The 71,002-nt window shown below is 35.9% G+C and overlaps 7 protein-coding genes across 9 annotated transcripts; 2 read left to right on the top strand and 5 right to left on the bottom strand.

Annotated features, from left to right (window-relative positions):
- The first annotated feature begins 1,593 nt into the window (after nt 1–1,593).
- LOC147565322 (uncharacterized) lies at nt 1,594–3,060 on the top strand. Its single transcript, XM_086666953.1, has one exon. The coding sequence runs from the start codon at nt 1,937–1,939 to the stop codon at nt 2,897–2,899; it is 963 nt and encodes a 320-aa protein (XP_086523079.1). The 5' UTR covers nt 1,594–1,936; the 3' UTR covers nt 2,900–3,060.
- Nucleotides 3,061–3,855: 795 nt separating this feature from the next.
- LOC147565323 (potassium transporter 10-like) lies at nt 3,856–11,457 on the bottom strand. Of its 2 annotated transcripts, XM_086651814.1 has the most exons (9): nt 11,117–11,457; nt 8,190–11,023; nt 7,566–7,791; nt 6,624–6,869; nt 6,044–6,094; nt 5,664–5,915; nt 5,416–5,583; nt 5,070–5,324; nt 3,856–4,859 (listed from the first exon to the last, which is right to left on the bottom strand). In XM_086651814.1, the coding sequence occupies exons 2-9, from the start codon at nt 8,328–8,330 to the stop codon at nt 3,895–3,897; spliced, it is 2,304 nt and encodes a 767-aa protein (XP_086507940.1). In that variant the 5' UTR covers nt 8,331–11,023; nt 11,117–11,457; the 3' UTR covers nt 3,856–3,894. The 2 variants fall into 2 exon arrangements, with proteins under 2 accessions (XP_086507940.1, XP_086507941.1); XM_086651815.1 differs by lacking the exons at nt 6,624–6,869; nt 7,566–7,791; nt 8,190–11,023; nt 11,117–11,457 and adding an exon at nt 6,325–6,421.
- Nucleotides 11,458–18,784: 7,327 nt separating this feature from the next.
- Nucleotides 18,785–28,605, top strand: AUG5 (HAUS augmin-like complex subunit). The gene is made up of 10 exons (XM_086651816.1): nt 18,785–19,719; nt 21,894–22,433; nt 22,600–22,741; nt 23,052–23,225; nt 24,728–24,937; nt 25,217–25,402; nt 26,857–27,016; nt 27,502–27,697; nt 27,828–27,960; nt 28,131–28,605. Exons 1-10 carry the CDS (start codon nt 19,181–19,183, stop codon nt 28,260–28,262), a joined length of 2,412 nt encoding a protein of 803 aa, XP_086507942.1. The 5' UTR covers nt 18,785–19,180; the 3' UTR covers nt 28,263–28,605.
- Nucleotides 28,606–31,671: 3,066 nt separating this feature from the next.
- On the bottom strand, nt 31,672–32,371 carry LOC147565325 (large ribosomal subunit protein eL27x-like). Its single transcript, XM_086651808.1, has one exon. The coding sequence runs from the start codon at nt 32,283–32,285 to the stop codon at nt 31,881–31,883; it is 405 nt and encodes a 134-aa protein (XP_086507934.1). The 5' UTR covers nt 32,286–32,371; the 3' UTR covers nt 31,672–31,880.
- Nucleotides 32,372–34,822: 2,451 nt separating this feature from the next.
- On the bottom strand, nt 34,823–35,895 carry LOC147565326 (protein CYSTEINE-RICH TRANSMEMBRANE MODULE 4-like). Its single transcript, XM_086651809.1, has 3 exons — nt 35,437–35,895; nt 35,155–35,335; nt 34,823–35,008 (listed from the first exon to the last, which is right to left on the bottom strand). Exons 1-3 carry the CDS (start codon nt 35,465–35,467, stop codon nt 34,963–34,965), a joined length of 258 nt encoding a protein of 85 aa, XP_086507935.1. The 5' UTR covers nt 35,468–35,895; the 3' UTR covers nt 34,823–34,962.
- Nucleotides 35,896–49,057: 13,162 nt separating this feature from the next.
- On the bottom strand, nt 49,058–57,665 carry SWAP70 (Pleckstrin homology (PH) domain-containing protein). The gene is made up of 10 exons (XM_086651812.1): nt 57,362–57,665; nt 57,167–57,271; nt 55,459–55,520; nt 55,280–55,363; nt 55,137–55,168; nt 54,595–54,676; nt 53,284–53,512; nt 52,139–52,366; nt 50,754–51,046; nt 49,058–49,716 (listed from the first exon to the last, which is right to left on the bottom strand). Exons 1-10 carry the CDS (start codon nt 57,383–57,385, stop codon nt 49,383–49,385), a joined length of 1,473 nt encoding a protein of 490 aa, XP_086507938.1. The 5' UTR covers nt 57,386–57,665; the 3' UTR covers nt 49,058–49,382.
- Nucleotides 57,666–59,639: 1,974 nt separating this feature from the next.
- On the bottom strand, nt 59,640–64,769 carry LOC147565328 (protein JASON-like). 2 transcript variants are annotated; one of them, XM_086651811.1, is made up of 7 exons: nt 64,033–64,769; nt 63,869–63,917; nt 63,496–63,584; nt 61,864–62,111; nt 60,658–61,381; nt 60,487–60,569; nt 59,640–60,193 (listed from the first exon to the last, which is right to left on the bottom strand). In XM_086651811.1, the coding sequence occupies exons 1-7, from the start codon at nt 64,174–64,176 to the stop codon at nt 60,085–60,087; spliced, it is 1,446 nt and encodes a 481-aa protein (XP_086507937.1). In that variant the 5' UTR covers nt 64,177–64,769; the 3' UTR covers nt 59,640–60,084. The 2 variants fall into 2 exon arrangements, with proteins under 2 accessions (XP_086507937.1, XP_086507936.1); XM_086651810.1 differs by having other exon boundaries at nt 60,658–61,393; nt 64,033–64,436.
- Between the last annotated feature and the right edge of the window lie 6,233 nt (nt 64,770–71,002).

Genomic DNA, 71,002 nt, shown 5'->3' on the forward strand with positions numbered 1-71,002 from the left:
TCGACCGACCACCAGCTGATGACCGTCATCAGAAGAACTTTTTTTCTCCTGCTTCCTCAATTCTCCTTCCACTACCACTACCCCCTCCGCCCAGTCAACCGCCATCGCCTTTCCTCTTCTCCCTTTCTCTCCTCTCTTTCTTCTTCGTACTTCTTTCTCATGGTTTTTCTTTCTCCCTCCTGGTTTCCGTCACCCATTATTTCTCACTCTTTCTCTCCCTCTTTAAAGAAGTCCGTTAGTATTTCACTTCGAGAAATCCAACGGGATTTCATGAATTGAAATCCCGAATAGGTTTCGCAAATTGAAACCAAGAGAAGGAGAGTCAGAGGGAGAAAGAAAAATCAGGAGAGAGATTACAAGAAGAGAGAGAAAGAGAAAGGACGGAAAGGAGAAATGATGGTGGCCGACCGGTAGTAGGGTGGTGATGAAAGGAGAAGAGAAAGATAAACAAGTAGAAGACTATTTTTTTTTTTTCTGATGAAGGTTGTTGGTCGGTGCTCGACCGACTATCAGCCATCGACAACCGACAAATAAGAAAGTCACAGGATATGGAGGGAAAGAGTTCAGAAGAGAGGTAAAAAAAAGGGTTATTTCCCATATGGCCCCCTACTTTGTGACCAGCTTCCCGCCTGGCCCCCCACTTTACGAGAAATACCCATATGGCCCCCTTCCGTTATAACACCGTTACTCTCTCTCTTCCATTTCTTTTCTCTCTCTTCCAACATGTTTTCTCTCTCTGCCACCTCGTCAAAACCAGCCACCTCATCACCTTCTCCGGCAAGGTCGCCGGCCGGCCAAATTTCCGGCCGGCGACCTTCAAATATAAAAAAAAAAAATTTCTTTTTTTCTCTCTCTTCTCTCTCTCTCTCTAAAAAAAAAAAATTTTTTTTTTAAATTCTCTCTCCCCTCTCTCTCTAAATTCTTTCTCTTCTTCTTCTTCTCTTTTCTCTCTCTCTTCTTCTTCTTTCTCTCTCTCTTTCCCCCTCTCTCTATTCTCTCTCTCTCTCGACCTCCGGCGAAGTCGCCGGAGGTCGAACAGTCTGTTCTGTTCTGTTAGAACAGAACAGATTCTGTTCTGACTGTTCTGTTCAGATCTGTTCTGTTCGAACAGATTCTGTTCTGTTCTGAACAGAATCTGTTCGAACAGAACAGTCTGTTCGACCTCCGGCGACTACGCCGGAGGTCGAGAGAGAGAGAATAGAGAGAGGGGGGAAAGAGAGAGAGAAAGAAGAAGAAGAGAGAGAGAAGAGAAGAAGAAGAAGAAGAGAGGGAGGAGAGAGAATTTAAAAAAGGAAAAAAAATTTAGAGAGAGAGAAGAGAGAGAAAAAAAGGAATTTTTTTTTTTTTATATTTGAAGGTCGCCGGCCGGAAATTTGCCGGCCGGCGACCTTGCCGGAGAAGGTGATGAGGTGGCTGGTTTTGACGAGGTGGCAGAGAGAGAAAACATGTTGGAGGAGAGAGAAAAGAAATGGAAGAGAGAGAGTAACGGTGTTATGACGGAAGGGGGCCATATGAGTATTTCTCGTAAAGTAGGGGGCCAGGCGGGAAGCTGGTCACAAAGTAGGGGGCCATATGGGAAATAACCCTAAAAAAAATTAACCGTTAAAGTTGAATGACGGAAAAAAGCGAAAGGAGACCAAAACGAAAGTTGATCATCTTTATGGGGCTATTTTGACAAATTGGTCATCTTTAGAGGGCCAAATTGTTAAATTGCCAAAATTGTCTTAAAAGTAACGGTCTTTAGTAACAACCAATAACGATCTTCTCCTCCTTCCTCCCCTTCTCCCTTTCCTTCCTATTTTCTCTCTCTAAAATTTCTCCCTTTCTGCAACTTCTCTCTCCTTCCCCTCTTCTCTCCTCCAAATTTCTTCTTCTTCTTCTTCTTCTTCTTCTTCTTCTTCTTCTTCAAGTATTATATTGTTGATTCATTATCTTAATGGATCTTGCCCCTGAACAGCTTCAATACCTAACCATAACAGACATTTTAAAAGAATCAATTTCAATCCCTAAACAATCCCCAAACACTTTCTCTCTTATAACCCTAACCCTAATTTTTCCTCTCTCTTTTGCAATTCTTGCTCATTCTCTCTTTACCCACCCTCTCATTACACAAATTGATAGTGAAACCCTATCAAGTTCTCAACTTGATAAAAAATGGACTCTTCTTTTGATCTATCAATTTTCTTACCTACTTTTTGTTTTCGCTTTCTCTCTCCTTTCTACCGCTGCTATCGTCTTCATCGTCGCTTCTCTCTACACTTCTAAACCTGTTTCTTTCTCCTCCACCCTCTCCGCAATTCCCCCTGTTTTCAAACGTCTCTTCATCACTTTCCTCTGTGTTATCCTTCTTATGGTCATTTACGATGCCGGAATCTTAATTTCCCTTTGGATTTTGTTGATTTCGATTATAACCCAAAGTCCAATTTTCGCTATTTTCGCTCTCATTTCAATCTTCTTCCTTTCAATGGTTGTTCATGTCTATATTACAGCTCTTTGGCACCTAGCTAGTGTTATCTCTGTTCTTGAACCTGTTTATGGATTTCAAGCAATGAAAAAAAGTAGAGAATTATTAAAGGGTAAAACTAAAATGGCATCAATTTTTGTTTTTGTGTATTTGATTATATGTGGAACAATTGAGGGTTTCTTTGGTGATGTTGTTGTTCATGGTGGGGCAGATTATGGAATCATGGTTAGGGTTTTGGTTGGTGGATTCTTGGTTGGGGTTTTAGTGATTGTTAATATGATTGGGTTATTGGTTCAAAGTGTGTTTTATTATGTTTGTAAAAGTTATCATCATCAAGAGATTGATAAGAGTGCTTTATTTGAACAACTTGGAGGGTATCTTGGTGAATATGTACCATTAAAGAGTAATATTCAAATGGAAAGCTTGGAGATTTAAATGATAATCAAATATTAATGAGAAGTTATAATATATGAATGTATTTTTCTTAATTTGAATTAGAGTCCATTTGTATATTTGTTGAATTCTCTGTTTTTTTTTTCTAAATGAGAATTTTGTACATCTTCTTTGCAATAATAATGGTATATATTTGTCAAGGTATTCTTATTACTATAAGATTTCGATCAAGAAGATGAAAATCCTAGCAATAATATGTTCAAAAGAAAATTACTACATAAATTTCAGTTTTCTCAACGATTTTATAGAGAAATTTCGGTTCACGTAGGTGATATCTTTTTGCCCTCCACAAGCAATGTAACGAAAGAGATCTAATTGTAAGATAGAAGAAGATAGTCAAAATTTTATGTTTCTCCGACCATGTTCACAGTAACAAGTTAAATCTCGTGAGATTGGACCCTACTTTCCAAAAAATCGCGAGTTGAAAGGGACAGGAGCGACCTGGCCCAAAGCCACTAAAGCTGAAACATTTTTCTGACTTAGGGTGTGAAAACAAGAGATACATTTTTCTACACCGCAAGCCGTATGAAGTTATAGTAAATTAGTACTCTGAAATTCAGTACCTCGGTCTAGTTGGAGAACTACGGTTCTAGTACAAAATAAATTTTCTACCAACTCCTTTACTTTTTTAAAACACAGAAAAGTTCGGATTTAGGATGAAGAAATCAAAACCAGGAGAAGCGACCAAAATCATCAACTTAGAAGCGGAAAGAGGGTCCTGGTTACTCGGGTGATCCAACCAAGCCCAACTACATGGGAAAGACATTGCAAAATGCCCTACTTTTCCTAAGCTCAGTGTACCCATTTCTCATTTTAGTTACTTCCACAAAACTGACACTAAAAAGCCGGTCCAGGATGAACAAAACCTGATTTCTAAACCAATTTGCCAGTCATATGCAAGCAAATTATACTATCAGCAAAGAAGAAAGAACCATAAAAACAGAGGAAACAAGATTCACATTAATGAGAATCATTCATTATACATAAAATATTTGTCCCACATTCAAAAGACTCTCATGAGGAACATTAAACATGGCACTATTGCCCCTGCAAATTCTCTTAAGAAACGCATAAATATAGTCGATCGCTATCTTTTTAACGAAATTCGCATCTCTTCTTGCCCTTACTACTGTATTACCAAGTATGTGTACAACTCCAGCATCTCTGCAGTTATTCAAATACTCCAATTCATCCATTTCTGTCTGATTACTCCTCGGCACAATCGAATTATTATTCATAATTCTGTTCTCAGTCGAAAGGGTATCTCCTGATTCCTGTGTTTGCTGTCCATTTAAACTATAATCATCTGAATCCGAACAACCATCCATCATTGATTCAAGTCTAACAAATAAGAAGAGATTATCGAAGAGTTTTTTCTCAAAATCGTCATCTTTCTTATGAACATCTTTATATCCATACCTGGCCACACACCGAAACATGTGGAAGTTCTTCGGCCCAATTCGTTTTACAAGGAACCGTTCTTCTTGAGGTACTGTATAGACAGGGAGATATTTGATGCATACAAAAACTACAACAGAGTGAATTGCAGGGAGATTCGTGATGAAGTGAGAGAAAATATGGGGTACTCCACTTGCTAATTCGGTATAGACAAGCCCAATTCCTGGGACTCGAACTAAGCCTAGACCCGGTCCTAATCCTAGGATCCAAGCCATGGATACTTTACTATGCATCTCAAATTCATAACGCTTTACGGTTCCATAATGCCAGACATACATGATTACAAGAAATAATGCAGCAATTACTAGTGGAACCCAACCACCTTGATTTAGCTTTAAAAGTACAGCTGAGAAATATGTGCATTCCACGACTAATGATAATACGGCGAAGAGTAGAACCAATATCCAGTTACTCCGCCAAACCAGTAACATTATTAGAACCATAAGAAATGTCGTAACAAGCATAACCGTCACGACTGCTGTTCCTGTTTGAGGTCACAAGATAATGAAAAATACGTTTTAGTTTGACTTGTTCGTGGAAGAAGCTTTTGACCTGGTAAACTTAGAAATTTATTATGGTTTCATATACCAATATGGGGTGTCAGATATAGATACCCACATAAGCGTCCATGTTTTACAGGCTTTAAACAAGTAGAAGTATGAGCAAGATTTGATACAGTAAGAAACAAACTCACCGTAAGCATTTCCGATATGGCTTTGGTTTCGAAACCCTATAGTAACGGCGATGCACATAAGCATAAGAATCCAGTTGATATCCGGTATGTATATTTGTCCAAGGAAGTTCTTTGATGTATGAACAACCTTGACCCTTGGAAAACAACCGAGAGCCAAAGCCTGCTTAATAATTGAAAATGCCGCAGATATGGTGGCTTGACTAGCAACAACAGCCGCTGCTGTTGCTACAAGAAACACAGGCCAGTATATGGTTTCTGCAAATAACCCGTCGACCATCCATCAGGAAAAATGTTATTTGCTACAAAATAGTATATAGTAAACTGAAAATAGGAAATCAGAAGAGACCTGGAATGGAACGATAGAAAGCGTCAACCACGTGATCTTGGTTCTTGATAATATAAGCAGCTTGTCCAATATAAGCCAAAAGTAGGCAAGGAAACACGACTACAGTGAAAGCCAACTGAACAGCGGCTACTGGAAAATGCCCTAGATCAGCATAAAGAGCTTCGGTCCCTGCCACAATGATGTACTGTTGTCAGAATTCAGTAGGTTTACTCGGGAAATGAAATCCAAATACAAGTATATAAGTTTACCTGTTATACTAAGCATGATTCCCCCGAGGGAATTCCAACCTCCTCCTTTCAGATATCTATAAATATAAACAGGAGAAAAAGCTCTTAGAACTGAGCTATCATATTTCCATATGTTGAGAGCACCAATTCCTCCAATTAAAAGGAACCACAGAAGGACAATAGGAGCAAAGAGCCACCCCACTTTATCTGTGCCGAAATGTTGCATGCTAAATAATCCAACTAATATAACCGTAGAAACAACTAAAACTACATCTGCAAAGAAATAAAAAAAAACGGAAAAAAAGAAACAACTTAAGATCAAGGGTTGAAACTTCACCAGGAAACGCACAAAAATCTAATTTCTATTAAGAAATTGATAGACATTTACAACAGAAAAATACCGTTACTCATCTTGGGGTGGTCTACCTTGATCCCTCCAGCCGCCGAAAGAACTGCAGAATAGTAATGTAATGTTAGCTTTTATGTAAAATTTAATGCAAGTAATTTACATCTTTTCGCGCAGAAGATTCGAGAGTACACCAATAAGCTAAAACATGAGAGTAGGGGCTAAGTAGTGTTAATCTGACAATTGAAACGTCAAAGAAAACATTTCATCCACATGCTAATCCATGAAATTCTTTAAAAAGATGGTGTTTGTTTTGTTTAAGCATTTGAATCTTACCCATGTGATTCTGCCCTTCTAATTGTACAGGATCAAAAAGCGGAGGAATTTATAATAAGTCATCTAGATTGTGGGTAGAATCACAACTTCATCTCAAATTTCGTGCAATTTTTTGCCGACTACTCACTTTAAAAGTCTGATTCGATCAAAAAGTCAAAAGTTTTTTGAAGAGTTAGATTCCAATGCCTTCGAGACAAAATTGACCTAATCTATATATAAATGAGACGACCCACCACAAATACACAAAAAACTTTTGTGTATACACAATGTTGGATTGTAGAAGCAAGCTGGGAATTAACCTGATATGGCTGGAGTTAGAATCCCATCCCCAATCACCATGCAAGTCCCAACAAGGACAAGAAGCAAAAGCGCTTTCTTCCTGTGTGCTTTTTCCTCCAACCATCTCTTCGTTGTTGCAGCAAATGATTTCTCATGGAATACATGACGACTATAAGTCGTTAGCTGCTCGTCTGTCCGATGTTGGTTTGGAATAGTATTTATTTTTGCATGTCGACAAAGTAGTGAATAAAGAGCAAAAGTTCCACCTGAAAAAGAAAAAAAGAAAAAAAGAAAGAAGAAAAATCTCAAGCTACACTATCTGAACATCAAGCACTAATTCCATATACTTAGACTCTAAAAAGCTTTTACAATACATCAAACTTTTTTAAGTTAAAATATTGCAATATATTCTATTAGACCGTGTCCAAATCTTCAAAATATGCATAAACTCAACTCTTTGAAGACCATATTGTGTAACATGGAGACAAGTTAGTTCACATAATATGTTGATGGATTCATACGCTTGGGATTACATCTCCAGGTCTAGCACAGTATGTGTGTTCCGAGATAAGAATAAAGTGATGGGTTGAGTCATTTTAATAAGAAAAATTGCTAACTAAGCTTATAACCAAAATTATGCTCGATCCGAAAACTGTCTAAGTCAAGGAATCAAAACTTCCAAACGATAGAAATCTTATACGTTCCAAGACAAATGAAATATGGAATGTGGGTAGTAGATAGACACTCCACAAGTCTTGCCATTAAGGTGTATATTGCAACTTGTTCTAAAATCGAATCAAACAGAGGACAAAATTGTTTAACATAGAAGATTACAGACACAGCTTGCACACATACATATAGTCAAACCATATTCAAAATATTTTATCATACTCTCATATTCTTCCAACAAGCAAAACCAAAAGGTATTTCTTTAGATTCTTTACATTGATTTGATGGTTTACCTTGACCATTATCATTTGCCCTTAACACGATCAAGACATACTTGATGAGTGGAATAAGAGTAAGAGAGTATATAATAAGCGATAGAGCTCCAATCACATCTTCGGGATCTTTAACTCCATCGGGAAAAGTATTGTAGAAGACATACAAAGGCGATGTCCCCAAGTCTCCATAAACCACTCCAAGACTCTGGAATGCAAGTCTCAGTAATAATAGAGACGAGAATTTCTGCACAAAAAACAACAAACATAAGAACAAAGTTCAAGACCCCAATTCTATACCACCCATCAAATAATAACAACTTCGAAGTAAATCACAATTCCCAGAGTTTTCATAAACTAGATATATGATTAGTGGGGTGACTCAAGGCAATGAAGACTATAAGCTAAACTGCTCAACTATGAAGTTCAATATAAGAAAAAAAAAAATACACAATTAGTTAAATCATGTCATTGCTAGAACTTTGGATAAAAGAGGGTCAAGTGAATTTGAAGTATACTCTAAGAATATTAGCTAGATGGTAAATCATATGTTAATGATTTTCAAATTATGGTGAGAGGAGAGAGAAATCATTAAAAAGTAGTAATATTGAATGAAAAAAAGTAGAGAAAAGTTTCATATCTTACCTTCTCTCTGTACATATTTCTAAGCCTTCCAGCTTCTTCTTCCATTGGTTGATCAAGATTCTGGTGCAAGACCCACATATTCCCTGGATCATTAATACTAGTACTCTGATCATCTATTGGAATTGAAGTAATTGAATCCATGAATAATGAATCTCACCCCCAAAATCAAAACAACCCAGATTGAATTCCTTCTTCAACTTCCCCAATACCCTTTCTTCTTATTCTTCAACAAAAATCAATCACTTGGAGAAATCTAAGAAGGATGACCTCAATGATTTTGATTCGAATATTTCAATTAAATGATACCCATTTCCACCAGTTGAATCTCTATGAGAGAATAAAATATTGAAACTAAAACCCATTCTTTGACAAATTGGAAACCTAATAAAACTATTTGTATCATTAATACAAATATGGGGTCATCTTCAAAAACCCAAATCGATTATAAAATAGATATATATGAACAAAAACGTCAAAATCTCGATTACCCAGTATAGATATACAGAGGTTTCAATTGTGGAAATTCATGACGCAATTGAGAGAGAGAAGAAATCTTTCTCTCTCAATCTCAAATGAGAAACAGAGGTTTCTCAAAGGTGGGTTTGTATAATAATAAGAAAGAGACAAGAAATTCAGCCATTAGAGAAAGAAAATTAGGAGTCCTTTGACCTGCTGGTTCTGTTAATTTCTTCTCATGCTGATTTATTCAGACTCAGTCGTTTCCTATTTATGACATTTTTATAATAAGGTATTATCGACAAGATCTGGGCTACTTCTCGAGGGTTCCTAATGCAGAAGAAATCAAAGGGGTAGTCATGGAGATGGGATCAATCAAAAGCCCGGGTCCGGATGGACTTCCGTGTTTCTTTTACCAACATAACTGGGATACAGTGGGACCAGATCTCATTCAATATATTCAATCAGTTTTCACCGCAGGCTCAGTTGATCCTTCTATCAACCAGACCACCATCGCTTTGATCCCGAAGATTAGAAACCCGAGTATGGCCTCGGATTTCCGGCCAATATCCCTTTGCAATACGGTCTACAAGTTCATCACGAAAATCATAGCAAATAGACTTAGACCTTACTTAGATCAGTGTATTTCATGGGCTCAGAATGCTTTTGTGCCAAACAGACAGATAATAGATAATATTGTGATCACAAAGGAACTGATTCATTCCATGAATAAATCTAAAGCTCGAAAGGGTCATTTTTCGTTAAAGATGGACATGTCGAAGGCGTATGACAGAGTCAGTTGGGATTTCCTATATACTGTCCTCAAAGCCACGGGTATACAAGGTAACATGCTAAACCTCATCATGTCGTGTATTACGACACCTAGATTCAATATCCAACTAAACGGCAACAGGATTGGAGATTTCTCGGCCTCTAGAGGCCTCAGGCAAGGATGCCCTTTATCTCCTTCTCTATTTATCCTAACCTCCCAATCACTCTCTCTCCTCTTTGATTATTATGAAACTAAAGGTATGTTTACAGCTTACAGGATCAATCAATCCAGCCCCAGCATATCTCATTTGCTGTTTGCTGACGACTTGATCGTATTTGGTGAAGCAAATAACAACAATTTACATTCTTTAATATCCCTCATGAACCACTATTCATCCTTTTCAGGTCAAAAAGTGAACTTCTCCAAATCTTCAGTTTTCATCAGCAAGGGAGTGCCTCATGAGATAAAGGACCAGTTCATCAATCAACTCTCGGCTCCACTCATGAAGGATCATGAAAAGTATCTTGGTTCCCTTATACTCAAAAAAAGTAATAGAATTAGAAGTCATGAATGGTTAACAGAAAAATTTAAATCTTCTCTAACAAGTTGGAAACAGAAATTCATAACACAAGCAGGTAGGACAGTTCTTATAAAATCCATTCTTTCTTCCTATTGTACTTATCCTTGTAGTTTTCAGCTGTTACCAAAGAAAATTATGGAAGATTTGGAACAAATAGAGAGGAACTTCTGGTGGGGTCATGCTACAAACGAAAAGAAAATGCATTTTATCAGGTGGGATATAATTACCAGCCCCAAGCAATCAGGAGGGCTAGGAATCCGATCAATAGACCATGTTAATCAATCTCTCATAGCAAAGATGGCATGGAGATTCCTAACCACTGAGGAAGCTATTTGGGTCAAGTTACTAAAAGCAAAGTACTTAAAAGAGGATAACTTCTGGTATGAAAGTACCACAACAGGAGCATCACATTTCTGGAAGGCATTAAATAACACAAAAGGAACTATGGATGGTAATGTCTTATGGTTAATTGGGGATGGGTCTAGGGTTAAAATTAAATCAGATCCATGGATACCAACTACTCTGAACAAGAGACCAACAATTATCATGGAATTGCCTACCAACATTTACTGGGTTGCTGATCTTATTGTACCACATCAAAATGAGTGGAACATGGAATTAATCAACACACACTTTGATTCAATCACATCAGAGGCTATATTAAACATTCGTCTAGTAAGCACAACACAACATGATAGATTGATTTGGTGCCCCACTGATAATGGCAGATTCAATACAAAATCATACTATACTGAAATTAAAAATCTTCCTCAAATGTCAGAAAAGGCTACTAACTTCCCTTGGAAGTCCTTCTGGAAAGTAAAAGACATGGAACCAAAGATCCAGATATTTATATGGAAACTTATTCATGATGGGTTACCAACTCTTAACAATATAGGGAAGAGGATAAATGCGATTGATCAAATGTGTCAACTATGTGGTTTGGAAGAACAGGAAACACTTACGCACCTGTTTGGTGAATGCCCAAAATACAGGGAGTTACTCCACATCGCTGATCTCACTCATCTACATCACATAGAAGTTGATCCAATAACGACCCTAGCAGATATTCTTAAGACTAATCGAACAGAGAATGACGATTGGTTTAATCTTACATACCTTTGGTGGGGGTGGTGGAAAACTAGAAATGAGCTCCGATTTCAACATAAGCAACCTGATCTCAAAAGATGTTGGTGGACGATCAAAGATTCATTAAGGTATGTGCCTAAAATAGTTGATCACTCGATTGATAACTCTACCGTGCAGGTTAATGGCTGGATCCCGCCACCACAGGGAAAACTGAAGATTAACTTTGATGGATCGCACAAAGAACATATCGCCTCTTGCGCAGCAGTAGCTAGAAATTCGAAGGGGGAGGTGATTAGATCTATATCAAGACTAATAGAACCTCTATCACCGATGTTCAGTGAGATTCAAGGGTTACTTTGTGGGATTGAGTTGGCGGCAGAGTTGGGAGAAGAAGAACCCTTTATAGAGGGTGATGCTAGGGTTTTGATCACCCTAATCTCGACCGTGGATTTGGACCCTCCGTGGCGATATATCAACGACGTAAATACCATAAGAGAAGTTGTGCGGGAGAGGCAGGTGGCTTTGACCTATTGTAACCGGTTATGCAACGTGGAAGCCCACAACTTAGCTTATTCCATTTTACCCCAGGACTTATAATTCCTGGTTGTTTACCCTTGTTGTTATTTTGGTTTAGTCCCTGAGTCTGTTTGGTCTAAACCTTTTATTTGGTTTAATGGGTGTTATTCAAAAAAAAAAAAAAATATATTATGTGAGGTTAAATAACACAGTATTTTAAAGATACGATGGGGGTAATCCTGTAAATCTTTACATTATGGGACGTCTGGTTAGAATGTAATTACCAAGATTCGTATTCTGAAATTGTATATAAGGTACAAAATGCATACTACAGAATAACGTTGAAATCGAAATAAGATTTTTTTTAAAAGAATCTCTCACTTAAAAAGAGTGCCATGAGTTGGTGATTCCTATGTAATGATAGACATAAATAATCCTCCCACACAATTAGTTGTTAGTTTGATCCCCATTTCATTCATAACAAAATCCAAATAGTTTTCTCACAAGAAAGCCCAAATAGTTAAGTGAAATATTGAGATTATTTAGAATCATATTACAAAATCTTTATTTTTGATAGTTTTGTTTTTGTCCCAAGCACCAAATATAACCTCATGTCATTATAGTGAAATGAACCTGAATTTCAAATAAGTCACCAAATCCACCCAGCCAAATAAGTCAGCAAATAATTGACATAACTAGATGTATTTGTAGACCCTAATCAATCATTAGTTTATTAATATATCTGTAGATTCTTAAAACTTCAACATAAAAAATGTCCTCAACATTAGATTGACCGATTTACACTTCAATAAATCATAGACCGTTTAATTTCTCAAGGAATTAGGAATATTCGACAAATGAGTGCTACACTAATTATTTTCCAATTCAATAGCGTATAAAGTTTCTGTCTAATCCAAAAATTTCTTTTGGTTATGGTTTCTTTAACCTTCTCATTCGTGCAAAGGTAAAAAAAACTTGTTAGTTGACCAACCGACTCTCTACCTTTAGGAGAATATACCTAGAAAATGTATTACTAATCTATAATGATTTCTTAGTCCTAAATCAACCAAAACTAAGGTTTATTGGTCTAATCATTTCATTTAAGGTATGCTTATAACTATATTTAGTGGGTCAACTATACAATAGATTCCTCAATTGTACTACAATTTTAAAATATTGAATTAGATCATGGCTTTAATATTTTTAAACTCAAACAGGAGTTTATAGAAGTATTATATTAAATAATAAATTATAGTATGACTAAATCAGATTTAGATTTGGATTAATAAAACAAATTGTATAACTTAGCTTGCAACTACCAATAGAAAATAAAAAAAAAATATGAGAAAGAAAACTTGTGTTATTGCTTATTTTAAACATAAATAATTTCAACCCTAATTTGTCTAATTCTTTTATGACAAGAGGTAGAGGGAAACTCTTTATGAAAAAATAAAGTATTATGGGTTTGGCAATTGAAAATTTAGGAATCATATTTCATGAAGAAAGGGATATTACAACTACAACATAACAAATTTTATCGGAAAGATCAATCTATTGTTTCATTAGGATTGGTCTCTATACTAGTATACCACCCATAAATTTTTAATTTTTTTGTTCAGCAATTAACATCATAAGTCCCTCACAGGTATACAAAATGCATCACTGTCAAGAAACATATATATAAGTTATGGTCGAAAATGTCATCTATAAAAAATTATACAAATGGTGATCCTTATAATTTGATTCCTTAACAAAGAGATAAAAACTCATGTGGGCTAAATAGTTATTTAATTACCCAAGAACAGGAAATCAATACACTCACAAGAATTTGATTTTGAACTAACAAATTATAACTCATTTCAAAGCAGGACAAAAGGCAAATCTCCCACGCACTGAATTTCGTTTTACATTTTCAAAGAAATTAAATTTGTGTCTTCTCTTTTTCTTTTCCATGATGTACATTTTGTTTTATTTTTGTTGAAAGGTTTCAATATTGTACATTTTTTTTTGTTGAAAATTTCCATATTGTACATAGATCCTTTAGCAAGGAATGGAACAAGTTGACAAAATGGTCTAGACAACCTAATACTTATTTACTTACCTTGAGCCTTGAGGTGATAGCTTCACTCAAACAAAATTTGTCTGTGGTAGATACTTTTTTTTTTTTTTGTTGAACTTTCTGTGGTAGATACCTAATCTGAATAAGTTGTCACAAGTCTATATCATAAATATGACATTGGTACCACATTGATTATAACCAAATATAGTTTATGGATTTTCTGTTATATCCACATAAGATCCTACAGTGTACAAATCTGTTTCACATCCCAAAACATGCCACCAATTTGTCCGTACGCCTGACTAGTATTCTGGTCGAATCCCGACCGGTTACTTGAACGGACATGATCTATTGAGAGAAGTTAAATCATATTCCAATGTGTAAAATTATATTACTAGTATTTATATCTGAAAAATAGCTCGATGAAGATGATGAGAAGAACTGATGGTCCATTTAGAAGTCCTTTTTTTTTAATGTCGTTGGCGGTTTACGGGTTAGAATTAGTATCATTGAAGAAAGAGAAAGAATGAGGGGTAAGGGCAAAACCAACGTGGGGTTCGGGCTCCCAGTTTTAGAAGCCCTTGAATTTTAGGAGCCCCGAGGCACTATGTAAGAAAAGTCCAAGATTTGGCCCAAATACGAAAAAAAACCCACTCGGAAATAATAATGTAAAAAAAACTCAATTTTTAAACTGTTGGCACACTTATGAAACTGTTGGTAACACTTTTGAAACTGTGACAACATATATAATTATGTTCTTAATTATGTGTGAACAAAAACAAATTTGTTCATACATTTACAAAATTGTTGAAAGCAAATACAAAATTGTTGAGAGCAAACTGTGTTTTGTTCAGAAATTTTCATAAATGTTTTGTAATTTCAACTTTTGGGTTTTTTTTACATTATTATTCTGGGTTGGGCTTCATTTGATATTTTGACCTGAATTTTGGGCCTTATAATTTTTCTCTCGATTCCAACGTCGGGCTCCTAACAGGGCTCCCAAATATATATTATGTATGTGTGTAGTGTACGTGTGCGGACTTTTAATTTCAATTTTCAACTATAAATTATTAATTTCAAATATAAAGTTGAAATCTAATATTATACTAGAGAGGAAATTTTGAAAAGATGAAAAAAAAAACAATTGGAAAAATGTTGTAAAGCAATCCCACATTGGTGGGAGACAGGAGTGTGGTGCCCCTCTTAAGAGGTTAAGCACCCTTCCCTAGTGAGGCCTTTTAAAACCGTGAGGCCCAGGTGTGCCAAAGCGGACACTATCACTAGCAGCCCGGAAGGTTGGTCCGCACCGTTTTATAACACGTTATCAGCACAATTCGCTCTATTATGATGTGGTCTTGGGAGGGTGTGTTGTAAAGCAATCCCACATTGGTGGGAGACAGGAGTGTGGTGCTCCTCTTAAGAGGTTAAGCACCCTTCCCTAGTGAGGCCTTTTAAAACCGTGAGGCCCAGGTGTGCCAAAGCGGACAGTATCACTTGCAGTCCGGAAGGCTGGTCCGCACCATCCTATAACAAAAACAAATTTAAAAGAATTAAGATTTAAAAAAAAAATTAATTAATTTTTTTAAAAAAATAAAAAAAACTGGGGTGGATCCAGGGGCGAGCCCACATAGGGGCCCGTGGGGGCGCAGGCCCCCACGACCCTAACGTAGCTCGTTAATGTTATGCGACATTTGCCGCTATATTAGATACATATATATATACATATTTCCGTTTTTCAAACATAGTTCTTCCCTAGCTTAGTTGGTGAAGCGATTATGTTTCAACCTTGAGGTCAAGGGATCGAACACAACATTCTTTATTTCTAAAAAATTTCTACTACTTACACTTTTTTTCTAAGATATCTACTATAGTTGAAATTATTGTTTGGTTAAGATGACTACTTATTAAAAATACATTATAAAGGTCATGCTTGGCTTAAAATTGGTTCTTATTAATTGAATAACTCAATTTTGACCCCCTCAAAGTGACCAACTAAATAAAATGACCTCGTAGAGATGATGAGTTTTTTAAACGTCTCCCTTAATTTTGATTTTGTCTGATTTTTCGGTGAATTTCAAAATTGTCTTTTTTAGACTTTTGCTCTAGTAAACATGTTATTAGAAAGAAAACTTAATCTTCATCTTTTCTTCAATTACGATCACTTCCTGTTCATCATCTAGCATCGTTCTTCTTAATCTTCACCATTATCTCTTCATCCCCTCCTTTGTTTTTTATTTCAGTATATTTTGGGAATCTAGTTGGAGGAAAGATCCTTGATCCATATTGAGAAAATTAGAGATTGATTATTATACATCAAAATTACCACGAAATATCTAAACTATAAATAAAATTTTGTTAAGAATTTTCTTTTCGATTCTAGCTTGATCGTGTACTGTGGAATTCTTTCATTACCTATAACAAAGAGGTGCCCCCACTCATAAAAGTTTCTGGCTTCGCCACTGGGTGGATCCCTTTTTAGGAGATCCACCCCATATATAGTCGTTGGGGACTTCCAACGGCCATATTTGGGGGTTTGGAGCCCCCCCAGCCCGTGCTCCCATTTGCGAGCCCGGGAGCATAGGGCTCCCAATCCCACCGGGAACTCAGTTCGGACTTTCCTGATTGGGAAGCTAGGGGCTGGGGCTCCCAAAATTAAATTGGGAGCTCAGTCCCACCCCACATTGGGATTGCTCTAATTATTATTTTTTTTGGTTTACTGACAATAATTATTAGTTGTGTCCACGTAAACTACTCTATTTATATATCCACGTTCAATATTTCTAGATTCGTACTTTCATCGGATTGAATCTAAGACTTCCGCATTGTAGAAGCACTTACTAACTGGCCCACCAGTTATTGACACTATTCTTTTTTTGTTAGCGCTAGTACTGATGGGAGGATAATATGGTTGTCAGTTGATAAAAATAATAATTTTAGACCTTTTACCTTACTCAATGAAAAAAGTATATCGAAAAGAACCTACTCTAAAACTAATCAATGTCCACAAATTTGTGGACTAAATGGGCTAAAAATGTTAATGTGGACTATAAATTTATGAATGTCAAGAGATGATGCGGATCAGCCTTCGTACCCCTGCTAGTGATAACAGCCAATTTGACACTCATGGACCTCACAGTTTTAAAATGTCTCATTAGGAAATAGTGTTTAACCTCTTAAAATGAGCACCACAGTCCATCTCACTACCGAAACGTGATTGCTGACACAATGAAAAGACCTAAAATGAATTTTAGCCCATCAACCCAATTGAGAAATCTAAATTGAATTTTGTTGAAAATAGAAGAATAAATAATCAAATGAACGAGTGACTTAATATCTTGAAATGTATTCCAAATGAGAATGAGTGAGAAAAATGATTAAAAAATCCATCCAACCAAACCTGATTGATCAAGATAATATGATTTTTGAGCTAAACTGAACCAATTTTTTCCCATTTGACTTCGACTTAATCTATTAGAAACCAGTTAAACTAAATCGACGTATCTTATATGAAATTAATATACTGTGATCTTCCTACAAATTTTGCAAAACTAATCGATGTGCAAAAATTTTCTATCACAAAGTTAAATTGCACACTCATTTTGCAAAACTTTATTTTATAGTGTAATATCACTGAAAAAATAGCAACAATCATAGGAATGTGATATCAACCATGTGGTGAAATTCATTTGTACTTCATATAAAATTTTGAAAAAAATTAACATTTAAACTAATTATTATTTTAAATCACCTAGACCAATCGAAATAACGGAGTAAAATCAATCGGGGTAGAACCAGATCGACCAAAATTTTAATTATGCCAAATCAAATATTTTTTACTAAAAATTCCCACCCTAAATTCAAAAGAAAGATTATTCGCAATCTCAAAGTCCACCAATCTTCCACTGGGGATAAGTACCTTGTTACTAATCTGTTCATCGATAAAAATAAAAAACAAGCTTTTAACTCCCTTCTCACTCAAATTAAGAACAAACTTTCCAAGTGGCAAACCAATCTTCTCTCTCAAGCTGGTCGCTCAATTGTTATCTCTACGATTGCAGCGGCCGTTCCCCGATATCAAATGCAGTGTTTTGTTATTCCCAAAGGCATATGCAACAACATCGAGTCCATCCAAAGGACTTTCTGGTTGGGAAAAGCCAAAACCTTTCACACCATCAACTGGGCCGCCGTTTGTAAGCCACACAAATTGGGCAGCCTAGGTCTTCGTTTTCTGGACAATCAAGCCTTCCTCATCAAACTGAACTGGCATTCTCAACAACCCCCAATCCATCTGGGTCCAAGTCTTCAAAGCTAAGTACTTCCCCAAATCTACTAAACCCCTCCCTCTAAGGCTAATCATTCTTGGCCCTGGAAAGCTATCAGTAAACAATTCAGCCAAATGGATAGATTAGTCTTCTGAGCCATCAATAAAGGTACTAAGATTAGTGTCTGACATGATTTCTGAATCCCGAACCACCCCCCTCTCATTAACAATCAACATAACTCTAGCCTTGAATGGGTCGCCCAGTTAATTACTAACAACAATTGGAATACTGAAATGCTTAACAATTGTTTTGATCATGATATTTGCAATGCTATCCTTAGTATTAATTTGCAGAATGAAAAGGAAGATACGGCTACATGGACGCTCACGAAATCAGGTAAGTTTTTCTTAAAATCTATGTATACTTATTTGAGAATTATATATATTATGAATGATACAATAGACTGGTTCTTCATATGGAACATGAACACGATCCCAAGGAAAAAATAATTTCTATGGAAATGTTGTACCAACAGTCTACCAGTAAGGGACAAAATTGACAGGTATATTGGTAACATTAACACCTGTACTAACTGTGATGCTATCGAAACAATACACCATGTGATGCTACACTGTAACTATGCCAGGGAAATATGGTTTCATTTTCAGGTCAGGACAGAACGATTGACGACGGTCAAACAATGGATTCAGCAATGAAAACCACTGGATGAGGAAACCACGAATTTATGTGCAAAAGTTTTATGGTTCATATGGAAAGCGAGATGCGAGAACTGCTTTAGAGAATCTAAACAAACTCCAGTACAGATGATCCGCCGAATCAATAATAAGTCCACCACACCACTTGTATGTTCAACAAAAAAAAAAAAAAAAAAAACCTATCTATGTGTTCCCTTGGAGGTGAAAAAATCCCATTGGTCATGAGTATTTGAATATTTGAACTTTCCATCAAGACATCTTTTTAGGGTTTAGGGTATGCGACGAAGAATACGTACCGACGATCGGATCATTAAACAATGTCGTCACTTTTATCAAACTCACGCGCCTGAATCTCTCTCCACCCTCTCTGTCGAATTTGAAACTGAGAGGGTTTTCTACTCCTATTGATGGATTTAATCCTTAATTTCCCTCTATCTAGATCTGCAATCTAGGGTTTTCATTTGATATGATTTTCTGAGAACAAACGATTCGATTTCAACAATTGAAGCACCCAATTTGAAGATTCATCAAAGAAAGAAAAATGCAGAGTTCAGGGAACTCAATTGCACAAGCTGAAGCTATATTAGATTGGCTTCAAAAGGAAATGGGTTATAGGCCACAAGGTTCATACTTGTCATCAAACAAAGCAATGGTACCTTCAATCGATTCGATTCGAAAGATCTGTCGTGGTAATATGGTTCCAGTTTGGCATTTCTTGTTACAGAGAGTTAAATCGGAGAAAACTGTTGAGAAAATTCGAAGAAATATACTTGTTCATGGAAGTAGTGAAGGTGGTGATTCTACTACTACTATTACTACAGAAGGGTTGAAGTCGAGTGATGATGGTGGTGGGAGAAGAAGTAAAGGCAAGAAGAGAGAGAAAGAGAAAGCTAAGTTAAATGAGGGTTCTTCAGAAAGTAGAGAAATTGCTTTAAAAGAGAGAGATTTAGCTGAGAAAGAAGTGGAAAGATTGAGGCAAGTTCTTCAGAGGCAAAGAAAGGAGTTAAGGGGACGAATGTTGGAGGTTTCTAGGGAAGAATCTGAGAGAAAACGAATTCTTGACGAGAGATCTAGTTACAGGTATATGTTCGTGGACGAAACTGAACAAAATGATTTCTTTATCTTTGCTTCATTTGTTTCTAAGTTATATGACACTATTAACTGAAGTTCTTATAGCTCTAAAGTTTCAATTTTTATTGGGTTCTAATAAGTTGTTGTCTAGGTTATGTTATATGATTAGTGAACAAACGAATACATGTTCAGAATACGAGTTCGTTATTTGAGTTCCTTTTGTTAACTAGAAACTGTAAGTTTGTATGAACACATATAAGTGCGCCTAGAAGTTATTTTTTCTTTTATTTGATCCTAAAAGTTGTTGTATTGATGTCAATTTCACTTCAATTTCTAGAGAACATTGTGAATAGAAACAACGTAAGCTACTTTAGGTTCTTGACAATAAGAAATGAACTTAATGATTCGAATTGTGATTATGCTCCAAATTGCTAGAGAACATTTCTATGTGGAAACAGTATCAATACTGCTAATGTTACTTGTTTGTTCTTTGTCCTCAATGCCCCATAACTATTAGAGTATGGAGGCGATGGGTAAAAAAGTGTTTTTACAATTGTTGGAATATAGAAATCAAGTCATCTTGTTTTGACTTACGAACGAGGCTAGTGAGCTTGCACCTATGACCTATCTATCTACTCAAAATGTTAGGAGTGATTGAAGCTTACACGAAGACGCAGTTAATCCAATATCCATGGAAGTCTCCTTAGGAGAACAAAAAGTTAATGGATAAATGAGTATGCCTTGCGAAACTTGTATGCTAGTTATAGTTAATCTCGTAATGAAAATATTGATTCTTGTGAGTCATGACCTCTCCAATATTCCTATTTAACGAGATATGCGTGCACAACAAACATTGTAAGCTTGGTCTGGCATTGGGATGGTGGTTTTTCTTGTTTGTTTTTTCATTTGCAGGCTTCTATATTGTACAACCATCATTCTTTTTGATATATATTGTTCTTTGCTTCTATATTAATTAAAAAAAATCACTTCACGTTGGTCACACGTTTCATTGATCAAAAGATGACAAAAACACATGAGACTAGGCGTATAGATAGCCTTTTTTTATCAGCCCTAACAGGCACTCGAATTCCCTTTTAGGAGTCGTGATTTAACCTAAATTCTATCTAGAGACATCATATGCTATCCTTAGTAGTTGCTAAATTAGTTCTTGATTTCCTAAATAACTGAACTTCTCAAAGTATACAAAATATGCCCTCTGGGCCACTTAGTATCCCTTTGGAGGCAACCGATTCGGCTGATCACAAGAGGTAAGGATGTGGACTCACCAGATAGTCGCGAACTAGGAGTTATGTTACTTAAGCGTCCTGAAAATATTTATTTGCTGATTAGCTAGACAGGAACACATAATATCTATCTTCTTATTATAGATCCTCCTTTTCAACTGAAAATGGGAGAAGAAATTCCTTCATACACTAAAATAGAAAAAAAATGCTCCAACCGGGTGAATCATTTTCTGTAATATTCTACCCCTCTTGTGATCTACGAGACTACGAACATACGCAGAAAACCTCTATTTGTCCTATGTTTCAAGTCTTGACCGAGGATCTCGAATTGGTTTTGTCTTCGGTGGAAAACTAGAATTCCTTTTTTTTCTTCGTGTCTCTAATTGAAATCTCAAAATTTGCTTTATTTACTTCCATGACACGAGTACTTCAATAGAATAATAATTAGTTATCAAGAAATTACAAAAGAAAGTTTCTTATTGGTCTGAATACAGAAACTAATATACAACAAGAGATCCTCAAGAGACACCCTAGAAGTAGTGTGTCCTCTTGAGGATCTCTGTATTAACTACCTCCATGTCACCATGGAGTTCCAAATTGAGCTTTGCACCCGAGAGAATTTTGTAAGAAAAAACTCCACTTATCCTATGTGGCACTCCAACTTCTAGAGACGGAGTCTTGCATTGGGGATGCTTTAAGTCACTTATCCCATCATTCTGCATGAGACAAAAATTTATTTTATTTTTTCCCTTTTGCTCCATGTCTCCTTCATATAATTATCGCTAGAACAAGTTAAATCGCAATTTGATGCATTTGATTGAAGAACTGCATGTCCAGGTCAATATATTTGTATCGTTACAATACCAGGTATTGCCTTTAGACGTGCATTAAATCCTCTTTGTATGTATTTCTTCAATATTTTTTCTTATCGCCATGCAGACATAGGCAAGTGATGCTGGAAGCTTATGATCAACAGTGTGACGAAGCCACCAAAATATTTGCAGAGTATCAGAGACGTCTCTGTCTCTATGTTAATCAAGCCCGGGATGCTCGGAGATCAAATGTTGGCACAATTGATGTTATTGATGATTTCCATCCAGACAACGAGAAGGAGGCTGTTTATTCAACGGTTAAGGGAAACAAGTCCTCAGATGATATTGTCCTCGTTGAAACAACACGGGAAAGAAATATTAGGAAGGCTTGTGAATCTCTAGCTTCACATATGATTGAGAAAATACGCAACTCTTTCCCAGCTTACGAAGGAAGTGGTATTCATGTGAATCCTCAACTAGAAGCTGCCAAGTTAGGCACTGATTTTGATGGGGAAGTACCTGAGGAGGTGAAGGCGGTTGTTTCAAGTGCCCTGAAAAACCCTCCTCAACTCCTTCAAGCTCTTACTATGTACACTATGCGACTGAGAACACTTGTTAGTAGAGAAGCAGAGAAAATTGATATCAGAGCTGATGCAGAGCTTTTGAGGTCTTTTCATGTTTCTTTATTGTTATTTCTACTGCCAGTTCATATCTTTCGTAGTGTCTCTTTAGTCTCAGTCAATTTAACCAAGTTTAGATGAACAGTACTCATATATATGGATCCATTTTTCAGTGATGATTATTGGCTGATTTCCGTTTTTTTTGTGATCTAGATACAAATATGAGAACAATAGAGTAATGGATGCATCATCTCCGGATGTAAACTCACGCTTACAGTGTCAATTTATTGACCCTGGGAAGAGAGGAATAGATTTTCACAGCAAAGGAAGTCATAGCCAGCTTCTAGAGAGACAGGTACATATTTCTCTTAAATTTTTTCCCTCGCTAATAATGTGGTGAGGATTCTGTATATTAAAAGTTAGAATAATAAAAGTTTTTTTTTATAGTTTTTATATTGGCTTTGAAGTATACTTTCAATATTCACTTTGCATCGTCTTTATGTTGTTTGATAGCGAACAGTAATGGGGGTACCCATGTTTATATTTGGTACTACCTAGCCTTTTTGTTGAGAGCCGCTGCTTAATGTTATTACTATCTCATTGGAAAATTGAAGGATTCTTTTTTATTTTCATTACCTGAAGTAGTTTGGATGGTTCTTGTACAGAAAGCACATGTTCAGCAGTTTGTGGCTACTGAAGATGCGCTGAATAAAGCTGCAGAAGCTAGGAACCTGTGTCAAAAGCTTATTAAACGTCTGCATGGGAACTCTGACGTAGTGCCCTCACATTCACTTGTTGGAGGCACGTCACAGAATGTTGGAAGTCTCAAGCAGTTTGAGGTACATTGGACTATTCTCAATGGTGCAATTGTTCATTAGCTTCATATTTGTTAACTTTATGTAAAAGTACGATCGTCAAAGTATCAGCTAAAATGTGAATCCAGACACCCAGTTTTTTTCTTGATTCCGTACTATCAATTGATAATATCGTTTGCTGGATACTCATGAAGGAAAAACATGAACTTTAGCTGCTGTTGAAGACCAACCTGATGAAATTACTAGGCTCTTCTAGGAACGAGGGCACCTTTAAGGACTCCACCCGTGCCTTCAAGGTGGGGGAGGAGGATGTATTGGGGGTTCTTTTCCACTGGAGTAGGTCCCTGGGCTGGGCTAGGGCGTATTCGTATTTAGATTTCGTGTCGAATTGGGGGGGTGTCATAAGCATGTAATCTTGTAATCGTGCTACCCCCCATCCCTTGTACAGTCTTATTCTTTCTTTCCTTTTAAATTAATTCAAAGTTTTCAAAAAAAAATTTACTAGGCTCTTGGTTTGAAATTGCCCTTTGCTACTTGAGAGCCATTAGTCTTCGGAAACTTACTTCACTCATAGATCGTGTCCCAATTTATCTGATTGGAGTAATTTATTTCTTTATGTAACATGGATCCGAAGTAAAAAATTAAGGACCTTATAAGCGATAACACTAAGACAAGAAAACTTTCACTAATATATGTCTACGTCAATTTGCTACTTTAATACATATGACCATGTGACTGGCTGGTCTTTTTTCACTCTCCGTATCCGCCAACAGTACCATTGTTGCTGTTACTTATGTACCCCACAAAATTATATAAATTACATATAATATCTTCTGAAAAGAGTCAAATCTCATGTGAACCTAATTCTTAGAATATTATTTGTTGTTACAATATATCCCTTGCTGGAGCCTGGATGTATGAAATTCTTAAGGTTTTTAATTAATATATGCATGATCTTTTGACGTCACAAGATTGTCCCCTAGACATGAATGTGAAATTAATATGCAATGTGCTCCAAGAGAGACGGAACCCCTGGTGGAGAAACTAATGGAAGAAAATAGAGGTTTTTCTTTCCCGTATGTTTTTTCTCTTCCATCATGTTCCTAGTCAAGTTCAACAAAAAAAAAATCATGTTCCTAGTCCAATAGGTTCATATGTATATGCATGAGTAGTGATACTATCAGTTTGGAACATCAGTGGATGTCGTTTCTTGATGTAGTGGAATTGTGAGGGTCATGAAAAAAAAAGAGCTGTCTGTACTTCTCGGAAAGTTGTACTCATATATTTATGAGCTGTATATATAACTTACATAAAAATGGAATATTTAAGACGTTACTATCCTACAATTATTATATAACTTACATAAAAATGGAATATTTAAGACGTTACTATCCTACAATTATTACTAGATGAAGCAAAGATCAGTCTTCGCCTGCATCTACCTTTCTTACAACGTAGTTGTTAGATAAGTCGTATGAGCATTAAGATCCATATCGTAACCCATTTTTCCACTTTCTTTCACACAGTTGGAGGTTTACTCTAAGGAAAGAGAAGCAGCTGGATTAAGAGCTAGTTTGAATACATTGACATCTGAAGTGCAACGGTTGAATAAACTGTGCGCGGAGTGGAAAGAAGCTGAAGAGTCGTTGAGGAAGAAATGGAAAAAGATTGAAGAGTTCGATGCACGCAGATTAGAGCTGGAATCAATCTTTACTTCTCTGGTTAAAGCTAACATGGTTAGCAAGCTAATCTTTTTTTCTTCTATAAGTATGGTGTTCTTTTAAAGCTATACTATAAACTAGTTAACTGTAAATAATCAAATACAGTTGACAGTTCAATACTGTTCGTTGTGGGCTGTGATCTTCCTTGATTGTCAAAATGATTCTTTTGCATTTTGTGATTTCTAGTTTTCTGGATTACTATTATCTTCTATTTTGACAATGCTTCTTGTTGGAGAATTTGCTTTTCCTTTCGGATCGTAAGGGATTTATTTGTTTATCTTTTTTGTCCCATAGGAAGCTGCTGCATACTGGAATCAACAGCCATTAGCTGCACGAGAGTATGCATCAAGTACCATAATTCCAGCATGTGGAGTTGTTGCCGACATATCGAATAGTGCGAAGGATCTAATTGAGAAGGAAGTTTCAGCTTTCTATCGAAGTCCTGATAATAGCCTTTACATGCTGCCATCAACTCCACAGGTTGGTGATCGTTTAACAAATATTTTCCTTTCCCTTCCATGTAAAATTGGAATTGGTGTTATATAGTATTGCAATTGAATGTTCTATCTAAATGAGGAAGCTTTCCATCGCTCATCTGTTCATTCATTGTGAGGAAGCTTCGAAGCTTGGGTGTTTCTTCATTGGTCGGTTAACTTCTCTTGGTGTGCCCCAGATTCTATTTCCCAAGTCATAGAGCAATGGGGATTAGTCCCAATCAAGAAATCTAAGAGGGAGCTTTGGAATCTAGTCCCTATGGCTATATGTTGGTCGATTTGGAAGGCCAGAAATGAGGGAATCTTTAGGGATTCTAGGGCAAACTTTATAGTGGAAAGGGAGGATGTGTTAGGTGTGTTATTCGGTTGGAGTAGACACTTAGGTTGGGCGAGATTGTATTCGTATATTGATTTTGTGTCTAGTTGGGGGAGCATCATTAATTGAGATGTATTAGTTTTAGCTCCCTCCCGTGTATATTCTTTAGTTCTTGTTCTTTTATAAATTCAATCAATTCTCAAAAAAAAAAAATCTAAATGAGGCATTCCTGTCTTACTGTCAGAGGCAATACAACTGTGGTGCTTGAAGTGATCAGTGGCGACCTATTACTTTTTGGATGTTTACAAACTATTTCCAAAGGGATTTATTTTACTTGTATCAATTTCCGCAGATCAGTAATTGTTTTAGAATCATCATTAATTTTTCAAAACTATGGCTACTATTCCTTTTCAGAATGCTAACTAGTCCAGACACTTGATTTCTAAAACCAATTGGTCGCATTTCCTATTTTTTCATGTCTGAAACTAAAAATGAAAGCATACACCAACTTTTCTTTCTTTTTTCCTATATATGCACTTCAAGTTTTGGCTTTCGCTGCTTTTTGATATATTGCGGATTCCCAGGAAGATGCTGATAAATAGAATCCAAGTAATGCAGATCAACAGTCTGGTTTTTAGCTATATAACACGGATTCTACCTTCTAGAACTTTTTGTCGTGTCTGATACTGTGATACTAGCGTCTTATATGTCTGGTACTCTTGTTAGATAGTCACAGTCACTTCAGTGGGTATAATTGAGATTATGTATGTATACCATACTTATTTATGTAGCATGTTGTAGAACAGTTGATCCAAAAGTAAAAGTTACAAGTAAAATATAAAGGGCCTAGTAAGTAAGACAAGGAAATATGTTTTACGTCTGTGCTGTCTTCCTGTTTTGGCCTTTACCCGTTCACCAGATGAGACACATCGTAGTTCATACTACACAGGTTATTAATTTTAACATTTCTCTTTGCTATGTATTTTCATGCCAAGTGGTTCAACTAGACATTTTCCTTTCTGTGGGCAAAAGCCACAAATTTTGTGAACGTGGTGTACTGGGATTTGGTTTGAACTCTGGATGTGATTAAATAACACTTATCAAGTGATTCTCTTCTTAATTAGGCTCTGTTGGAGTCTATGGGTGCAAGTGGGTCAACAGGACCTGAAGCAGTTGCAGCTGCAGAAAAAAGTGCTGCTCTATTGACTGCTAGAGCTGGTGCTGGAGATCCATCAGCAGTTCCATCTATATGCCGAGTATCTGCTGCCCTCCAATACAACACTGGTAAGTGTGTGCATCCGTTCACGAGTGTGCTTTGTATTTCTACGAAAATATGTTGCATGTGACAATATATAGGGCCGTACGACGATAGTCATTGCATTTATTAATGTATGTCCCACCTTTTATTAGTAAAGTCCCGACGTCTCGTTTCCTACTCTTTTTGTGGTCTAAAACCATTGATTAGGCAATTCGGATTCATAAACCAGCTCGAGTAGTCACAGCTATATATGAATGTGAAGTTTCGGCTGCTTCATTTTCTTACTAAGTCTACAACATTAACTCCTGAAGTGCATGTCGCTTGGACAAAAAGTTGAACACTTGTATAATTGCATTAATACTTTACTAGAATATGTTTGAGTTTCGGTCTATTTTTTTTGTAACTCCTAGAAGCCAGATCTAGCGGCTGGCAGCTGGCTCGCGGGGAACACATTTTCTTGCTCCTGTTTATCTAATTTGTGATTATTAAAGACTCTGCTGTGCTTGACTAGGTTTGGAAGGTTCGGATGCTGGATTAGCATCAGTTTTGGAATCTCTGGAATTCTGTTTGAAGCTTCGGGGTTCTGAAGCTAGTGTTCTAGAGGACTTGTCCAAGGCAATTAATTTGGTCCATTTACGTCAGGATCTGGTTGAAAGTGGTCATACGTTGCTGAACCATGCATTCCATGCACAACAAGAATATGAAAGGTACAAACTTAAAGCATTCTCTTAAGTTATAGACAGTCTATATATATTTAGTGAGAGAGAGATAGGTTATTTAGTTGACTTGTTTGGAGCATTGTCTGAATGTCTGATGTTGAACGACAACATTTTGCAGGACAACAAGCCACTGTTTGGCATTGGCTTCTGAACAAGAAAAGATTGTTGTTGGGAAGTGGTTGCCCGAGCTCAGAACTGCTGTTTTGGATGCTCAAAAATGCTTAGAAGTTTGCAAGCATGTGCGGGGCATGGTAAGTTAACTCCAGATCCACCAAAATAATTTAAGCAAATACAATTTCATTAACTCATTACGTTAAGTTTGTGAATCCTTAGAAGCCGTGGAATCTCGAATTTAAACACTTCCCTCCAATTGTAAATGTATTCCTACTATGTCTGAGATCTCTTATAAATTCCTTTTTAGGTCGATGAGTGGTGGGAGCAACCTGCTGCTACTGTTGTTGACTGGGTAAAGCTAGACGGTCAAAATGTGGCTGCTTGGCTCAACCATGTCAAACAACTACAAATGGCATTTTATGACAAGGAGCTGTTGTGAATGAAACCTTCTCGATATTGTTTTTCGGTTACAATTCTCTTTCTAGCGAAAAAAGAACGGCAGATGAACTACACATGTTCGGAGGAGAGAGAAATCACACGTGATTAACCGTCTTCATGTAGAAAATAAGCCTTTTTACCGAGCTCGAGAAAGGTCATTTGTATTATATAGGTATAGGGTTATTGTTTCGTGGGGGTTGCGAGTGTTGGTGTTATTTTAACCAGTCCAAGGGAATGCCATTAATAGATCACATTGTTGTTTGGTGAATGTAGAAATGTTTTATAGGTTTTTTACATTTTGGTGATCTAAATTGAATACAGTGTGAGCAATTTGTTCCAACAAATACTAACTGTGAATTTGAATTCTTTTACTATAAAAAGACTTGACTAGCGCAGTTCCTTAACAATTTTCTCTAGTCTCTGTGCTTGAAGTTTCTTTCCTTCAAAAAACAAAGGGTGGAAATCAAGATGTTAGTGGTGGCTGTGGTGGTGGAGGCGGGGGTGGTGAAGGAGGAAAAGGAAAAAAAAATTTACATCTATATACAATAGTTGATGCATCATATATCCTTAAGATATGATCTGCTTCGGAGAATTTATACATCTATGGACTATAGTTGTTGATACATCCTTCATTTACATCATTTAACATAAAAGAAAAAAAAAAACAAAATACAAGTCAGATCTTAAAAGTGATGTTCTAAAGCTTCAAAACGCCTCGTTTGATCCACAGATCATCAGTTGTCAGCCGAACAATCATCTTAAGGATCTGTTTACAACCAAGAGATTGGAGATATAGTGCTTGATGCTTCGGTTTGGGTTCCTAACCATTTTAAATTCAGAGAAGATGCACTGGTGATTGATCGGAGAAGCTTTGGCAAGGTGCGGTGATCCGAGTCTTTAAGTAATAAGAGAGAGAGAGAGGGGTTGGGAGGTATTTATAGGTTAAGCCATTATAATCCAACGGCTGAAGATATCTGTCGAAGAGACAAGATATCTTAGCCGTTGGATTATATAATCGGGCGGACGGGTAGTGGGTTCTAAACGGGCGGGTGTAATGGGTCGGGACTCGGGTAAGAGGCTTTACTCGAGTCCTACCCACGCCCGCCCAAGCTAACGGGCTGGGTATGCCCCCCAGCCGAGTGCCTCTCGGTTGTCGTGTCTCGTCGGACCGGGTGGTTAGGGTCGGGTTTTCAGACCGTTTTTCCGGCCCTCTCTACAGGTGACGGATTTCACATGATGAGGAAAGAAGGATAAAAAAAAGAGAGGGACATACTTTTGATAGAAAGTAAAAAAGGAAAATGCAATTGTTAAAGTTAACTGATGACATCACCCTCAAGGAGCTAAAATAGCACTCTCCTTAAATATGAAGAATTAACTTTCTAGTTTTTTTTTTGAAACAATTAACTTTCTAGTTGGTCACAAATTAAGTCAATTTAGCATGAACCCTAAAAGATGGGGAATTCAAAATATTCTAAGCTGAATACTTTCTTTCTCCGACTCCTATGTCGCTGTCTCCATTTGTCCCTCTTTATCTCTCATTTTTTCCTCCCCCCCCCCCCCCCCCCCCCCCCCCCATCCTAGGTTTCCAGTTCAGAAGCCGTATTCAAGGTCCGTCGTCCCCCCCCCCCCCCCCATCCTAGGTTTCCAGTTCAAAAGCCGTATTCAAGGTCCGTCGTCCCCCCCCCCCCCCCCCCCCCCCCCCATCGTAGGTTTCCAGTTCAAAAGCCGTATTCAAGGTCCGTCGTCTCCCCCCATCCTAGGTTTCCGGTTCAAAAGGCGTATTCAAGGTCCGTCGTGGAACTATTAACCCTCTCTCACCCTCAAAAGTCGTATTCGAGCTATGCTATGGAACTGTTAACCCTTTCCCTCACCCTCGTCCTGGGTTTTCTGTTCAAAAGCCACATTCAAGGTCTGCCATGGAACTAATAACCCTCACCTGACTGTGAGAGAAAGATAGAGATTGAGTGATGCCAGGAAGAGAGGAGAAGGAGATAGAAAGAAAGACAGGGCGATGCAATTCTGGGTCAAAATTAAGAAGTGGCGTACCTATATTTTATGGGTATAACCTTGTGTGCATACCAATTTTTATAGTTGTGTAAACATTTCCAAAACATAACAACTTACAAATATGTCCCATTTTGCTTGGGTGTTTTTCTTTTTATGAATGTCGCAAAATGTTCGTCGACTTTTCTTTTATGAAGTAACATTCACTTAACTACTATTATGATGACATGTATAAAACTGCCCTTTACTTTTAATACAATAAATGTTTCAATAAATATTATACATTAAATGTGAATATTTTGGCAAAATAGCCTTAGTTGTCAACAATAACTAAGTTTTTCTTATTCTCAAAAAAAAAAACTATGTTTTTCTTAATAAGTTTCCCAAAAATCTAAACAAAAATGGAACAAGGTAGTAATAATTGAGCCAGTGTTTGATTTGTTAGCACTTATAAATCCTAACACTTAATAACCAATAATTCCTTACCAAATGGAATGACATTTGTTTTTAATCACATACAGGTGCATGTTAGTTGTTTGCAAAGAATTGAATTAGGTTTGTGCTTGTGATTTTTAACTCAATTTTGGGGGTTTCATGGCAAGTTCTCACCATTCATCTACTCAACTTAATAAAACTACAGTTCTCAATTCAGCTACCCATTTAGCTCAAAAATACTTTTCACAAGAACAATGAAGGATGAACAAAGAATTAACAAATCAAGCAGCAAGAAAAACAAAGGCTCTGCCACTTTCAAGGAAAGAAATAGAGCCAATAGATGGAACTGCTAATAGCATAACCTCAACACCTAATTACTCCTTAGGCAATCATTAGGAAAGGATCTAAGATTAATCAAGAAAAACTGTAGGTTTACTAGACAGATTGGCCCAGTAATCTTGTCTTGTGAGAATCTCCTAATCAAGAACAGAAAACCTAGGTGGTTTCCAATCATTACCAATTGGTTTGGAGAACGATAACCACAAACTTAACATGGTACCAAAACCAGACCCATACGTGATAGGCCAAAGACAACACGTGCTATACATCACCACAAAAACATACACGTGTTAAGCTCATAGAAACTCAAACGCGCACATAAAGGGTGACCTAGTAACCAAGATTATAATGTCTATATCATCCTCACTCATCACCGATAGGGTTTCTAGTCACATGACTATAAACCTTGCAAACCAATACAATTCCAAAACCTAAACCTTTTTTTGATAATAACCCAATTCTCAAAAGGTCTCAATTCCATCATAACAAAGTTTAAATCTCAAGTGAGAAACAAAATGTTGCATCTAGTTAATCAATTCATGTAAACAAGATCTCAGATAGGTTAACTAATCAAATTCATCAATGCATAATAAAGGATAAACCTAATAACATAACAGAATGAGAGATTTTCATAGTAAAGTTAATCCAAACACCCATTACTTCAAAACTTAAGTTTTCACTACAAATTCATAAAATCCATAACATCATTAATCAAAAATAGTAAACCCTAAAAACAAAACATTCATACTGAAACCCATTTTTCAATAGACTTCAATATCATCAAAATGAAAAGTGGTGTTCATAATCTCACTAGATAGATAGATAATTGAAAAACACAAAATTAAAACCTGAGTTTAGTAAAGAACCACCTGTTCTTTCCAGTTTTGAACCTATCTTCCAAACGGGTTTTGATTTCTTTTCCAGCACTGACCTTCTTATCCTTTGATTGAAGTGATTCTAGGGTTACGATGTCCTTAAGATCGACATCAAGAGTGTAACGAGTAGGCATGATGTGATTGTAGTTGACGAGTTTGATGAAAGCCTTAACCCTAGATTTCTTAGCAGTTTTCTTAGCTGAATCCTTACGAATTACCTTCTTTGGGTATTTCGAGATTCCGGCAACTAAGCAGTGACCGTAGGGTCGATCGCGAGTTCCATCGTCGAAGTTTTTGATGATGACAGCTTTCCTTCCGGCGTATCGTCCCTGTAATACGATCACAGCCTTGTTAGGTTTCAAGAACTTCATTTTCACCCCTCCGCCTCTGAACCTCTCTCTACTCTCTCTCTCTCTCTCTCTCTCTCTCTCTCTGTTAGCGTTTCTCCTCAGTTCGAAACCCTAGCTCGTGTTATGAATATATGTGAGGAAAGTTGCTTTACCAACCTCAGAACTTGACAAAATTACTAAAATGCCAACTAGGGTTTTTCTGTTTCGGTGTAGAAGTTGGGTTCTTCTATACGCGCGCCCTTCATTTTACTCTTGGGCCTCTTTTCGCGCCCTAGGGATTGGTAGTCCGAGGCTCTCGTCAAGTGCCTGGAGAGGAATGGGTTTAGACTTTAGAATGGGGCGCCTCTAGAGGCACCTTTAGAAGTTATCACTTTCAAAAGTACAAATAACTCCTAACCTCTATCAGCCTTAATAGTGTTTCGTAATTCTCGTGATGTACAATCTTATTATTTCTTTATACTATAACTTTTGTGTGTTCTATTAGTTTAACCTCTAATAGAAAATCCGATGTTTTGATTACTCTCTCTGATAGCGTGTTTTGTTCCACATTCTCTCTTTCATTTCTCCTTCGAAAATGTCCAAAATTTCCTTTCCTATTGTTCCGACTATTATGTTTATTTCCAACCTGCGAAAAATGGGGTACGCATCATCTCTCAGAATCTCGAAGGACTATATAATTATAGGCAAATGTGACTCGACTACCATACATTGAATATCCAGATTATCGAAGTCGCATAGGGCTAACTCAATGTGCTTGAACACATCAGACACACGAACTAAAGCCTAACCCCGAACGACAGTGATTTGTCTCGTCATCAAGAGCTACAGGTAGAGTCATGGGATGTCTTTATTGTGTGTCTCATACTTGTACATATGGCTCATTTTTTGGTACACATGTACTTACAAACTCCAACTAATATATAAGGAGTATCCATTACAACATTTTCAGTCCTTACTCTCTACAACAACATATCACAAGCCTGAAGACAATGAATAGCAATTACTATGTGAACAGGGCTATAAGCAAAGTGAAAGTGGGAAGTTTTATAAGGCCTCCGAATTTTGTTAAAAGGCCTCCCCATGAACCATTTTACTTGCTAAATTATCATTGAGGGGGGTCTTTTAACAAAAACGAGGAGGCCCTATAAAATCTCCCAAGCAAAGTTGGGTTCACAATTAGGATCGGAATGCCAAAACTTTCCATCCTTCAGTCTCTAGCTGAAGAAGAAAAAAGAAAGATAGAACAACTCTAGGGCAATTTTCTTACAACTCACTTCATATCTCACGTTAATAGGATTTTTCTACTACTACAGCTCGGTCATTGGTTACCTGGTCTTACCATCATTATTAGCCTTGGGTTTGCAAAAACGAGTTTCCTAGGGATTTTTATAAGGGTTATTTCCCAACTGACCCCTAATTTATGACTAGTTTCCCGCGTAGTCCCCTAGTTTATCGAAAATAGCTAGATGGCGTCCTTTTGTCGTTACCGTCTATTGATCGTTAAAGTCAGACTTTTACATTCCAAAGTTACCCTTCATTTAATACTTTCACGTCAACTCTCTTTTATCTCCCTAAAAACTCTCTCCCCCCTCTATCATCTCTTTCCCCTTTAAACCAATCCAACCTTCTCAAAATTGGTCGTTTGCATTGAAATTAGACATGGTCAAAGCCTATAATAGGGTTAAATTGAATCTTCTCTAAATTACTCTACAACATCTCGAATTCCATTATAAACTGGTTTCTCTGATGATGAATTGTCTTTACATGGACATCTCAGATTTTGTTGAAGGGAAGTTTTATAGGGGGCTCCATTCTTGTTAAAAGGAGCCATTTTGTAAATTTGGTGCGAGTTCGTACGATTCAGTGCGAGTTCGTACGATTCAGTGCGAGTCCACTGAATTCACAAAAATAGGCTACTGGAGTGAATTTCGGTGATTGTAACGAATGGTCTCTTGTAAATTCGGTGGGTTAGCACAGAATTCACAAAGAGGGACCCTTTTAACAAGAACTAGGGCCTAAAAAACTTTCCTTTATTGAATGGTCTGCATGCATCTCTCTCTCTACTTGGAGAGCTCTAAGGCGAGGCTTATACGAAGAAGGTATGCACCATTATTTATCCAATGCTTGTTGATGATATATTTATTTTTGGTACCTGATCGAAGGAAAGTTAGTTAAGGTCATTCTTGATTCTCAAAATTTACTTGATTCTAGATTTTCTGTACACAACAAATAATACTGTAGTATTCAAATAAGTCGATTCGGTGTACCAAGATGACAGAAGAATAGTTTTTTGGATTTCATTTCATGAAAGGGTACTATTTCTTACAAGTTACAATAAAACTATTTGGCCCCCAATAGTCTTAAAGACAAAGTTTGAGCATGATGTCAGCCTGACGTTATTAGTTTGTTTTGTTCGGAGACCATTTTTTGTCTGACCAAATAGCATTTTCTTTTTTTCTATAGCAGACTCATCTTGGCAATAGTCTTCGTTGTAGTGATTCATATAAGAAAAATAAGAAAAAAAATAACTTTAAAACAGTGACATATAACTGCACAAATTTAACAAACTAAAAGTATCCCAATAATGGAGTTCAATTATTACAAAAACAATTCTCAAAAATCAATCCATGACTAGAAAGATAAGAAGAGAATAACATAAATAATATAGAAAATAACAAAGTCATTCAAATCCCAATTTTTAAAAGCAAGCATCTAATACACAACAACAACATATAGCTGCACAACTGCAAAACAAAAAACAAAAGAAAATTCAAATTAATTAACTTAAAATAATAAAATTTAAATAAAGTAAGTAAAAATATTATCCTAAATTTCTAAAAAAGAAAAAAAACAAGAGAAAAATACCTAAAGACTAAACTAAAATACTTACCATCCTTTCAAGAAGCCGTCGCCTCGGGTGGTAGTTGATTCTGGAATAGCTTGTTGTTGAGAATAAGCTTGGTCGGCTTTCATCGGATAACCGACCGGTGGTGGAACCACGTAGGCTCCCGGTGGTGGGTATTCTTCTCCTGCAGCGGCAGGATATGATTGGGGAGGTGGAGGATATGTACCTGTTAATTATTCAACCAAAATTTTAATTCATTAATAAATTTTAGATCTAAAAATATCAACAAAATTACTTAGGTATATGAAAGTACATATATATATATACCTTGAGCTTGGGTTTGTTGATAGTTGGCCATCTTAATAATTTGGTGGTATGACTATACTAAATAAAAATAACACTTCAAGAGATAGATAGAGATAGAGAGATGTGAGAAAAAGAAGAAGAAGAAGAGGTTAATATATAGATAGATAAAGGTGTATGTTTGAGAGACAGAGAAAGCAGAGGAGATGAAGGTTTAGGTGGGATTGGAGGTCTATATATATATATATATATATTATATATTATATATATGCTAGATATCTGGTCTAAAGATGACGTGGCATGTCTTGATTTGGGAAATATATTTATATTTTGTCCAATTTTTGTCCCCAATTTCTAGTTCGAAGATGATGTGGCATGTTCTAATTGGATAATATGTTTGGCACATCATGATCGGGCCTTGGTCGGGTACAAATTTCGGGCCGTCTAGTAGAGTTGATTTGACAAAGATGGAGTGGTTGAAGTAATATGAGAGAGAGAAGGAAGATGCTTACGACGGACGACCAAACACCGCGTAGGAGGAAAAGAGGGAGGAGGAACGAAGCTTTAACAAGTAAACGAGGGAATTTAATTCCAAGACTAATTTCCCAAATCACCCCCTTGTTTATGATAACTAGACGCCTTAAACCTCAAAGTGTGCCCAGTAGACATTTTAACCCTTTTTCTTAACGATTCTTCTAAATGGAACTTTTAAAATTGTAGGAGTCGAGAGTGTATTTTTGTAAGAGAATGGATGAAACTCCAGAACATGTACTACTTCATTGTTCTCACAACAAAAACTATGGAACTTCTTCTCATTGTTTTATACATATGTTTGGTTCAATTTCACCTTGACTGCTCAATTCACACTATCGTTTTACCATTTGATATTTAGAGGATAATTTGGAGGCAGTGTAGCAAGCGGGCTTTCAGAAGGGTAAAATCGAATCTGACATATACATCAATTTTTATGTTAACTTATGTGTGGGCAGTTGCAAGTTCGACTTTGACGAACGTACCATTGATATATTTTGCAAAAGTCAATAAGAAATAACATCTTCTTTCAACAAAAAGAAATAAGAAATAACATCTTGGTGAGACGTGGACATTGGTTTATTATTCATTTTTATGGATATATTGATCATTCAAAAATTATGTATGCCAGGACGACCCTGTAGTGTTTTTTTCTTGCCCAACATTAACCTACTAAAAGAATATCTGAACAACTAATGTTTTGCCCCTTGTTACTGCCGTAAAGAACTCAGATTTGTAGATAAAAAACTTTCGATAATGTGATTAAGATTAGGTGGAAGGTTATCCATAAAGAATAGACATTTTGTGTTACATGCGGTAGTTGCGGGTCATTTTCTTGATTGGACGTGTAATAGAAGGTCGTTTTGATTATAATTATATATGTTGAACTATATGTTATTTATTTAGGGTAGAAATGTTATTTGAAGGAGAAGGTTCTTTCTGGACTTATTCTTTTATGAGTTGGAAGTTTCCAAAGAAGCATCTTGTGAGCAATGTCAAAAGATGCGACCCAAAAGTGCTTATCTTGTGAGAAATGTTAATGGTCATACTATTACTTCCTCTTTATTATTGTCCAATTAGAGAGCTCAAATCTTTTAATTGAAAATTAGAGATACTTTTCTTTTTGCACTTAAAATATAAATATAGCCATATTTTTATTGATTTCTCTATTTTTCTTTCACCAATCTCTCAAATGTCATTGTCAATATTCCTGATATTTCACTAGTGAAACTCCATTTTTTATACCTATTTTATCTTCTCTAATATACATCTATTTTCTATTTTCTATTTTACTAACAATATTTATCTAACTTTTAGAATTAATAAACCACAACAATTGACAAAAAGTGGTAAAATTTAAGCAAAAAATCTTAAATTTTTAATCTTTTCTCGTGGTTTAGGTTAAATTTGACGTTTTTCCAGTATAATTTATATCGAAGAAGACTTCATGATCTTTGTTGTTATGTTTATGAATTACTATAACTAGTTTACTTTCAAAAATACAAATGCAAATTCAAATGATGAACTAAACGAAAAGAAAAAAAATGCGAAGGATAGAGTTTTTTTCTTACATCTAAGCGCACAAAAATAAACTTCAGTAATTCTCAATTAAAAGATATCTCTCATTAGACATAAGTATGGATTAAGTAATGCTAAATTCTCCGTATAATCTAAAGTCAAAAGACCAATTAAGACTAAATGAAGCTGCCACATGTGCACATGTTGTAATGGAAACATTTTTTTCTTTTTTTTAATGAGATCATCTTAGAATTTTTTGGGATGATTTAAGTTCACACCCCTAAAACCTTTTGGACAATCCTTCTTTGGTATGCTTTTGGACAATCCTTCTTTGGTATCTTTGACTAATTTATTATTTTGGCTCCATCATGTCTACAGACTTATTTTGGCTGCCACTTTGGAGAATAAATAAAAATTTCTGTGACATAAAGATTGTGACATAAAGACTTAGTCAACAAACATTATCTTAGGGACATATTCTTTTTTAGTCTAAAATTTGACATGGTCAAACATTGCCTCATAATCTTCATCCTCTTTCCATTTCTCCATTTCTCTCTTACGTCTCTCTCTCTCTCTCTCACTATCACAATTTCTCGTTCTCTTACTTCCTCTCTCTCTCTCACCGTTTCTCTCTCTCTATCAATGTTTCTCTCTCTCTCTCTCTCTCTCTCTATCAATGTTTCTCTCTCGATCTATATCTCTCTCTTTCTCTCGCACAGACACAGTTCCTACGAATGGAAGAATTCTCTGTGCCAAAATCATACCTCGATGAGAGCTATTGCCAAAACCCTCCTCGTGGTCCCGTTTATATCATACGAAGGGGGTTTCGGCAAAGGAGACACTTCCCTTCGCTAGAGTTAAGGGAAAAATCGTGAGATATAGAGATGCCAAGTGAGAGGGAGAGAGAGAGAGAAAAAACAACCTAGAGAGAGAAACAACGAGAGATGGAGCACGAAAAATAGAGATGAAGAGAAAAAGAGGGAGATAGAGAGTGAGAGAGACAAATAGTGAGAAAGACGGTCAGTGAGTGAAAGAAGAGAAGAGAGGTGAGAGAAGAGGTGGCAATGCTGGTCGGTATGGTGGCGTTGGAAAGTTGTGGTGGTGAAGAAGATAGAGAACATGAAGATTACGGGGAAATTCAAGTTAGTTGTTGGGGCTAAAATATGCCCCCGAAAATATACGGGCAATTTGGCCAAAACTCCCTAAAAAGTTTAGACTTAGGTTAAAAATGATTAGTCAATTTTTTTAGTCTTCAGCTCCCTGAATACTTTTTTAATTTGCTACTCCTTGCGATAGCTTTGCAACGCCTTGTGATAGCTCTGCAGCGCCTTAGGACTTGCGACAGCTTTGTAGCGCCTTACGACTTGCGACAACTTTACAACTACTTTGGAGCACCTTACAACAGCTTTGCAATGCCTTGCAACACTTTGCAACCCCTTTATAGAGTATATTGGGTTTTTAACCAAACAAAATACAAAATTTGGGTTTTAACAAAAAAAATATAACTTGTCTTTTAAACTAAAAAAAAGTTTAAAATTGGGTCTTCGATCCCATTTCCTGCTTATTTTTTGGGGAAACAAGAAAACATTTTGGATGATAGAAACTTTAAGCTAATTTTCTTTGTTTTCCCCAAGTTTCCTACTACCATTTTTTCTTCGCGTTAATAAAGGTTACCAGAAACCTAGCATTGCCGACGAACTTTAATATTTTTTTTTTAAATATTTTTCTCCCCTCATACCGACCATCACCACCATTTCTCTCTTCTCTTCTTTCCCCCTCTCCCTCTATTTCTCTGTCTTGCTCTTCTCTCTCGACCGTGACCTGGTTCTGGGGATTTTTCCCAAACTAGACCGACTACTGACTTAGGGGAAGTCCCCCAACAAATGAAAAGAAGAAGTTTTGATGCCTTAGGAAATTGGACAAATTTCACAATTTCCCTTACATTTTGTGCTCTAGGAAATTTTCGTGTTTCCCAGCGTCTGCCTCTTTTTATTTTGCCTCTCATCTCTTTCAATTTTTCTTTTTCTTCCTTTGTGAGTTTCCTTTCTTTTCTTTCCTCAACGGAAAACCTCATCTCATTTACGAAGCGAGAGGAGTGGGACCAATCTTTTATCTCTCTTCCATTCGTATTCACACGGAGTGGTCCATCTCTGTCTCTAGATGTTGTTGAGTCAAATATCAGTCAGTTTTAACGAGGTTAAGAAGTCAATTGATTGAATATAAAACCAATGGAACAACCTCCCAAGTATTCAGGTAGGTGGATGCAACGGAACCATCTAACCTTAACCCTGACATGGGAGGTTGACATGAGTCTCCTAAGTCCTAAGCGCCCTGTGTCATGTTTTGGCTTAGCCAGAGGAAAACCAAATTAGCGTTGGATAAAGCTTTGTCTTGGGTTTCAGAATGAAAAAGAAGTTTGCGGAAGCCATCTTGGCACCTTGAAACCTGTATTTACCCAACCTAAACCTCGGTTGGAAGCCCACAACTGAACTCCACTAAAATGAGCTCAGTTCTCTCGAGCCTAAATCAACATGAATATAGTAAGATGATGTGTAAAGTCAAATGCGCCAGCAGTCCACTTTACATACTTAAACAATTATATGTTAAAGGATCTGTCAACATCAGAAGATATACACTCATCAGATATTATCCTCTATAGGGTCATCCACACGTGCTCTCATCAAGACTGGTGCCTTACCACTGCAACATCTAAGCTGAGCAATGCTATAGCTCATCTGAACCTATATAAACGTATCAAGTTCGCCCTAAAAAAAGATCGGATGTCTCATCTACATTCAGACATTGAATTTTTTTCATAAACACCTCATTGACTTGAGTGTCGGAGTGTCTCCTGTATCTTTTGTAGGCTTTGTTTCACTAGTTACCTGAGGGTCATTCATCATCTAAGCGTAGATCTCGATCGTCAAAAAAATAACCAAGAATACCACTTTTCGACTCATCAGATGTCTACTGAGGGGACTTATTCCCCTTCAGACAAGGTAACATGAAGACTTCCATGAATGGATCCTAATTAAAGATAAAACAGATAATGGAATACAGAAGTAGAGAAATAAGGAAAAAATTGGATATGACTTTTTCGAAGTTTTTAGTTTGGTGGCCAAACAATTAAGTAAAACAAAATAAGCTTCAAGAGCGTTTGCCTATACACAGTTTGTGAAGGAAGACAGTTCTGACAACCTTAGACAAGAATGACCAAGGGAGTGAAGGATATATTCCCTCGGTCAGAAGGAATGGTATCCTTCCGAAGAAATGTCCTTCGACCAAGGTTGCAATGCGTACGATTTGGCGAATAGGATCTTAATGACCTTACTCGGAAGATCATTAGTCCGGTCCAATTAGGGGTCGTAATGCTTAGCTAGAAGTCAACTACGATCGTCGGATAACTTCGGTAATCCGCGGCTAACATAGACCGGATCCTACTAGGGTTACACATAAGAGTAATGATTTGAACGGAGAGAATTGACTAGAAAGAGAATGGCAAATAAGTGGATTAGATCCATTATTGGTAAGTCCAATTAGTTCGGAGAAGTCCGAAGAGAGATAAACATGTCCAAGCCCGAAAGGGAGGCCCGGAAAGGCTTTAGGTGGGTCGGCCATGTGATGGCCGACCAAGGAAAGGGGCCGGCCATTACATGGCCGGTTAGGCCCAAAGTGGGCCGGCCAAGGAAGCTCATAAAGGGCTATGTTGGCCGGCCACTCAAGGGAACCCTAAAAGGGTAATTTTGGAAGTTATCCTATAATTAGGTTTTAGGAATCCTAGTTTGGGTCTAATACCTTTTCTAGGGGTTTCTATATATACCTAATTAGACAACCTAAAGAGAGAGACAATTCTCAAGAGGAGAAATTCACAACACAAGTCAGTGTGTGAACTGTCAGCTGAAAGAGTTCAGAATATACATCTCAGAGAGAGAGAGAAAAAAAAGGAGTTTTCTCAACTATCTAGTCAAGAAGAAGGAGTTCTTCATCTCAACCTTCAAGAAGGTCCTAGCTGAGGGAGTTCAAGTTATATACTCGGTGTCTCAAGTAGAGGAGCTACACTTGGAGCTCTTATCTTCCGAATACTGGTCGGGATTTAGTTCGTGGAAAAGCGATTAAGAGGTAATCTTCTTTCCATTCTAGTTCATTGATATGTTCACGTATAGATCCTGAAAACTAGTGTTAAACATATAGATGTTTGAGATTCCGCTTAGAACACTAGACAATTAGGTGTATTAGATACACTCATAACCCTTCAGGGAGATGAACATATCGTAATATAAGGTCTAAAAGTTTTCCATCTCATATGCCAAATAAACAGTCCCTTTCCACAAATCTAGTACAAGTAACCTAATTGACCGTCATCTAACCATGAACAAGCTATCCGACGATACAATACCCAACGCACCATCTCCATCACCTACTTCCTCAAGCCGCTAACTGAACAGTTGTTCAGAGTTTTTTGAAGTAAGCTATTTTATGGATGATAGGCCTAAAAATAGGTCTATTCCCGCAAGTATACGGGGTCAAGTTATAGTATTTTAGTAAATCGGGAAATCGTCCCAAGGACAAGCTATTTTATCTAAATCTCGAATTAAAACCCCCTTTCATTAATTTTGATTTGTTTTTTTAAGAAACTATTTTAAAAAAGAAAGCAATACTAAAAGACTAATAAGAATGAAATCAAGATGAGAAGAAGAATCTAGGGTTTTCGATTTCACCACATAAATGGACTACTTAAAACATGCATTAATTAACAAATCCCTTTTCTCATGTATAACTCAAAATCTAACATAATAAACTATTTAGATTTCGGAATATATTCTTTAATAACACAATTCAAAATCAAGAATGTATGATTGACTACCATATAAAACTAATTTCCTACACTATCATTCAAGATCAAAAAGACATATCTCATCTAATAAATCAATAAAAGCATGAAATATCTAATTATAATACATGAATGATAATAAGGTTATAGAATCAACATGAAATGACAATCAATAGGCATTGAAGCTCAAAATAAGGATTCATTGATTTATAACATATCTCAAAATAAGCCCAAATATGGGTTTCCTCTACACCCTAGATACAAAATTTAGCTACTCATGGAATCTAAAATAATATTCATTGAATTCATAAAATAAATGGAATTACAAAAGATTAATGGAAAGAAATCACCAAGAATGTTCACAATCCATACTCCCATGTATCTCCATTTTGATGTCCAGTTTAAGCTCCAAGTATATCAAGAATATTGCCCAAAACTCCAAATAATAGCTTAGTAGAAGATAAAAGAAGAGAAATTTAGAAGAGAGATAGAAGAAGAAGAGATTTTAGAGAAGAAGGTAGGAGAAATTAGAAGGTTAGAAGTAGAAAGAAAATGTAGAGAATAGATGAAGGTGGTAGAGAAAGTAGAAGAAAAGAATGGGGGATTAGGGTTAGAAGATAGAAGAGGTAGAGAGAAAAGGAGGCTAAGAGAGGATAAGAAGTGGCTTAGAAATTATGTAAGGAAGCCTTTTGAGAGGGTTGTTGAAGTCTAGGTTTTAATGGAGGAGAAATGGACTTATTTATAGGTGGGTTAGGGTTTTTGGTGGGTTAAATTGGTAAAAATTGGGAATTTGAGGGCTAAAAGGGTAAAATGAGGGTTTAAAAGGGCAAAACCCTAGTTGGGCTGGCGGCTAGGGTTTCCAATGAGAAATTTGGATGCTATTGTGTAGCGCGGCTAATGAGGACGAGTGCGCCAGCAAGCAGCAGCCCTCGGATGCATTGCGCACGGATCTGGATGGCCGGAAAGTGGACACGCGTCCAGGTGCACTGTCCTTATGATACTTCGGTTCACACAGAATAAGCAATAAAGGGATAGATCATCCGAAGCCGTCGGATCTTGAAAACGCGGAAGCGAGAGGCTGAGATTAAAACGTGGAGACGGGCGCTACCAAGTTAAGTTGCTACGGGTGCACAGGATAAGTATAAAACACGGGATGCGCAGGAACCGTCCGATCTAGGACACGCGGACGTCCAGATTAAGACGTGAACAAGGGACTACCGAAGCTCGCTGAGACGCGCTACACTGGATGATTCACGATGGTCCCACTTCGCTGCTTAGCGCGAACACGCGATTTAGATGCTCCGACCTCCGAACTACGACACGTGTCCCTAAGCATACCGCGGGCCAGAAACTTGCCCGAACTCGTACCGAATGCGGCAGTGAAGAACATGAAGAGACGATCTAAGTAACCCTGCCTAAGGTACCAAACAAACTAAATAACAAACATGAAAATAGCAATTTCAAAAATTTCGAAAGAAGAACAGCAAAATGTTGGGTTTTAGTTCGGTAGAAGGTATATAGTTCCATATGAACCCTAGAAAATTCAAGAATTTGCGAAATACTAGCATCAACAGGAAGGTGATTAGTCCTAGAACTACAACGTCGTCAAATAGTTTGGATACAAGCACCAAACTCCTTAAGAAGCCTGTCAAGAAAACCCAGTCGATAAAACCCTATCAAGAAACCCTAGTAATTTCGGAGATGTATCAATTACCGCATATTTCCAAGATCGATAAAAGCGATATGTGCAGAAGAGAAAAACCCTAAGTACTTAAATGGAGATGAAAAAGGATCAGTAATTACTCTGTTTAAAGAAAGACCGAGAAAACCAGAACCCTAATGTGGCCGCTTTTGTTCTTCCGTCGTCGTTCTTTTCTCCATCGTCGTTCATCGATCTTCCGTCGTCGTTCTTTTCTCCCTGCCTTCTCCCGTGTTCTTGATTTCACCCACATCTTTTCCCCAATATTACGCGTAAAAGAAGCGTGCTTTGAACGCATCATTTATTACCGTTATAAAGAGGAAGCGCAAATAGGTCATTTTTACTCCTTTTCTAATTAGGGGGTAGTGGTTTGGGATTTGGAGGGACATTGCATGTTATTGGTTGGGGACATTTTAAATGTCCCCAAATGTCTGTGTTATTGGTTGGGGACATTTAAAATGTCTCAAAATGTCTATAAATGTCCGTGTTATTCGTTTGTGACATTTCAAATGTCCTGAAATGTCTGTGGTATTCGTTAGAGACACGAAATTAAGGACATTTCAAGACAAATTGGTTTTGGAGACATGTGAGGACATTTTAGTGTAAATTTGGAGAGCTTTTGGAGAGAAAATGTCTCTCAAAATATGGAAGACACTTGTGGACATTTCATTAAGAAATATAAAAATAATTATTATTATCAAATTAGATTAAATAATTTATAATAAATAATATATAAAAATATTAATTATTATAATACTTTATTATAGTAATAATGATATTATTGCCATTACTATATTATACTATTATTATATTATTATAATATTATAATATTATCTTATTATTATACTATATTATTATTATCTTATTATATGTTACTATATTATTGTATATTATTATTATATTATATTATTACTATATTATATTATTATTATTATATTATAGTAATAATGATATTATTATCATATTACTATATTATATTATTATTATCCTATTATTATTACATTATTTTCTTATATTACTATATTATTGTATTATTATTATTATATTTTATAATATTATCTTATTATATTACTATGTTATATTATTATTATCTTATTATATGTTACTATATTATTGTATTATTATATTATTATATTATTATATTATATTATAGTAATAATGATATTATTATCATATTACTATATTATATTATTATTATATTATATATATACATATATATATATATATATATTAGTATACTATATAAAATAATACATATTTACCAATTGTCTATCAATGTTCACAGATATCTACGGATGGCTACCAAAGTCGAAAAATATATTTTTGAAATAATGGTACAATTATTTTTATTTCATATGATTAAACGATAATGATAAAATTAAATAAATAAATGTCCACCAATTGTCCATAAATGTCCTCAGATATCCACAGACGTCCACAAAACTCGAAAAATATATTTTTAAAATATGAGTACAAATATATTATTTTGTATGGTTAGACAATAATGATAATACTAAAATAATAAATGCCTACCAATTGTCATCCATGATGAGATAATAATAATAATAATAATAATAATAATAATAATAATAATAATAATAATAATATTAATAATAATAATATCCACTACACATTTTGTCCATGGATTCAATATGTTGAAATGTCTCCAAAACATTTTGTCTATAAACCAAATGTCTTGAAATGTCCATAAAGACTTTTTGTCCATGAATCAAATGTCTTAAAATGTCTATAAAAACATTTTGTCTACAGATAAATGTCTCGAAATGTCTTAAAATGTCTCGAAATGTCTACGAGACATTTTGTCCACGAATATCCTCCTAAATCCCTATCCACTACCCCCCCCCCCCCCCCCCTTTAGTGTCCGTCTTTCTCATCGAAAAAAATTTAGTGTCCGTCTTCCGTAGATACGATACATATGTACTTTTTTTGTTTTTGTTGAGAAAGGTACATCCGTACGTATGTATTTGAACTTGGCATAAGCGCAAGTCGCAACCCATTTTTACTAAAAAAACAGACCGTACTAAAAACGCACCTTTCCCCTGAACAAACGAAACACCACTCCTTTTTAATTAGTGTCCGTCTTCGGTAGATATGGTAGATACGTATTTGAACTTGGCATTAGCGTACCGTGGATAACACACTATATGTGACTACATGACCATTGTCCAACGACAACGCATTATTTCATTATATACAAGTTGATAGTTTTATATGAATGACTTACACTAAACCATCCACCCTACAAGTGAAAAAATAGATCGGTTAGATAAATAAATGTAGAGAACAAAACCTACGAAGAGGTAACTAGTGTCTCGATGTAAAGTAGTTGATAGTATTAACATAAACTCTAAAATCTTGAAGGTCCCAAGTTCAATTCCGATAAGAGGTGGAATCCATGGTTTATTGAACTTGAGTTATTAAAGGTATAAATAAAAATAAGTTTGTTGGGCTCTAGGATCATTACTATGTTGTTGGGCCTTAGGCCCCATTCATTATCAGTTTAACTTCGGCGGTTATCATGTAAATCACATTGTGATGATGTATCAATGTTATGTAATGATTAACGTAGATCGTAGTCTATTCTTCAAAAAAAAATGCAACATGTAGAGGAAAACACTAGAAGATATTAATTTTTATTAGAGCAATTTCAATGTAGGGACTCTGGCTCCGGCTTTTGAGAGCTCCAGAACTTTTTTAACTTCAATGTCGGCCTATCAACGGGTCTCCCAACCCCAAATTATATACGTATTTGTGATTTTGATTTCGATTTTTAACTATAAATTATTAGTTTTAAATATAAAATTTAAATTTGATATTAGTGTAGAGAGAGAATTTTAAAAGAACAAAAAAGTATTATCTAAAGCAAGAATTCAAAAAAGAAATATTTAGAAAATGGGAGACCCCCCAACGGTCCCACTTTCGATTTGGGATCCCAACACCCCAACCCTACCCACTTTGGACTTGCTATTTGCTATATCATTCGAACTCTAAATCTTGATTCGTTATAATCTCATTTTCTTTATATGTACCTTCTCTGATTTTAAAACAAAATCCCTAAAATTCTAACTATCCACCTTCGAATCTCTCTCAACGCTTAAATTTAGATCATTTATGATTTGATATGTTAAACCTTTCTTCTTTTTCCTTCTTTTTAGTTTTACTTTATAATTCGTTAATTATCTTTTAGTAATCTATATTATTCACTTTGTGAATATTATGCACTTCATATGAGCATAATGAAAAACAAAACTGCAAGGTCGAAATACTACATAAAAAAATTTAGTAAGAACTTTATGTTATAAATATTTTCTTTTAAACGAATTATAACATTGTCGTCGTTATTATATTATGTTGAATTAGGTGTTAAATATAAATCAGAGTTAACATTCAAAATAGCTTAACATAAAAACATATACATATTTTTATAAATAGAGTTCTAAAATCAAAAGAAAGAGAGATAATATGGGAGGTAAATGTCGAGTGTTTTGGTCCGACGCTTGGATGAGACCTCGTGTAACCTTTAATCACACACGCCCACTAAATCTAGTGAGTCGGCTGAGTATTACTCATCATCGTATTCAAACATCGAAAGACCACATCGGACTCAAGTGAAGACGTGAGATACCAGACTTGTGGGCATTTCTCTCTCACCACTGAACCACTCAAAGTTAAGCCTAACAAATGTGATCACCACTAAACAAAAACACAAATGTAATCACCATGTGGGGTTGACACTTGATCAGTCAGCGAGTAAACTACATCCCAGCACACCCTAAAAGACTTATTCATAAAAAAACTAAAATCTGTTCGCCAGATCTCGAGACTCGACTAAACGAGGCAGCAGTTTGGGTTGTTCTAGATTGTGCATGGGCTATGAACTTTTTTTTAGAAAATGTTGAGAAAAGTAAACTTCTTTCTTGGTAAACTTATCCAGGTTTAGTTCAACAAAAAGAAAACATTATCCAGGTTTATGCACTACGAGATTAGGGTTTATAAATTACTACTTTTCAGTGCACTTTGTAATATGATTCTGTCTTATCAACTTGGACGACAACTTCAAATGAGTATAGTCAACGAACAAGAAAAACTAGGTAGACTCTAGGTAAAAGTTTTACGTGGGTTATCACGATTCCCTATTCAGTGGATCAAAATCATCGGAAACACGAATCATAACAAGCCACATTAGATTTTGGTATGAAATCTGTCGATTTTTCTTGTTCCCTGCCTTTTTTATTCCTATGATGATCACATCTGACTCTTGAAATAGACACAACATGATTGACATTAGTTATGCTTTAATCTCTTCATTTCTTCGTAATAGTTGAATTTTGCATCTAATCATTATGTTTTTAGGCCATGTTGCTTTTTTTAGATGAATTTCACAGGGGAAATTTAATCAAAATTCTTTATAAGTTCTTCATAATTTATAATTTTTTTCTAGGTACACTTCGTTTGGTGAAAAGATTTACTCAATTTTTTCTAGTCTTTAGTTTTCAAAGTATTTTTCGTAACTTGCAAGATGTTTGCATTACAACTATTAACAAAAGAATTGCAAGAAATAGTATTTTTAACCAAAAAGAATACTTTTAGTTAAACAAACTATAATTAAAACCAAGCTATCGATCTAATTTCCTGAATCCCACACCACAAGGAAATGAAGCAAGCGAAGTTGTCCATCTGAAATGTATTGTTGTATGTTATCATGCTCACAGGTTCAAATAGTACTTATTTTTACTGAGCACAACAACCATAGAGTGAAACGGCTTCTTTTAGAATTTGAGATGGATGTATGATACCATAATAGTAAATGCTAGAGGGTTACTAAATAATCGAGTTCATGATATGAAGTGAAGTTGTTGTCAATGTTTTAATGAATTAGACTGAATATTAAACCCAAATATTTCTTTATGTGAAAAACTGTTCACACTTACCGAAACGTTTCCTAGTCAATTGGACATTGGAATTTGGAATTTGTTGTGATCATTATATTCATTAAGTATATGAATATTCACTGTTTGTAAACACTGAGATAATGGTAGCAAATATGGACCGAGCGCAAGAAGTTTTACGTATAATTTCATTCAGACATCTAATACAAGATCTTTGTCATGGTTTAACATAAAACAAGTTGAAACATCCACAAAAAACCGAGGAGCATCAAAAGATTTATTTTAAATATAAGTACCTTCAAAGTTTGGAATTCGAAGTCTCGCAGAAGTTCAGGACAGATTCTAGAGCGACAGAATCAAACTTATGCGACTATCACACATTCACACTTTCACCCCATGAAGCAGAAGTGTTTTTGGAGGAGGCCATTAAAGATCATTTGAAACTATTTCTACTTCAGGAACAGATGAGGCCTTGTAAGTATCAAGGCTGATTGAATGAGTTCCCTTCATGTTCATGGTGGTCAGTGGCCGGTAAACTGGCCACTGGAATATCCAGACTGATTCCCTCTGCTTCCGGAGCAATTTCTCTAACATCCGCAATCCTTGCATCTGTTGCCTGAATATCACTCCACTCTCCATCACCAATCGATCGAAGATTTTCTTGATCACCTGTAAGTGGGACTGATCTTGAAACACTAAGACACGCTTTATCCACATTTTCTTCTGATAAATCGACGTGCTTTGTTAGAGGAGTGTTTGAATCAGAGCAGGACTTAGTTTTCTCCTCGAAGACTTGCTTAGTTTCTCCTTCTTGTCTGTGGGAATTAGAAGTAATTTCTCAGTTAAATATATTAAGAAGTTAGATCTCAAATTAAAGAGCACCACTTAAACTAGAATACTTATGCTTTCACTGAAGGAGTTCAAGAAATCGGAAACATGATTTAGCAACACTTGAATTATGCAAATGGAAAACGAAAATGGAAATAAAACTAGTGTGTGATATGGACCACAGAAACTGACATATAGGGGACGGCAACTCGGGTCAATCTGTTGGGTACCCACCCCTAATGGAACGGGTTTCAACAACTCGTTCAATAAACTAGATGAGAATAGTCTAGGAATTTAAACCAGACGAGATTGGGGTTGGGGGGAGGGGAGTTGGATTTGCTAGTGAAACCCACTCCATCTCCATTAGCAAGACTTTATGTATTTAATGATATACTTATATAAATTATAATAACTAATATATATATATATATATATATAAAAAAATGCTCACAGAAAAATCAATTGATCATCCTACATAATTAGTTGAAGTATTCTCCAAATAATATCTTAAATACTTGTGTAATAATGTCTAATGACTTAATATTTTAGCTATATTTTAAACTAAATAAGTGTTTTTAACAAATGGGTCAGGTTGGGAAAATCCATTTACAGATGGGGCTGGTTTGGGAATCAAAAACTGACCAATATCAGGTCCATCGCTCCCGACCTGTTTATTAACAGGACGTAATTGGGGAAGGGGTGACATGTCGCAAAACCCTTTGTGTTTACATCCCTACTGCTGACACCCTGGAGTTAATGTGTTCATGGCATGTCGGCTTATATGAAAAGGAGGATAGTAAACAGAAACAACCTTACGATCCTCCAATAGTCTGAAACAATGGCATATGGGGTAAAGGGTATTAATAAAGGGAAAAGAGAAAAGTATACAGATATTATAAATAGCTGTATATATTAGCTGATGCGGCATGAAGTCATCACCAGCCCCATAATGTGGTCAGATAATCATAATAAGTATTCTCAAATAGTTAGGTCAAAGTAATAAAGAGAAGTTTGGACATGAAACCTTTTTATTTGCTCTTGCAACATACTAACATATGCTAGAAGCTCTTCTTTTTCTTTTACAGCAGCCAACTGTTTTCCCACAGCCTCCTTGACCCTAGCTTCAGCATCTACCTCCGCAACCCTGGCCCTCTCTTCAGCTCTAACAACGGCTCCTTCTAATATAACAACTTGTTCTCTAGCTTTTCCAAGTTCAGTACGCCATAGGTGTGCCTCCCTAAGGGCAGAATCTCTTTGCTGCAACAGTTGCTCTCGCTCTTTAGATAGAACCGTAGCTTTTGCTTCTGACTCTCTCAACTACACAACAAATGACACGGAGATTCAAAAAATTAGCAATTTAGATCAAAATCATTAGGTTCTAATACGAGTTCATAAGAAACATGTTTGAACTTTGAAGAGCAAACTACGGATTATTCAATCATGTCCGCTGAAGATAGTTATCATGGTACACAAAGTAAATGGAAGAAGAATTGAACAACCATAATCAGTTCATAAATGGGAGAGAGATCAATCCATTAAAGGTATTGGATATAAAACAATCCTGACAGAAACTAATGGTAAGAGACGAAGAACTATTAGTATTTTTAACTAGTGGGTTAGTTGGTGACCGGTGCACAGGTAAGTATACTCAGGAACTATGTTCCAAAAGTGGTGCAGATTATATACTAGTACACTGTACATATTCTGTTATGTTGATTCATCAAATAATTCGCAACTACTGACATGGATACTCCTTTTAACTATTTTTTTGGCAATCCGAATATTCGGATATTCTTGACTTCAGTAAGTGTAATGTGGGATTTTTGGGGTACATCTTGGAGTATTTGCAAATAACTGTATTAGGACAGAGGACTATAAAATGGCCTTAGGTTAAGGTCTTTTCTGTTTAATGTGACAATGGTTGATAAAAAAACAAAAACTTGTAAGTAAATTAGAGTACCTTATAACTAAAACAAGTAAATACATGTGTACGGGCTGTATCCTAGTTTTGGTATTTGCTCCCCTCACCGCATCTGACACCATGTACGGGTGTAGGATACTGGTGCTCGCTTGATGTTTTCCATGTTACAAAGTTAAATAGGGACAAATGTGTAGGAGACAGCAGCTAAAGATTTAATGCAGAACTTCTTTAGCGTTATGTAATTTTATTTAATGCTATTCCAACCTGAAGTTGACCAACACGAGAAAATCTACTAAGGGCTGTGGTAGTTTGGCAAGAATGACAATGACAATGTTGAAGAAGTTACTCTTTCATCAGAAGTATAAACTTAACACAAAGCCAGGATTGTATTTTGGAGGATCCATTTTATAATAAACCTTATACAGGATTTATACTTTAAGAGCGGTAGTAGACTAATTAATCATCAGAGACGGAAAATTTATTGGCACCTTCAACATGGATGACTGCAGCTGCTTCTCTGATTCTTCTGTCAGCTTCTCAATTTCTGCAAAAGCAATTCTTCTTTGCTCATCCATTGCATGAGCTGCAGAAGCTGCAGCCTCGGCAGCATCTGCAGTATCAGATAGTTTTTCTGCAATTTCTTTTATTGTTGAATCCCGTGCACGAATATCTCTAGCCAAGTGTTGTAATTCCTCATCTTTGACCCGTAATGTCTCCTGCAAAATGATAATTCTGGGTTTGTAAAGAGATCTCTCGGTTTTTCCTTGTAAAGAAGTGAAAAAATGTCGTATATTTCCCACTTTGTTTAACTAGAAAGACATAAATCAAAGTACTATGGCCACAGAACATGTCCACTGAACTTTAAGGTAATGAAAATTATATGGTTTATATGGAAAATGTCCAGCATCTAAATCTTGCAAGTATAGTATAATGTATTTTACGGTACCATATAATATGTATCTATACTAGAAGCATTAGACCCTGTATCTTATATATAATATCTGTGTCCATATTTGTGGGATGCAAAAACAGGCCCATCCCTAAAGATCTTTTCATCCAAATTGCTGCTTCCCTAAAAATAGAACAAGCTCTACCACGATCCAATTAGGTTGCTTGAATTTTATCACAGTTCTTTGAAATAATATAGTTTTATTACAATTTTTTATAGGAATGTATTATGATAACATTGTTGGTACAAGTTGAACATGGTTACTGCACTAACAATACATGTATACATATGTGAGTGTGAGTGTGTGCGCGTGTGTGTGAGTGTGTGCGTGTTCACATTAATATAAGTGTGTGTGTTCACATCAATATAAGTGGGTGTGTTCACATCAATATAAGTGGGTGTGTTCACATTAATATAAATGTGTGTGTATATATATATCTGAGTTAGTACAAACTTGGTCAAATGGTGGTGAAGTATTGGCTTGCATCATTTGGGTTCCGGATTGACCCCGGTCCGACCTCGCCCCCAACAACTTAGACCAAAGGGTACTGGGTTCATGTTACATAGGATGCAGTAGTGCACCAGCCAACCATAAATCTATCGTGAGGAATTTCAAAGATATCTAGAAACGAAGTAAGAATAAATATGGAGCCCAGAGAATATGCTATCTCGCGAACCACGTACCGTCATGATGGCCAAATCGTCCATTTGGCCTTCATTCGTTCTATTTGGCATAATGCCCAGAGCCGCCCTCATGGATATCCTCATAGCTGCTTCAATTTCTTTAGAAGATTCCAGGGCCATTGAGTTGGCAGCAGCAACTACTGTTGCAACAGTTCCCAATTTTGCGGAACCATTTCCGCTCAAGGAATTCACAGCTTCTTTATGAGCCCTTAGTACTAACTGTGTCGCCCTGTGGTTGAAATTCAGACAGGTAAATGAATAAATATATAGGTAAATAAATAATACTTGCTAAGAACCAAATCTAAACACTGTTCTTTTAAATTAAGAAATGAATTAAGTTTTTAGCCTTGATTATCTGAGGAAAAAAAAAATCACAACTTGGACAAGATAAAAAGAAGACTATTTTGATCTACATATTCTTGAAATCCTAAACATCACACAAATCCTAATGAACTCTAATCATTCCGACCCTTGTGTAAAACAGCATACAACTTAATCATTTGTCCCTTACTCCCTTCAACAATATTTGCAGAAGAACCCAGTCACAGGTATACATTTAAGATTTAAATAGTCTTCAGATTGAAGGTTGGTTTCAGAACGTGAAACAGTGATATTACTCTCATTAAACAAAACTCACAATCTCATATAAAATGATAGCCTAAAGAATGTCAACATAATAGAGGCTACATGTTTCTCTTACAAGACAGATTATGTCATTGTTAAGTTGCCTAAGGAGTTTAATTACTTTATAAAAGTATACAACTTAGAGATAAGATCAGCAGATATGTTTAGGAAGATATTTGGTAGTTGACATAAATTTTTTGGGGCTGATTACAACATGATCAAATCATGGGGGGATCTTTTGTTAATTATACAGATAATTTTCATTACGACCACCTTAATCTAGCACTTATGTACCACACATTTTGTTTCAACATGAATCTTTATGAACTGTCTGCAAAAGTGTTGCCTCTTTATAGGGGTTAAAAGTTTTAACTTGGTGCAATTTCTAGCAATGATCATCTACATGGTCAATAGTGAGTACATCCACCCTCCAGAATTCAGTCATTGTATCATCTCCATATGGACCCTTATGCAAAATCATGTCAAGTATGAGTCACCTAAATCATGTCTCCTGATCCTATCTCGATAAGTAATTAGTTATCAGTAAGCAATATAAACTGAAAGAAATATGAAGTATTAATATGTTAACAAACAACTACAAGTACAATAAGAAATAAAGAAGTAGAAGTGCTGCTGTACGAGTTATATTAACAGTTATCATGGCACAAACAGAGCTACAAAGCTTACTGTAAAGTGGATACCCAAGCCCGAGCAGCACCAGGAGTTTCAGCGCAAAGAAAGTAGTCCTTTTTCTGTGGGGTTGCGATATCTAGTACGCATAGTTAAGAGGTACACAACGTAGTACGGAACCAGGAATCAGCTTTAAGATTATAAACCCTGACTCAAATTTGGACACCCATTGATATAATCCAAAATTCCAACCAGTCAAGCCAGCTGATCATATGTTTAGCTTTAATTACAGTTTAGAGTCTCCTAGTGCTGATTTAGAAATAGTTTACAAACCTCCCAGTCCCAGATAAATAGGTCTTAGTTCATTTAATTTATAGTATTTTAGAAATTTTAAAGTTTAGAGAATTAGGTTTCGTAGAGTTTAGGAATAAATATTTTAATTAGTTAAATATTTATTTTATTTGAGTTCACTAACAAGAAATATCATCACCTATAAACCTCTATCATCACCTATCAAATTGGTAGCAGACCCATTTTGTTCAAAGTAAAAGAATGTATCCATCACCAACTGCAAATAAGATCTTATTGCAAAAGGATACAAAAACAGCAGCCATCATACTTCGGTAGACCACTGCAACATGTATAAGTAGAAACTGATCAGCAAGCATCTAAGCCCATAGAAAGAAACCACTAAGAATTTGTAGAGGAAATGATACAGCAGGGTACAACGTTTTAGCCTTACTGAAAGTTCACAGGAGACATTGTGATTGTGCTATTTGCATCAAATATAATGGTCCCCTTGACAATTGCCTCATTTCTCCGAGTCCTGAAGCACAAACATTATGCAGTTGAGATGCAATATGGTTTATGAATACTATGATGTAATTTTCGAAACACTTCGAGCACAATCTTGCATCTTACTTATATTCCATTTTTCCAGTGGTTGGGTCTAATATCACCCATCTCTCGTTCCATTTCTTCAGCTGCTCACAAATTAAAGGAAGGATAAATCAGAAATAGATGTGACAATTCTATAGAGGTCAAACAACTTCAGTATTACTCATTACCACGAAGTCATCCTCAGAAAGGGGTAGAGATAAGATAATACACAGGGGTTATGAGTTTAGTAACCAGAAAAAGCAACAGTACGGAGATGATCAAACAAGAAGAAATAAAAGCGGTATAGAGAACTTAGCCGCTATAATAGGACAAACTCCAACTGCACCCACAACTCGATTTATTGGGCAGCACAAAGACACAATCCCATACTTAAGTAGGGCTTGTAAATTGCATGGTTCACAGAATCCTACTTCAAATTATGAACTAATTTAGCTAGTGAATATTAATTGCATTCTCAATACAGAAAAAAATGTTGATTTAGTAAAAAAACAAAAAATGTAAAATGCTTATTCATTGACAACGGGAATAATGTTATGTTTCCTCCAAGTGATCCATATAAATTACAGAGAAACTTAATCAAACAGACCATGGGGTTTGGTCAATATCCTCAAGTTCAAAATCCCATATGTAGGACAGACGAAATTATTAGTGCACCCCCCAGTATGATGAGAGGAAAGCAAAATGAATCCTATTATTGCCATTGTGGCTTATGATCATGAGATCAAAATATCAAATAAGGTAACCTGATTACTTAATGCTCGCCAACTGTTTATCAAAAAGTTAAAACAAGCCTCAGGACACGGGAGTGAGGTGAAATATGAGCCAAACAATCCAAAACGAGCACTAAGATTGGTGAGTTTGGCCCATGTTGAGGGGGTTTGGCATCTAAATATCCGGGCTCGGTCGGTCGGGTGGCTGGACAATGATCCTAGGGAAGTCACTTGGCAATCATATAAAAAATTTTACTGTTCTCCTTCCTCTCATATTACTATCTTTCTCACTCTAAAAATAGGGGATATAAATAAATAATAATAAAATGAGCTCCAACCAAGTTCACCAAACACGACTTGCACTTCACCAACAGGAGTGCCCGAGTATCTCAGGAATCCAACTGCTTTGGTTGGCATTTGCATGTTTTAGCTCATGAGTAAACTCATCTTATCATCATTAGCAGTAGAGGTACAATGATCGTCATTAGCACTTCCCCAAACTGATCTGTGTGGATGTGAAACTTCGCGAATCGTTACATGTCAGAAACAACAAAACCTATAGTTTACTATTTGCCTAAGAGGCCCATGGTAATTTAAAGCTTAAAAAACTTTAGGCAAGTGACAAAAAGCTTGCGCTCGCTAAACTATTGGTTTTAGAAAACTTGTTTGGGTGTCAGAAATAGTCCAACCGACCGATCCAAACCAGCCCGAACTGGTCAAATGGGGTTCCTATCGGATATTCTAACAGTTAGGCATGTCAATGGATATCCGAAAATCTAACTTGTACTTGGCATGCCTAGTGACAATATTTTTTGTCTCGAGTGGTCAGCTGTATTACGATATTGTAGGGTTGTGTCATTTTGATTAAGCACATCAAAATCATGCTTTTCCCCTTCTATGATTGAGCAAAAAATGTCTAGCAAAGTATAAGATCAATCAAAGTAAATTTTCTAAAAAAATGAATAGGAAATAATACTGAATTAGAAACTGATTATAAATGAAAAAAGTGAGATTTGTACAGTTTCAGAACGCTTAAAGATGGGTCCTTGCAACAAATTTTTTCCAGAACCAGAAGAGAGTTGCTTCTTGATCTTCTCCAAACTGTTTTCAGTACCTCCTTCTCCCTGAAACATAAAAAATTTCGATAAATTCACAGAGATTCAGGTGAGAGAGAGAGAAGAAAAAACCCTAAAATTCATTTGAGAGAAACTTACGGAGTGTGTTCCGTTGGTAGCCATTGGGTGGGGGGAAAGAGGAGAAATTCTGAATAAACAGAGAATGGGAGAAAGAAGAGATTTGATTGATTGTTTAAGAAAGCAGGGAAGGAAGGAAGGTTAGGTTTCAATTTGATTGAAGAACAGTTTGGTACAACTGATCAAGTCTTTCCTTAGATCTTTGCTAAAGAGCGCATTTTGGTCCGAAACAGCGTATGTTAGCAACAAATGGGATAAACTCTTTTGCACTGCAGGAGCGGTGCGGGTCGGGTCTCTATCGGCTAGTCTGAATTTTATGTGCTTAGAGTTATCGGGGTGGACTCATCACTCGTGGAGGTTCTTTGTAGAATGCTAGTATCCAAAACCCAACTAAGTCCGTCAAAGCATTGTGTAAGTGGTTGAGAGCGTTGACATAAACTCTAGGTTCGATTCCCAGAGGAGGTAGAATCAATGCTTTGTAACGACTAACGTAGATGGTACTAGATTTCTCAAAAAAAATGTTCGTCAAAGGCTCAAAGCATTTGGTTATTGAGTGTCGGACAGACTGAGTGAGGGTTTACACTATCTGAGGCTCCTTTTACGCGCTACTCAAAAAGAGGGACACCTACAGACGTTGTTGAAATGAACACATATATGCAAGGCCATTATAAATGAAGTTCATCCCAAGTGATATTTTTTTTTTGATGCTTATGAGATTTTGACAATCTAGACCATTATAAATGAAGTTCATCCCAAGTGATATTTTTTTTTTGATGAAGGGTGGCTATCGCCTTTTATTAATCAATAGGATTGTCGATTACAATATTAGTTATATCGAACCTTAATGCACTAACAATGCAAGGTGGAACTTTTGTCTTCCTCCATTGTTTACAAATGTTGAACTCTAGAGCATTCTTAACTAGAACCTGAGCGACTTTATTCGCCGCTCTCGAAATATGTCGGAATGTAAGTGCTTCAATTTTTGTAGCTTCTCTTTTTATCTCAGTAATCAGGTTCTTTATTTTCCAAGGGATCGAAGCCCCCTCTGCCGTACAAGCTTGGATCACATTGATCGCATCACTTTCCAACTCTATTTCCTTTATGTTCAGCTGAATCGCTAGCTTTATCCCCACTAGAACTGCTTGAGCTTCTGTTTCTATCGGATAATTAGTATTAAACCACATCGCTTTTGCTACTATAAACTCACCATTTTCAACTCTAATAACAGAAGTTGCAGCCCCTTTATACTCTTTGTGTGCCCCGTCAACCTTGATCTTTAGTTTATCGGATTGTGGTTGTTTCCAAGTCTTGTTCAACTCATCTTTGATTTCATTCTTTATATTAGGAGGAATTTTTGTTTTTCCTCTCTTTTGAAAGTCTGACCACATGTTAATGGCGTCTTCAATCACCTTCATGCTCTCTGGAACTTTGTTTTCAAACACTTTCTTGTTCCTTGTTTTCCAAATGTACCACAGTATGTAGAAACTCAATTGAACACCTTCATCTTCTATTTTATGACTGATCTATTGTTGAAGTATTTCAACAATTGTTTTCCCTGCCTCAATTCGAAAACCAAGTGGTGAACGAAACCAAACTTCTTTCGCAAATTTGCACTTCATGAATAGTGGTCATTGTCTTCTTCATTCTCGTAACATAGTTGACATAGTTTAGATTCCAGCTGGTTATATTTTAGCGCTTTCACTTCCGTTGGCAGGGCATTCATCATTAATCTCCAAATAAACATTTGAACTCTTGGAGCAACATCGAGTTTCTTCCAAAACTTTTCCCATGAGACTTCATCCCAAGTGATATGGATTAACCCACTTATATTCCCTCGATGTTCTTGAATAAGCAGACATATAATAAGGGAGAAATGTGGAACAAATATCAATGAATTGGGCACAAGTGAGATGTCAAGTAGCACTTCAGAACTAAAGCCCGATCTGTTTATTTCATCAGATAGAACTCGACTCAGGTGCCCAGGAAAATTTCTGTTCTCAAACTTTTCCTAGACTAGAGATGCACACTTGAATTTGCCCAAGAAATAGGATATGGCATCGGCCTAACAACATATGTTCAGAGACTGCTACAAGAAAAATCTAAATGATTTTATCACTTTTACAAACTGTGTCATCAACATTTTTAGTTAAACATATGTTCAGAGACTGCTCAAATACGATAAAGGATTTCTTTTTTATGTACCCTATGATAGCATTATAAGACAAATTATTTTCCTGTCTGGAGATCAAGACAATTAATGAAGAATAAACAAGTGATCAAATTGAACCAAGCAAAGATATAAACAAAATCATCAAGCAATTTTTAGTGTTTCAACAAGAAATAATAGTATTTCAAGAAGACAAAACAAGATCTAGATACACCTAGTACAGAAAAAAGAATAGAAGGGTCAATATAGATCCAAAAGGCCTGATTTCTATACCCTTTTCCCGCGCACAAACCGAGTTCCACAACAATGGGAACGATAAAAGTTTGTTATATACATTGCTAGCACTAGCAGTACTCAAACTCTGCTCAAAACAAAGGAACTACAGATAGAAATGAAAAGTTTCTCTATTTAAGTACTCATATCAACCCACAAAAATCTACTAGGTAGTTTTTATCGAGCAAAAGTGATGTAAAATGATAATGATGATAGTAATGAAGTCTTTTACTGTCTTTGGAAAGAAATAGGGTGTGATAAATGATTGCAGATAGTGAAAGATCAATAACACTTGAAATGTTCATCAGAAGGAAGTCACCGATTCTGGATGGCTCGAGGGTTGCAACCGAGAAATAGCAGTATCACCTTCTTCTGTTTCGTCAAAATCTATCGGTCTACTTTCATGAGGTTTCCTGTGAATTAAGAAATAACTTCTAATAAGTTAACCGGATCGAGTAATGACATAATTTGAAGTTTGACAAAAAGTAGCACTAGATCAAATCATTAGGTGGGCATTTGTTGGATAAACAAACTAGAAACTAGTTTCTTTGGTTTTTGTTATGGTTTACTACAAGGATTGGGCATTTGAATCTATTGTAACAAAGAAAACCCTGCATAAAAATTTATAGCAACTACCTACTAGGAGAGAAGAGAGAGAGAGAGAGAGAGAGAGAGAGAGAGAGAGAGAGAGAGAGAGAATAGTTACTTTGCGAAAACAAGACTCTCATCAGACAACGCCTTCTCCAATCGCTCCTCAAATGGTGTTGCATGCCAACTGACTTTCTGGTCCTGTTGGTAAACCAGAGTTTCTCGAAACATTTAGAACTGTTAAATGACTAGGAAAACTAAAGAAAATAAAGGGCGAGAACGAGACTACCTCCTTATATTTGTTTGTTGAGTTTGGGATCCCATTTCCGTCCCACCATTTGGGTGAGATACGAGAAGGCTCTTCATTATTCCAGTGTGCAGCAACAGTCCCAAGAATAGGTCTGTCGGCATCTGGAGTTTTAATTGAATGAGATTTGCTGCCAGATAATACATCAGAATGACCTATTTCATCTTTCGGAGATATTGTGGCATCCACTTTGTTATTTGAGTCACTTTTACCAACTTTAGCTTCTTGCCACTCCTCCATCTTTGACACCCTTGAGTAAGAATCATATGTATGTTCAAGACCTGTGCTTTCACTCAACTCAGGAACAGAGCTAAGAGAGTCTACCTCCTTTGGCACTTTCAGCTGAGAAAAATCCTGAACAGGGTTTAGAATTGGGTATACATACTGAGACCTGATTCTGGGATTTTTCTCATTTGCAAAATTTTCTAAGTTTGTTGCATAAACTGTTCCGGGAGTTTGCATTTCTTCGGTTAGCTTTAGCGGGGTTGGATTTGGAGACCATTTTGACTTTTCACAATTGCCAGTGGAGTCACCGGACTGCTTTGAACTTTCGATGCTTGAGGGGTCACATTCAAATTGCACAGACTTGTTGATGCGTTCAGTGACTACTATCTCTGGATTAGCTGAAGATGGGGTACCATCTTCAATAAGTTCTAGTGCCTTGTCTGATGCATCAGGACTCCCAAACCTACTGCTTTCAGAAGACCTGGTTGAGTAACTACCAGACAATGTCAGTTCAATAGGCATACGTTTTCGGGAAGAAACGGAAGTCAAAGATCAGAGAGCCCCAAATGTTGCAGAAAGCAATCCATCTCACTCAAGAATAACTAAATATAATCTGAATGTGCATACATTGCAAATGATACCTTTGGAAGATCATTAATGCTAATAGAAAACCAGTGCAAATATGGCATTGTAAGTATTGTATTTTTTGTTTCAAAAAAAAGTATTCTATTTTTTTTTTCAATTGTTCTTTACCCAATCGACAGTAGGATTAGTTCAAAACGTATCAAATCAAAATCAACAGAGCGGGTTGATTAGAGGGGTCCGGTAAAAGATAGTAACTCTGGATCGTGTTTTCAGCTACTTTAGCAGAATGTTCATTTTAGTGTCCTTATAAAACTCGGAATCCTTCTTTTATATTCTAAAATAGCACAACTTTTTAGATATAAAGTATAAAACTTAAACCTGCTAGTTTTATGTTCTGGAGAACCCGCCTCCCTCTCCAGTTCTTCACAGAGCTTTGCATGGGAAAAAGTATGATTGGGTTGCTCTTCCCAGTCGAGCTTCTTGATAGATGTACTAGGGAGCCATGAATGAAATTTGGAATTTTCTGAATTTCCATCCCTGGGTGTCAGCTGATTCACTCCTTCTGAAGTTTTCCGAATCTCAGCAGGAGTTTCGACTAGCGTACCACAAGATTTCAGAAACTTGGCCTGTAAAAATATTGACAAAGATAAGCCATCAGACAAAAAAAATAGTGCTAAGGAATTAGTCTGGTGTTATAAAATAGAAATCATTAAGTGACTAGGATTTCTTTTTCTATGCTCAGTTAAGATCCCTAGGTGCTGCTTGAACACGAAAGAAAATATAGCATTGCGGAGACAAACACAAGTTTCACCACCTTGGCCTTACCTGTATGGACAGTACCCAGTATAGCATTGGGAAAAATGAAAGATTTGATTATCTCTAACGAGAATATCAAATATTAAAGTGCTCTTATCATTTATCAATGTTGTGATAGCATAAACAACATTAGCATCTCATATATCAATAACCTGATCATCACCGCATTCCATATCCATGGGACTTTGTAAAAAACTAACACCTAGATTTATCACATCAGATGGCAATGAGGATGTTTGTAGTTTCGATTGAACTTAGTAGCCTAGTCCATGTACACCTATCATCTAGCCTCATCTAAGCATTATGACTCAGATCGATAAGATTCTGATTGGTAAGACATAAACCTGTACTAATTGTGGATCATTCATATCATCGCCTGGAAAAAGTTTATATCCTGCAGTAGAAGGATCTAGAATGCAGTCAAACCTTGTAATCGTTTACTTAATTTCATACAGGGGCAGGAAAGAGCATGATGACACGGGTCTTCAACAGGTTTCGATTTCCAAAATTTTCAGAGAAGGTAAATATGACATGATAGCAAACTCAATAGACAACTAAAACACTAATATTCTGATACTGAAGGTATGCAGTTGCAATTCTAAGCTAAGAACAGTCTTCCAGCTTACTCGAATGAAAACTAAAAGGTTCATGATCATCACATTTTTTTTCTTTTCAGGCAGGTGAATTATGGCCAGTCAGAAGAAATGAAGAATACAGCGCCTCAGAAGGTCTTCAAATGGTTCAAGAATTGAATTCATAGGATATTTGTTTGGAGTTTAGGTAGCCAATTTTAGAATGCCTGACTCGAAGATTGAGCAGATATAGTATCTTACTATCTTGTGTCACTCAAAAGGTTCGTCAAATTAAGATATTGGGGACATCGCTAACCATAACATTGATTACTGCGCTCTTCGCTAATTGAGACATACCCTAGTTTGTCCAATGATTCATTTTTATTGTTCTGCTATTTTAACGTCTTGTTACATAAGCAGACACTTAAGTAGCCAACTAGCCGTGCTTACTTCATTTCTTAGATCTATGCCATTGTAGAACTGAATAAATATTACATCTACAAGATAAAACTCAACCAAACTGCTATATCTAATATGTGTAAAAGGATCCCCATTTCAAAGATAGCCAAGCACATTCATAAGATCACAAAGAAAAGTCAAGGGTATGGATCAAAATGCACACCTCTTCAACCAGCTCCTTGTCAGTAGTAGTTTGATTAGGAGATTCCAGACTATGGTGTGTGTTGTCCTTGCGAGGACAACCTTCTTTATCTTCAATGAACAAGAACAATACAAATCTTCAGCAATAAAACATCTTTTTCAAAAATGAAAACAGCTTCAAATAGATGAAATTTTGGAATAAAGCATCTAAATTTTCTTTTTGGAACAATCAAATGAAGCTACGAAATTTTTAATTCCACCATGATCATTACTTCAAATAGTAGAAAATAAACCCTAATCAATCGGATCAAATCAAATTAAACACTAACATCTTCAGATCCATAAAGATTCAACAAGAAAAAATTTGAAAATCATCAACTTTATATGATAATTACCTTCCGCAAGAAGTAAAGATGCTAGCCGATTTCGTGATACCAAAGGATCCTATTAGATTCAAACAAAAAGTTAAGAATCTAGCTTTTCTAAAGTACTTATAATCAAAGATTCAAAAAGAAAAGGCAAATCAAGAAAAAAAAAGAAAGAGATGGAATTTGGATACTCTATTCTTTGAAGAAACCGCATCAGAAATGAGATGTCTATTGTTATCATCTTTGACGCGAAAGCAACCAAAGAAACAACTCATTATGCCCCTTACTGATCTTAGGATAAACCCTAAATCACAGTCAATTGAAGAACATATCATGTATATAAGAAAACACTTGGAATTCTTTTCAATCTATTTTGAAATCTTAAAGATTAAAAGTGTATGAATTTTTGAATCCAGCTGCTGGGTTATTATTAAACCCTAGCTATTTCCCAATATTACAGAGAAAATTTGTAGAGAGAGAAAGAAAGAAAGATTTTTAGAGAGAGAGAGTATATATGTAAGTGTACGGACAAAGGAGGAGGTGGAGGATGAGACGGAAATTAGGATGTTTGTTGGTGGGGCTGTTTTTTTGAAATTTAAATTTGGTTTAAAAACGAGGGAAGTAAATCAAAAATATTTATTAAAAATTAGGGAAAGATGATATACTTTTCAATGCAAGATAATATAATGAGATCAATAATCTATGCCACATGGCTATTGACTGCCTTCGGAATTCGAAATCTAACACTTGTTGGTCAGACATGAGGTAACGAACATAATTAGATGTATTTGTATCTACAAATATCGTCAGTGTTCTTCAAAAAAAAAAAAAAAAAAAAACAACTATCGTCAGTGAGTGTGATGAAGTAGTTGTAGACTTGTAATTATTTCTACCAAGGGAAATTTCAAAAGGCCCTCCCGTTTTTGTTAAAAGGTCTCCCGCTAAAAGCGCCCCTCATTATAACCCATTTGATTATAGGGCCCCCTCTACAAAAGAGCACCTCCTTCATCAATATTTGACCTAACGGCAAAGTTAACGCCGTTAGGTCAAACTTAACCCAAGACCGGTGATGTTGACCACGCCACATCATCATCTTCTCCGGCAGGGTCGCCGGCCGGCCAAACTTCCGGCCGGCGACCTTCAAAAAAAAATTTTTTTTTTTTTATTCTCTCTCTCTCTCTCTACAGATCTAGAGAGAGAGAAAGCAGATCCATTGAAGGTCTGTTCGCAGACCTTCAATGGATCTGCTCTCTCTCTCTCTAGATCTATAGAGAGAGAGAGAGTTTAAAAAAAAAAAAAAATTGTTTTTAGAGAGAGAGAGAGAGAATAAAAAAAAAATTTTAAAGGTCGCCGGTCGGAAGTTTAGCCGGCCGGCGACACTGTCGGAGAAGATGATGATGTGGCGTGGTCAAATGATGTGGCAGAGAGAGAAAATGAGATGGAGGAGAGAAAATGTGGGTGAAATACACCTTTAAAGGGGGTTTTTTTCACCCATTCAAAGAGGAGGGCCCTTTAACCAAGCTAAGTCAAAGGATTTTTACTAAGTCAACGAAATCATGGGGAGGCCTTTTAACAAAAACGGGGAGGCCTTTTAAAATCTCCCTTCTACCAATTGTGTTTGTAGTTCCATGTATTTTAGTAGCTCACTAGCTCTTTCTTCCTTTATAGAAATGTGATTTTGTCATCTTGCCTACTACACAAGATTCACACGTCTCACATGATTCAAAATTAAATAAAATAAGGAGTCATTTTTTTTAACTTCTTCTTGTGGTTTAGGTTAATATGCAACGACATAAATGGGGTTAGAACGATCATTTGATCTTTGCCTTTTGGTTTATATGTTGGAGAACCAATGGTTCTCTTACTCTGATACATATACACCATTTTTTAATTTGACATTGATATCAAACATTCAAGCTTCATACCGACAACACTGCTTATTCTTTACAAAATATAATTATATTCTTCAGTGTCTAGAACAGACATGGCCACACTGCCTCACACGCATCTTAGTTTTCTTCTTTGAGTCAACCTTTGATATGTGCATGCATTGATCTCTTCAATGAACAAACTACAGAGAATATCTTTCAAACAAAAAAAACTTTATGAGGTTCGATGAAAATTGCGGAAGAAGCATCAAATGAAATGGAGGAGGAACGAGAAGACGAAAATAAGTCAGAGAGTGTTTCGACCGCCTATAGACCAAATGGCGAGGGTGACTACAAATTACAGTGACAAATCTACCCTGAAGTGGAGCACCTATACTGTTATACATGCAACCAACAAATAGTGTGGTCTGAGAGAGCATTTTTTACATTGTATTAGTTATTTATCTTTTTGGGACAAGTTCTTTGCATCATTCAATTAACCACGCTTTCTAATTACTAGGTTTCCGCTGCGTCTTATGGACGCAGCAGATTCCTCTTGGCTGACGCCGTTATGATAGATCACATTTTATTGTTAATAAAAAAAATAAAACACAACGATAAAGTTAAAAATCTATAACTTGAAGATGAAGAGAAAGAGGAAAATTAAGATATATAAAGTATGAACAATATATCGGAGAGAAGAAATTGAAATTCCAACTTCATGTTTGAAAAAAATGAGAGAGAAATAATTGTAAAAATCGTCGGATGAATGAGAAAAATAGCGAGAACAGTTATTTTAGAATACTATAACCGATTGTTGACATTAACACTCTTCTATTTTGAGTCGATTTACATAAAGAAGAATTTATACAGTCAGACTTATTTTTGTGTAACCAACTGACCTGTTTATATTTTTAGTTATTGCTCGAACTAATATCTATGTTGAAAGTAAATACAGCACATCAGAACAACTTCTTTTGTTGAAAAATCCGCAAAAGAAGTTCACCAAAGAAAACATAATATTTGACAAGTCAAAGTTACCATACAAATATGTTTCTTCCCTAGGCGGTGAGCCCGTCCCAATTGAGTATATACAGTTATATTTTAGGATATACCTTCATCTTCAATGGTTAAGATTATATCTCTCAAACTCATCTCCAGAGATTGAGATTACATCTTTCAAATTTATCTTTAAAGGTTGAGATTATAGAACTATCTATGGTCACCGGACATAAATTATATGTTGGGTTATGGTGTCTCCTAGTGTTACTAACGGAATCTCAAACATTAGTTCCGCCCTAATGTCTAACACTAGTATTTCCCAGGATCTCATGCATAAGCTAATAATTAAGAGTTAAAGATTACCTTAATCGCTAAATTTTTCCTCGAAGTTTTACAATCGAATGCGAAGACCAAGAGCTCCAATTGTTGCTCCTCTACTCAAGACACCTGAAGGATCAACTTGCATTGTTGCTAGCCAGATCACCAACGGTGGTTTGATTGGAAGAACTCCTTCTTAATGACTAGATAGATAGTTGAGAATTTTCTCTCTCTTTCTCTACTTGATGTTGTAGAGAAGAAAACTCCTTGAGAATTCTTCCACACCTTATTCACAACCCTAAGAGACATTATATAGAATCCTAGTTAAAGTCCAACTCTAATTAGGTTTCCTAAAAGTCCCTTTTGAATAAGGTTAAGGAAATAGTCGAAAATAGAAAGTAGTTCTTATTTTCTATTTTCCCTTCCCTTGGCCAACTATATGAGACCCATCTTGAGAAGATCTGGCCGACCGCTATATGGGTACACGTCCAAGCATGGCCGTCCCCTTTTGGGCCCCAAATCACCTCTTTTGATGCTCACCCCAAATACCCTTCTTTTGGGCTTTTTGTACTATCTTTGTCTAAACTTCTTTTGTGTAACCCGATGTAGGATTCGGTCGAAGTTAGCCGTGCATTACTTAGTAATTCGACGATCGTAGTTGGTTTCTAGCTAAACACTACGATCCCTAAATCGTCCGGACTTGATGATCTTCTTCATCAATTGTCCTATCCGACAAATTACTTGCATTGCATATTTGGTCAAACGACATCTTCTCATTGTACTCTCGTTAACAATATAAAATTAGTCGCAGCTAACTATAAAGCTACTAATGTTCAAAGTTTATGTTATTGAACTTAAATTAGCGAGCAAGAAAATAGTACACCGCGCCAAAGCATAAAGAGTGCAAGAAAATTTGAAAGCATAACTGGAATGTGGATATTTAAATTTTCTTTCAAATACCAAAATGTAGACTTAATATTGAGACATGAATTGACTTGATAATATATGAAAACTTACAAAGAGATCTATCTTCCCAAGTTGAGTTTAATTCAAGTCAAATTGGATTTTCCTTTTATCATCAACTATCTTGTATAATTGGTTATCTTTTTCATCTCTTCCTATTTTTTTGTTTTTGTTTTTTAACAAATCTCTTCCTCTTTCATCTTGGAAGAAACTATTCAAAATTTTATATGCTAAATCTTAATGTAGATGTCATATACAAATATATTGTTTCTACGCATCTCCCGGTAGTATCTTTCCAAGATTGCCTTAGAAATTGGTCCAAATAACAAACAGAGAGCAAGAAAAGAGACAAACAAATTCCTTTCATGAATATATGATGATATATGATCAAATAATTTAATTCTAGAAATAAATTGTCATAAGGCAACCATTGACAAAAGGCAAAGATCACAATATCTATTGATTTGTACAAGGGAATCTTATCGCTACGTAAGTTTGCTCAGGATGTTTTTATATGTCGGCGACTAATTAAAAGACATGATTAAATTAGTGCTTAATTAGGAGTGGTGTTTAAGCATAAAGACATTAATCTTACTTTAAATTCAATGATGATACATGTCTTTATATTTTTTTTTATTTATAAATCCTGAATGAAGGGAAAAAGTAACATTCTTAATGAATGAAATAACATCCCTAATTTTATTTTCCTCTCACTAATTAAATTGGCAAATTCATGAATCTTAAGGAGCGTTTGTTAAATCCTGCTTGGATTAATTATAAACTGGTTTCTAACCCGATTTGTTTACCAACTCAAAATTAGTAAAAATAATTTATATATTTAAAGAAATATTCAAAATTCAGTTTGTTACTTGTAATTCTGTAAATAATTTTTTATGTATAAAGTTCCAATACTTAACTATAATTATGCATAAATGAAAATACAAAGTCAATGGATACTAAATTATTTGCATTTTTTAAAACTTTTTACATATTTGTATTTTTTAATATATTTTAATACATATATAGGGTATAACTACTCCTGTGCGAGCGTAATACTGGGAAATCTTTTTTTTCCTCTCATGTCCTACCGAATTTTGATTTTGAATTTCAGCCCCATCAACATTAATTTTGTTTTCCGATTCTGTTCCATTAAGGGCGAGATTCCTAAGTTATCAAACACACAATGATGTGCAATTAAGGCTTCTGAATCCGAACAAAATTCTAATTATTTCTTGGTGCAATATAATCTGGAAGATCATTTCGGTAAGGGTCCCCGGATTTTACGCCCAAAATAAAATTCATAAGGTCCAATCTTCTCAGAAAAAGGATTTTAATCTTTTTCCCTTTTAGAAAAAACATTGTTGATACATAAAGTGTTGTATGACACGTATAAAAAAAAACAAAGTATGAAACTTTAACAATATGAAACAAAACAAGAATCAATAAACAGAAAAAACATTGTAATTTTGACATCTAGACATACTTTAACTATACTAAATGTGTTTTGTTGTAGAAATATACGTAATTGATACTAAATAACGTGTATATTGCGAAACAGATAGTAAGTTTGAAATCAATCGAAAAAATGTGAGAAAAAAAGAAAGTGAATTTTGGGGATTGGTTTTCAAAAGTGAGTTTTTTCTTATAAAAAATGTTATAATAGGTATTATGATTAAATAAAAATGATAGAGATCTGTTTTTTCTTTAGAGATGAGTCAATTTGAACTAAATATCTATTACAATTATTATTTTGGCTTAAAATCCTATATTAATATTAAGATAAACTAAATATGTGTTCAGGTGTAGATTTTTTGACTAGGAACGCAAAAGTTAGTTTGAAAATAGGTTAAAATATGAGAGTCATTTAGTGTGTTGGTCATAATATGAGGCCAAACTATAATTAATTAATCCCATGCACAAAGAAAATGGAATCAATCACAACATAAAAAAGTAAACTTAACTAAAAATATAAAGCTAACAAATCTTTGAAGAAGTTTAAGGTGGGGCTCAAATCAAATTGTGCGACTTATGTGAGGGCTAGATATATAGTTGGTCACCAATAGGGACCAAATTACAATTGCCCTCATTCTTTTTTCTTGCATATTTAAATAACGTAATCAAAACCACCTGATACAATATTTGCCTTTACCGATATTTGACTGTAGTAGACCTGTAAATATTGGGGTTTGAATAAGCAACTTCTGATACTGAAAACACGTACTGATTTGAGCCATAAAATTTCAAATCCTCAAATTTCAAATCCTCAATTTTAATTATATGACGACTTACAATACGTTTAATATCCATAGTCGTGGAAGATTTTAAACCAAGATTAATTTGCACGCTTCATGTCCAATGGAGAAGATGTGACATCATTGTCTTGAGAAAATTTGTAGTTGTACATAAACGTCCTATTTGAAGGACAACATCAAAAGATTATCGGTGGGACATCATCATCATTGCTCGTCATACTTTTATTTCTTTTCTCTTCTACTAAAAGAAAGTTTTGGTAGAAATAGACATTGTTGTCCTCTTCTTCCACAATATACAAAACTTGGTCCCATTGACCATACTAAGCAATTTTTGATATGAAGTTAAATTTGATTCTGTGATGGTATGCATATCGATCCACTTAGGATATCATGGTATGAATTCTCCAAAGGCAAATTGACTATTTCTACGCTTCTCAAACTTTTGCATGTCTGGGCCGAATTTACTATTTCTACGATACTTTTTATTTTGAAAGCATATTTCTACGATTCTTTAGAGCTAACATTGACCACAAATCAAATTATACGACACACGCCTTTTATAACACAATTATACAAGCCATTGTCAACAGCTGGTAGCCCAAATGGTTCAAAAGTGTTGACATAAACTCTAAAAATCCATGAAAGTCCCAAGTTCGAATCTCAAAAAAGGTGGAATCTTTGGTTATTTGAATTGGGATTATTAGGGTATAAATAATGTAGTGTAGTTGGGTTTTAGGCCATTATCTAGTTAGGTTATA

The sequence above is a fragment of the Eschscholzia californica genome, unplaced genomic scaffold (genome assembly GCF_041429995.1).
Source record: "Eschscholzia californica isolate CP2 unplaced genomic scaffold, dmEscCali1.0.p SCAF_1, whole genome shotgun sequence".
Taxonomy (NCBI): domain Eukaryota; kingdom Viridiplantae; phylum Streptophyta; class Magnoliopsida; order Ranunculales; family Papaveraceae; genus Eschscholzia; species Eschscholzia californica.

Bases quoted from the DNA above. Each gene is read 5' to 3' on its own strand.
- LOC147565322 (XM_086666953.1), top strand. From the start codon at position 1,937: ATGGATCTTGCCCCTGAACAGCTTCAATACCTAACCATAACAGACATT.
- LOC147565323 (XM_086651814.1), bottom strand. From the start codon at position 8,330: ATGGATTCAATTACTTCAATTCCAATAGATGATCAGAGTACTAGTATT. The intron at 5,584-5,663 runs GTAAACTTATAT...TCATTGTGGCAG, and splicing joins AATCATGCTTAGTATAACAG to GGACCGAAGCTCTTTATGCT. The intron at 5,325-5,415 runs GTCTCTTCTGAT...GGTTATTTGCAG, and splicing joins TTTCTATCGTTCCATTCCAG to AAACCATATACTGGCCTGTG.
- AUG5 (XM_086651816.1), top strand. From the start codon at position 19,181: ATGCAGAGTTCAGGGAACTCAATTGCACAAGCTGAAGCTATATTAGAT. The intron at 23,226-24,727 runs GTACATTGGACT...TCTTTCACACAG, and splicing joins GAAGTCTCAAGCAGTTTGAG to TTGGAGGTTTACTCTAAGGA. The intron at 24,938-25,216 runs GTTAGCAAGCTA...TTTGTCCCATAG, and splicing joins CTCTGGTTAAAGCTAACATG to GAAGCTGCTGCATACTGGAA.
- LOC147565325 (XM_086651808.1), bottom strand. From the start codon at position 32,285: ATGAAGTTCTTGAAACCTAACAAGGCTGTGATCGTATTACAGGGACGA.
- LOC147565326 (XM_086651809.1), bottom strand. From the start codon at position 35,467: ATGGCCAACTATCAACAAACCCAAGCTCAAG. The intron at 35,336-35,436 runs GTATATATATAT...AATAATTAACAG, and splicing joins TCAACAAACCCAAGCTCAAG to GTACATATCCTCCACCTCCC. The intron at 35,009-35,154 runs GTAAGTATTTTA...TTTGTTTTGCAG, and splicing joins GACGGCTTCTTGAAAGGATG to TTGTGCAGCTATATGTTGTT.
- SWAP70 (XM_086651812.1), bottom strand. From the start codon at position 57,385: ATGGCTACCAACGGAACACACTCC. The intron at 55,521-57,166 runs GTACAAATCTCA...ATTTGTGAGCAG, and splicing joins TCTTTAAGCGTTCTGAAACT to CTGAAGAAATGGAACGAGAG. The intron at 51,047-52,138 runs GTGCCAATAAAT...TTTGTTGTGTAG, and splicing joins TGCAGTCATCCATGTTGAAG to TTGAGAGAGTCAGAAGCAAA.
- LOC147565328 (XM_086651810.1), bottom strand. From the start codon at position 64,176: ATGATATGTTCTTCAATTGACTGTGATTTAGGGTTTATCCTAAGATCA. The intron at 63,585-63,868 runs GTAATTATCATA...TGTTCATTGAAG, and splicing joins ATCTTTACTTCTTGCGGAAG to ATAAAGAAGGTTGTCCTCGC. The intron at 60,570-60,657 runs GTAGTCTCGTTC...GTTTACCAACAG, and splicing joins CAACAAACAAATATAAGGAG to GACCAGAAAGTCAGTTGGCA.